This window comes from Acipenser ruthenus, chromosome 13, assembly GCF_902713425.1.
Source record: "Acipenser ruthenus chromosome 13, fAciRut3.2 maternal haplotype, whole genome shotgun sequence".
In the NCBI taxonomy this organism is placed as follows: Eukaryota; Metazoa; Chordata; class Actinopteri; order Acipenseriformes; family Acipenseridae; genus Acipenser; species Acipenser ruthenus.
In genome coordinates, this window is record NC_081201.1 from 13,267,317 (window position 1) to 13,339,405 (window position 72,089).

Genomic DNA, 72,089 nt, shown 5'->3' on the forward strand with positions numbered 1-72,089 from the left:
GAACAGCTGAATGAGAAAAAGGATCGATCTGGGCGAAGCACGGCGACCCAGAGGGCCGCACTCGCTGTTGAGATATTTCTAGAGAATGTTTTGTTTAGTGTTTTACTCTCTGTATTTAATTTATTTTACTTTTAAATAAATACTGCGCCATTGGCGTGCTTCCTAGAAACTCTGGGTCTCTGCATCCTCCATCACTACTCTCTGCTGCCTCTCTGCTATTCTCTACTACTCTGTGCTGCCTGTCTGCTACTCTCTGCTGCCTCTCTGCTACTCTGTGCTGCCTGTCTGCTACTCTCTGTTGCCTCTCTGCTACTCTGTTGCTTCTCTGCTACTCTCTGTTGCCTCTCTGCTATTCTCTGCTACTCTTTGTGCCTCTCTGCTACTCTGTTGCCTCTCTGCTACTCTCTGTTGCCTCTCTGCTACTCTCTGTTGCCTCTCTGCTACTCTGTTGCTTCTCTGCTACTCTCTGTTGCCTCTCTGCTATTCTCTGCTACTCTTTGTGCCTCTCTGCTACTCTGTTGCCTCTCTGCTACTCTCTGTTGCCTCTCTGCTATTCTCTGCTACTCTCTGCTACTCTGTTGCCTCTCTGCTACTCTCTGTTGCCTCTCTGCTATTCTCTGCTACTCTCTGTTGCCTCTCTGCTATTCTCTGCTATTCTCTGCTACCTCTCTGCTACTCTGTGCTGCCTGTCTGCTACTCTCTGCTGCCTCACTGCTACTCTGTGTTTCCTCTCTGCTATTCTCCGCTACTCTCTGTTGCCTCTCTGCTATTCTCTACTACTCTGTGCTGCCTCTCTGCTATTCTCTGCTACCCTCTGTTGCCTCTCTGCTACCTCTCTGCTATTCTCTGCTACTCTCTGTTGCCTCTCTGCTATTCTCTACTACGCTGTGCTGCCTGTCTGCTTCTCTCTGCTGCCTCTCTGCTATTCTCTGCTACCCTCTGTTGACCCCAAGCACACATCAAAATCCACAAAGAAATGGTTTATTGACCACAAAATCAACATTTTGCAATGGCCATCTCAGTCTCCGGACTTGAACCCCATTGAAAACCTGTGTTATCAATTGAAGAGGGCAGGCAGTCCACAAGCACAGACCGAAGGATATCAAGGATCTGGAAAGATTCTGTATGGAGGAATGGTCTAAGATCCCTTCCAATGTGTTCTCCAATCTCATTAAACATTATAGAAAAAGACTCAATGCCGTTATCCTTGCAAGTGGAGGGTGCACAAAGAACCGAAAACAAGGGTGCCAATAATTATGACACTTCATTTTTTTTTTTTGGAAATAAATTTATAATTTGAGAAATGTGTAATTTTGGTTGATTCCATTGAATCATTAATAAAGTCAAATATATTCCACATGTTGGAAAATTACAATATAACTCAGTACTGGTATTATTTATCTTATACAGTCTTTTTTGCTCATCTTTATTAAGGGTGCCAATAATTTTGGAGGTGACTGTATATATATATATATATATATATATATATATATATATATATATATATATATATATATATATATATATTTAAATGGCTAATACCTTTATCAGTCTATCATTAACATGAATGAACATGTGATAATCAATTCAATACCAATACAATACAAGAAACCAGAGATATGAACAAATCCCCTCTGTATTGGGAGACTTGTACTGACTTCCTGATTTTAAGATGCTGCTCCTGACATATAAAGCTCTCCATGACCACGGTCCCCTGTACCTAAAGCCCAGAGCACACAGCCCGACTGAAGCTGTCCTTAACACCACTGATGACTGCGTGTGTCCCTAGTGAGTCGGCCTCTTGGGTCACAGGATGCAGCCTTGCTCAACATTCCAAGAGTTTTGTATATACAGGGTGTTTAGAAAGTCCTTGTGCAGCTTTAAAGTTTAACTTGATAGAAGCAAACTGTGAACAGCATACAAAAGCACATTTCATAAAGTTTTAACACAATACAAAAGTTTCTAGGCTTCAACATAACTGTCATCTTTCATGATGATACATCGTTCAACAACCCAATGATTTTCCAGCTCAATGGTTGAAGACATCCTCCAGTTGCTGTTACACAGAGTGACTTGTACACGGTGTACACAGCCAGCAACTATCCCATCAGTGTGTTCTGTGACATGCACACAGACGAAGGAGGCTGGCTTGTAAATGATCTCAGAAACCCCTCCCTCTTTACTTAGCTGTGAGGTTCCCAAACTGTGGTCTGGGGTCCGGTTTAAAGTAATCCCCTATATTGTTAAATGTGTCCATTTCAATAGGTTCAGAAATGGCTGACAGGTGACTTTTATTCATTTTTATGTAGCAGGTTGCTACTTTGTGTTTACCAGTTTGCAATTACTTTAGCTTTAGAACGCCCGTCTATTTAAAAGGATGGTTTTGCCTGCAGCAAGAAAACGGAATGCAGGAAACAATGCAAGAGAAAGGGAGGCTGTCGGGGCGGTGGCGGCATGGCTTCCTGTGCAATGTTGTTTGTGTGGTGTATAGTGGCAGTAAAGAGTTGTAGGATAGTAAGCCAATTTGATTATTCTCTCCCAGTGAGCTTCTGCCTTTGCTAGTGGTTTTGCAATCCTTAAATGGTGATTAGTTTAACATATACCGTTTCAAAACAGCAAGTTGTTTACTACTACTTTGGCTGGTTACTCATGTGAGACAGAACGGGATTTCAGACTTGCCCCTAAATTTAAATAAATGGATGTATAAATGAACTATCCTTAGTTACAATTAATAATGGTGCTTAATACCTGCATGCGTTTCAAATAATTGTATTATACTAAGAATGAATTGCAGCCAGTCGCTATTTATTTTCTGTTTGTTAATATTCAATCGCCAATATTCTGCAAATACAATCAAAGCATCATCATCTCGTTGCTCTATCGATAGATTAGCTATTCGTTCATTAAGATCTGATCAGAAGCAGCTGATCAGTTGGACTTGTTTGCTGCGCACAAGCAATTCCACCAAAACAGGCTTAATCTCAGAAAAGGTGCTCATTTATGGGAATTACTTTCAGTCTCGGGGGGAATTTTGAAATCCTGGTCTGTCTCAAAGCGGTTAATCTGGAGCCATATGGTAACCCTAGGTAATTGTCCTGACAGTCTGCCGTTCCCCCGATGAGTGTTTTACCTTCCGTTTGTTTACATACCTCTTTTTTACGTACTGTTTTTGTGTTTTATTAGGATTATTTTGTTAAAATTGCCTGCATAGAACCCAACTTCAGCTCACAATACGTGCATAATTACAACTTGAAAATGATCGGCACTGTCTGTATCAGAACTCACACGCTTTGTATAAAATAGAACAGTTGACTTTAATAATTAAATCTGCACTTTGCACATTTGTTTTTTTTATTGATTTGTATCTATTTGCGATGAGCTGTGTGATTTGGTGCATTTGTTTATTATGATGATTTGTATTTAGGCTATTAGCAGCGCTGTTGCCTCACAGCTCCTGGGTCCTGGGTTTCATTCCACCCTCAGGGGTCTGTCTGTCTGTCTGTCTGCCTGCGTGGATTGCAGGTTCTCCCTGTGTCCGCGTGGGTTTTCTCCGGGTACTCTGATTTCCTCCCACAGTCAAAATACATGGTGTTCAGACTGATTGGTCACTCGAAATTGCCCTATGAGTGTCTGTCTGTGTGTATGTGGTGCCCTGCGATGGACTGGCGTCCTGTCCAGGGTGTAGTGCTGTGCCTGCCGGGTTAGGCTCCGTCTTCCCTATAAATGATTGAGCGGTTATGATAATGGATGGATGGATGTATTTATTAGCATGTTTGCACATTGCTGCTCTTATTGTTAGGTGTTGTTTTAAACTATTCAATACATTTTACACTGTTGTATTGTGATTGCTGATCGTAGTAATTGATGGTTTGTTGTGCCTAATTCTGGGTCTGTGAGTGTGTGCCCACTACTCCTAAAAAAAAAAAAAAAAAAATGAAATGATTGTAGTTTAATTAATCAGTTTGTATTAATTTATGCATTCTTTCAGATATTTTACTGCACTTCTTTCTCAAACTTGTTATTGATGCACTGCGGGTATTTCAAAGAGGTACGGATGGCTCAGTGGATTTTTTTCAGGACTGGAATTCATTTTTAGGGGGACCAACCACCATATGTCAACAGAGTTTATTACTTTATTATTATTAATTTCTTAGCAGACGCCCCACCCCCGCTTACCCAGGGCGACTTACAGTCGTATACAAAAAAAAAAAAAACACATTTCAAGAATCACAGTCCAATTAGTAATACAATTTTAGAGCAAGATGAAATACAGTAACTTCAGTTCTAGTAAGTACAGCGGTTTACCGATCACTGTACCAAATCACATGATAAGAAACCACATTACCAACAACGGATACAGTTTAATAGAAGTAGCCTACTATTTAAATGCCATTGTCCTGATTGATAAGTTCTTACCTCCGGTTGCCCATTTATTTTTGCAAAAAAACCAACAATGTCAACGTCCTTTACAGCCCCCTACAACTAAATGACGGAAAAAACCCCGATACAATTAATATTTTATTTCCGCGGAAACCCCCAAGCAAAACGGTAATGTAATAATATTTATTCTAAACACAAAATAGGAGTTATTTAAATGAAGTGACTGTATTATAATAATGAAGAAAATGGTGGCGTTTCTAAGGTAATACTAATGATTAAAATGAATACTGGGAATTTTACATTGATTTTATAGCGTTGCTTTACACTTGCTTACCTCTCAGCATTAACTAAAGTAAGCATCCCCGACTGAGACAGTTGAGGCGATGACGTAGCATTATTCATTATAGCGCGAGATAACAATTGCAGGGTGTTGCATCTCCCGTACACTTAAACTTACCGAGGGCCAGGATTTTGAATGAATTTTTTTGTTAATCATTATTATTATTCATGCTACACGTTACTTTCAATGTGTAACCGAATGCCAGATGCTACCGTCCTACAAAACACTACAAATATGCTGTGATATGCTGTGTCTTCAGTGTCCTGCATTGCCGCCTTCCTGTATTATATTTCATTAATAGGTAAGCGATTGGACTTTTATTTTCTTGTTTAAAAATAGCAGGGTTTGCTGTAATAAAGCTAGATAAAAATAATAATAATAAAGATCGGCTGCCTTGTTGATATTTCTGTTAAATACAGCGCGTAAAAATAAATATCACTCATTTTAGTGGGTTACATGTTTACAGTCGCTATGGTTTTGTCATCTTTCATAATTATTTCATGCGTTTCTTTTTACTAGTTGTCGACCATCGCGGCCTAGCGCATTGCGAAGCCTGGAACTGAATTTCGGCCTTCTACGGGGTCTAGCACGTCCTCGGCGGCATGTACTCACGTTTTAACTAGCTTCAGTCATTCGAGGTAAGTAGCTGGGCAGGGCTACAATTGTGTTTTAATCCCGGCTGAGATAAAATAGCCTAGTATTGTATTATTGTTGGGAATGTTCAAAACCACCATAAAACTTGTCTGATGGACTATATTTTCTCCAAAGCGGTAGCATAAATAATAGAATTGTTCGTTTTTTGTAGTTTTTTTTTTTTCGTTTTTGTTTTTTCTGTGTATTTTTGTATCCATTTTATAAGCGGGATAACACACTCCAACCACACCCTGTCGTGTTATTGCTTACCTATATTTCACCAAAAGAAAACCCTGGAAAGTAACATTGTTCACTGAGGAACCGGGCTTATTAGGCCGATTTAAACATTTGTATAGGTCTTAGAAAAAAAAGGTTAATGGTTCCAATCAAGCCAATTAGGTAATTAAGAGCTGAGCTGGAATGGAAACCAGAAGAATCTCGCCCCTCCAGGACCGCAATTGGGAAACCCTGATTTAAACTATTATCTAGAAGTAACATGTGTAGTGTAGCAGCACCAGCGTTTACCTGTGAATCTACAAAGAGCAATAGATGTAGTAGAATGTAGTTACTTGTTGTCCACAGGAGGGCACTTCCGCTCCACCAAGCAGTGAAAAATATCCTGCTTTCAAAGTGCAGTCAAAAAACCTGCACTCAAGGCACAGTCAAATAGTGACTTCTTAACACAGATGGTCTCTTAAAAGATTTAATATTTGTTTCTGACATGCCTCCCTGTAATTGTTTGTTTAACATACACTGTAAAAGACTCGAAGATGGAATATGAACAAAAGGAAGCATTGTAATTGAATTACATTCATTTAGATACTAATGCATTTACAAATAATTTATTTTGTGAAAGCAATGAACATGCCAGTTCTCCTTTCCATTTCATAATGTTATACGTACAAAAAAAAAAGACAAAAATGGTTTGCTTAATAGAGGTTTGAGTCCACTGCTGGGTAAGAGAATTGTGGTCACTGGTCATGTTAGACAGGTGGTCTCTTAATACAGGTAAATTAAAGGACAGATATCATTGGGAGGAATTTAAAGTGGTGTCGCGGTGGGAATTATCCGACCTGTATTACTCCACGTCGGGGGTGTTCACAATATTCAGGGTTTCCTTGGAATGTGTCTTGCTTGACCTCTGTAGTCAAGAACAGTTACTTACTGTCGTGTTACTTCAGGAAAAACACTCACACAATATCTGTGGTAAAAGTGTCAGTCTGTTTTTCACAGCTGATGCATTTATTCTCTTTGTCACCCTGTCACACAATGGTTAACTCTTTTTATGACACTAATTGTCCTCTAGATTGGCTGGTTTATGTGTTTTTTATCCTTTTAGTCCTTGATAATGCACTCAATGTACTTTAATGTGGTACTCTTTATAGTAACCCAGAAAGTTCTTTGGAAACCTCACGTCCTCAGATTCTGTTGTAACAGTTTAAACTGCAGTCATTGTTCTCAAATGTCATTGTCCTTAAACACTTAAAATAACTAAACAACCACTTAAACATCTCAAATGGATAATCAAACCCCCAAAATAGATAATTAAAACTTAACATAGATTATTAAAAACTTATAATAGGTTATTCAAACTTTACGTCTAAATAGATAAGCAAAAACTAAAGATAGATAAACACTTAAACACCTAAAAATAGACAATCAAAACATTTTAAAATAGGTAATTAAAACAGGTAATTAAAAAACTTAACATTGATAATTCAAAATTTAGAATGAATATTTCAAATCTTAAAATGGATCATTCTTAAATGGTATAGTTCCCTCATAACTTGAGTGTGAAAAGAGATTTAGATTTTGGAATGCTGTTCCATTCAAAGAAAGTTTTCAGAGTTGAAATCAGTTTGGAGAAGCTTTTGGGCAGCCTGTAGTTGGATCACAAAGGCAGTCGAAGAGTTGACATGTTAGAGAAATTGAAATAAAAGTTTAAAGCTGCTACGGTGGGAAGAAACCGGAGCACGAAGAGGTGAAAACCCACACGAACACATGCAAACGCCACGCACACCTATGAGACCGGATATCCCATCCTCTTATTGAAGAGGTCTGCAGTCTTCCTGAAGTGCGTATTCTGAATGAACGAACACAGACCAGCACTTGAAGCGTTTCTTGTGGATTCCCTCATAGTGATACTCGACTGGAAAATTGTGTGCTGCGCAGGTCTTGTTACCCTTGATAATGTGCACCACACAGTGAGGAAGACTTCTACGCACACTCTCAGCTGCTTCCTCAATGCTGGCTTTTTTAATTTGTCTCTTAATCAACTGGTGAATTTGACTTTTAACCAGGGATTGTGGGTTAATATTATAGGACACTACAATTATCGTGTTATGATATTTGTGTCTAAAATGCCCTTCACCTTTGATCACATGAAACTCTCCAGATGAAATAAGGACAAAATTAGTCGAAGGGTTGAAAGCCCTCACTGACCAATTGACCCAGCCATACTTCTCAATTAACATCTTTAGGATGTCCCCAGAAACAGCGCTTCCCTTTTCCAAACAGACATTTTCAACATCAGCTTTTGCCTGATTTGGAAAATCATTCAGGTAGGCATTAATTTCTTCCCTCATTTTGCGCAGAATGTCGGCAGCTTTCTTGGACCACTCATCCATTGTTGCCTTCAGGTCGTCTTCAGTCTGCTTGGTATAAACTTTATGGTTCATCAAAGCATAGATTCCTTTGCACAACAGTCTATAAATGCAAGCACAGCCCTCGTCAATGTCGCGAGGGCTTGTCTTTTTGATATCCAGAATGGATTTTTCCATCACTCCTTTGTAGAGATTCTTAAGGTTATCCTCGATATCTAAAGCATCTGGGTATTCATCCAGGAATTCCTCAATCATTGACTGTTTCACTGGTTTGTAAGACTGGATTTCCTTCACATTCCTTATCGCGTCCCTTAGATTTTCTTCAATGGGAGAATATTTCAAATATACTCCACTGATTTCAATCTGCTTTTTTACTTTTGATGCCATTTTTGAAATTTGCTCTAATTCATCCTGTAATTTTAAGAACTCATCAGCCATGAACTTTTGTTCCTTGCTTTGTTGCTCACCTAACGCAAGCTCCAAAAGTGGTTTGCATATATCAACTAATGGTTTTAAACTTGAATCTGTCATTTCAATAACTTGCTGTAGTACTTCCAAAGCTAATTGAAAATTGTTGTGTTCAGTGACACAATCCATGGTGTTTGATGGCTGTAAGAAGAAAACAAAGAAAACAGTTAGTTTTTATTTTAAGCCAGTTGGCTAACAGGTAAGGGACAACAAGACAACAACAATTCTTGGAAACGTAATGTTTTGATAAAGTTGTGTAAACTCCCTCAATCAACTGTAATGTCCCTGCTTTCAGTTACTATGTGGTTTTCTGCCAATATATCTTTAGAGTTACCATACAGTATACTGTACAAGATGAGAACAGTGGGGCAGCAGTGTGGAGTAGTGGTTAGAGCTCTAGACTCTTGACCGGAGGGTCGTGGGTTCAATCCCAGGTGGGGGACACTACTGCTGTACCCTTGAGCAAGGTACTTTACCTAGATTGCTCCAGTAAAAACCCAACTGTATAAATGGATAATTGTATGTAAAAATAATGTGATATCTTGTAACAATTGTAAGTCGCTCTGGATAAGGGTGTCTGCTAAGAAATAAATAATAATAATCCTCTTGAGAGCTGCCATACAGTATACCTAACAAGACAAGCCCAGTATATCCTCATGAGAGCTACTATACAGTATACTATACAAGTCAAGTACAATATATCATCTTGAGAGCTACCATACAGTATACTGTACAAGACAAGTCCAATATATCCTCATGAGAGCTACCATACAGTATACTGTACAAGACAAGTACAATATATCCTCTTGAGAGCTACTATACAGTATACTGTACAAGGGAATGTATACATTGAAGCAAATCGCTGTGTCTGTGATGCGGAATCACTTTAATTGTAAATGGCAAATGCCAGGAATTTGCAGTGAAGCTTTATTCCACCACTGAACCGTCTCTCGAGGTGGCTCAGTCGCGGCACAGTACCGGTTCTGAAGCAGATGTTTCTCAGTGTAAACTGCAATGCGGCTACAGACACCACATTTTACAATCACCAGGATACACTTGTGGTCAGTCTAATTCAGTTTCAGTGTGCAACACCCAGTCGGGAAAAACACAATTGTGACGTCAAACTAAAACTGAGCACATCTGATCCCATCTGGTAGTGGAATCTGCAAACTCAAATCAGATGAGTTTGGATGGCTTCAGTCGGTCTGTTAGCAGTTTTAGTATTCCAATGAGAATTAAGCCATGAGTCATTGTGTTGTGGAGGAATGTTTTTAATTTTTACAATTCAAAGTAAGTTTAACAAAGAGCAAAACTAAAATATATTCAAAAGTTTGAAGTCCAGGCAGCAAAGATGTCCTCAGAATAATGGCTGTTGCTCATGGACAGATTTTGTGCAGCTGCATAAGTCATGATGATGTGTTGACAAAATCTTCTTCATAAACAATTACAAACTACAAATTACAAATCTCATTGTGACAGAAGGGGGCAAATGTGAAACTTTAGTTTCAAAGGTGTGTGTGTGGGGGGGGGGGGGGTCATTCTGTGAAACTGAAGTATAAAAGAGCAAAAGAAATAAGAGGGTTATTTTCTGTGTTTCTTTTTTTCCGTTTTATCTTCTATTAATGCAAAACCTTCAGTACGTTTACATGACCAAGCGCAATCAGACAATGTCTCTCTTCTGTGTGGAATATAATTGAAAACTGACTTTCGGAATATTCGACATATTTTACAAAAACAGTGTTTACTTGACTTTTGATAGCGAAATTCGTTTTCAGAAAACGTAATATTCTGAAAACTATCTGAAACATTTTGTGCGTTTGTTAGGGTCTGGGCCTTGCCCATTTAGGTAGTTTCTATAAATTCTACATCTATGGATTGGATCATAGACGGATTGGATGAGGACGGAGGGTACTGCGTGCGTGTGTTATTGAGTGCTGGACGGAATAATCTGGTTGGCTGGTCAGGATGGAGGGGGCGGGGGCAGTTTCCAGGGAGATGGAATGCTTGTGGGCTCGAGACATGGTGGTTGGTTGAGAGGAGTGTGAGGAGCAGGAGAGTATTCTGTGGATTGGAGGGATAGATTTTTTTTTTTTTTTTGGAAATACGGATAATAAGAATTTGTTTTAGCGTGGTCATAGCCCACAGTGATTTGTGTTCATTAATGAATTTTCAATTTACTTTGAATTACATCTCCGCATCTGATTATTAAATATCATTGCAATATATAATACGATATAAGACATACAATACTATATAAGACCTGGGAATCTTTGATTCCATTTTTGGTCGATTCTGCATCCCCTCCAATTATAAAACGTATGAGAAACAGAAAAAAAGTTTGTTTCTCTTCACTCACCAGACCATGATCTAATAGTACAGCACCTTTGTTGTTGTTTTTATTTTATGTCAGGTGGTTGATGAGCCTCCAGGCTTTTAATTTCCAACCTCTCTTCAGTCGAAATAGAAGAAAATAACTAGGCCTGCGAGCAAATTGTCGGGTGTGTTTGAAACCTCTTTACTCTCTAGTATGTGTCATCAATTTCCATAAATACAGATAAATTGGGACTGCTGAAGATTAGAAACACGGAACAAAGCCGAGGGGCTGACCAGAGTACTAACATGCTTTGCGAACTGTATGAAATCTCCGCGTAGGGCAATCCATTGGGGCCATAACGTATAGACGCAATGCGTAAGTGATTTAGGCAACGTATTACCAAAGTGACCAATGAAAGTGTAGCATATTTATCACGCGACCCCTCCTCAATGCTTATTTTAAAAATGATACGCGTATTGAATTGTTGTTTATGTGTATCTTCTTTTATGATTTAAGACAACAGGGCCATAATACTTTGATGCAGCGCGTCAGAACTTATTGATTAATCCTGCCTACATTCTGTTGTGGAATTTCAGGCACAGTCAATCATGTTGTAACCTGTCAAACAGGGTACTTTTGTGATTTATGTACCATTCAAGAGCTGCCATTCTCTCCGCGCCCACTTTCCGACCGCAGTGTGCAGTTAAAGAGAGAGAGCCACGTACAAGCAGCTGAACTCGTCAAGCAGCTTAACAGAGGGGGGGAAAAGACAGTAACAGTAGTTCACATACACACAACACAATTTCCTAGCATTGTAATAGATTCAGGAAAAAATAAACCTTATTCATAGTTAAAATAAAATATGTATATATATATTTATAAAAACTAGTAACTCATTTTCTAAGCGCAATTAGCCACTCCAGGGTGTTGGTTGTGCTGTAATAACTGCACTTCCAGGCCTGCGGCCTCGTGCCTTACTACATCCTGGGCGTGTAGTTATTACACCAAAACCAACACCCTGTCATGGCTTATTGCTTACTTAATATTGCCAAAAGGCTCGTGGTAGTTTATGGAGTTTTGCACACGGTAAACTTTTTTGCTCATTCTCAGTGATATTAAGAGGTTTTGATTGTCTATACCTATATATATATATATATATATATATATATATATATATATATATATATATTAATGATGTTGAAGTCCTTTGTTAGTTTTTATTTTAAGATGGGTAGCGCTCCTGTAAGTATTTTTTTTTTTTTTTTTGCACAGATAATTGTATAAGGAACTTGAAATCTCCAACACTTTATGAGGCATACAATTTAAAAGTTTTAATTAAGCAAATTGTTAGTTCAATTAAGTGTTCAATAACAAAAACCAGCAGACACAGGACCAGGGTTGACAACCAGTGCTGAGAGAGAGAGAGAGGAGAGAGAGAGAGAGAGAGAGAGAGGAGAGAGAGGAGAGAGAGGAGAGAGGAGAGAGAGAGAGAGAGAGAAGAGAGAGAGAGAGAGGAGAGAGAGAGAGAGAGAGAGAGAGAGAGAGAGAGAGAGAGAGAGAGAGAGAGAGAGAGAGAGAGAGGAGAGAGAGAGAGAGAGAGAGAGATGTTATCTGGCCCTAAAAACACATGACTGCCTTTTGCTGATACCTGACCAGGGTGGAAGACAACACACACAGATCTTAAAATACAGGCTCAGTAAGCACAGTGGCCTGGCCATTGAGACCGGCCATCAGCACAGGCAGGCGTGGCTACCCGTCAGCTCAGTCAGCTCCAAACAGATACACTTTCACTGCAGTGCTCAAACTATATTAAAACAAGGGGTACATTCTTCTGAAAAAACCATCTCTGCTACTAAAAACTAATAATTATCCACCTTTACAAATCCTACACAGCCAATACGAACGTCCAACGTTCAGATCATGCTGCATCACTGGGAGATATATGTAGAGTTAATTCATTATTAACTGACACTTGCACCAACTATTATAAATCACATATGAGAAAGCAGCCAATCACAGATCAGCATTTCCAAACATACCTATACCTCTTATGTATAACTGTCATCCCGCAATGGAATTCAGGGAATTTGAACAAATAAAAAAACTTTTATTTAAAAATTTCCTCGCTATAGAATAATACCATAAGAGCGGCTACCATAAGAGTCGCTGGTTGAGTGCTGGTGACTTGAGCGCTCCCCACCCCCACTCAGCCAATTGTGTGCCACCCCCTGGGAACTCCCTGTCATAGTCGTCAATGGCATAGCCCAGATTCAAACCAGCGATCTCCGACTCCGGAGCCCCAAGTTTATTTTTAAGAAATCGTTTTGCCACAGTCACTAGCCTAAAAACACAGCACAGATCGGCTCACACTAGGTCAGTTGCAAATGAGAATCTTGTCAAATGATTTATCTGGTTAAATATCGATTAAATAAAAACATAAAAATAAATACAATTTGCTCCCACAACAATCTTAAAGTACCTCAACTCCCCTCCTACCTCTCCCCTCCACCCTGCCCTACCTCCTCCCCTCGGCTCCTCCCATCTTCCCTCCCACCTCCCCGTCAATTCCTGGAAAAGAATAAAGTTTTCTCTGCTTCCTCAATTGACCAATGGTTAAGCTTCCTGCTTTTAGTTACTTTTTTTTTGTTGCCAAATTCAGCAAATCCTTGTTCCCTAAAACTGCTTGCTTTATATTTCATTCCTATACATTTTTAGTTTTAGCTTATGTACAATTTTTCTCCCTGCAATCCAGCAAAACCTGACATATAAAACTGAAAACATTGGCAAACAAATAATGCTAAAAGTGTCAGCCTGGAGGAGTGCGGGCAAATTAAAGAACTTTAATAAACAATAAACAAACAAAAGGGCACGATAGCAAAACAGAACGACACAAACTACAAAACCACTAAATACACAAAAACTCAGACTTTCTCTTTCCAACACACTCTTGCTCTCTCCCAAACACTCAACCAACCTAGCATACCAAATCACTCCCCTTATATACAGGTGCCTGGACTATTGGGCAATTCGAACCTTATTAGCCCAGGCACATTCCCTGCATTGCGCCCACAAACTCGTTCACTCACCAATCCACACAGCAAACTCGCTCACATTCACCCTAAACACAACAAGACCAACACAAAAACACAAAACAGGCTGCACCCCATCACAAGCTATAACTATTCTGTATTAACACATTTTTATGACAGCAATTACATTAGTATAAATTGCTGTATAGTCTGAATGTATAGTCATACTATGAAATTAGTGTTAGTTTTTATTACAGCAAGTATAGTAAACAAAGAAACTACAGTAAAACCATGTTACATTATGTAGGATCAACTGAAGTGCACTTTATTAACTTTATTTGAACACTAGAATCACAGAGCACCAGAACAGTCATCAGAACCAACAGAGATTGCCACAACTATGTCTCGAGTGTCTATGAGTTTAACTAACAGTTAAAAACTATTTATTTGGAAGGCATAATCATATAGAACAGTTACTTTTAGGATTTACCAAATAATACACACTGATTTTGTATTTTCTGTTTGAATAAAACACAAAAACTAATGAAAACTGTGAAATGCTGCTTGAAATAAACTTTTGAAAAGTTATTTCTAAAAAACATCAAATTTTCTAGCAGTCATTATTTAAATGCTTAACAGTTTGGTTATACCCAGGTAGAACACAAATGTATTTTAAAACTTGCCTGAAATATCAGATTAGGTATAATTAGAGATAAATGATTATGTTTAATTCTGAGAGATTCCAGAGACCAACACCAGGTTTAAAATCAATTCAGAACATGTAAAAGCAAAATAGTATATGGGTAACGAAAACCATACTCACAATGCAAACAAATATGTCAGAGCTGGGGATGAACTGGGGATGTCAGTCTCCGATCTGAGCACAGATAAGGAGGAAGTTTGATCGAACTCCGTCCGTCGGTCTAGTTCAATTTGCTGTTATTTAAATCTGGTATTTATAGGTTTTTTTTGTTTCTGACAACTCCAGCCCCTACAGGAGGACCGATGCAAAATTAACCATTTACAAGTAACCAACGCCTTTTGGCAAATTGCCTATTGGCTACATGTTAATGTAAATCATACATATTCAGTACTTCAAAACCAATGAAAATTATACACTTTCCTAAATGGTCAATGTCACAACTACATTTAGGAAAGTGTATAATTGTTATACACTTTCCTAAATCTTTAGTTCAACTTCTCCTTTTGTGGTTACAAAAACTTTATTTTGGGTCCACTTGTGTCCTCAAAATCTGCATCCTGTCACGCAAAAAAAATTCAGTACATTTGTCACTATTCGTCAGCAGTATTTCTCTTAAATATACACGGGCATCTGCTTTTCAATTGTAGCTTTTTTCATCAGAAAAAACAGTTCGACTGTTTTCGTAATTAACAAAAATGCATCTGCCTTCTTTTTCTCTCTTTTTTTTCTTACAAGCTTTGGGGTGTCTTAAAAATAAGTGTTGTTGTATTTGTGGGATAGGCTATCTAACTTGTTGCGGCTCTGGTATAGGTCTCTATATTATTCCAGCAAAGCCCTTATTTTATATCCAACCTGACAAACTATTTAGGGTTAATCTTTAGGTTGTGTTTCGGGGGGCAGCGGAGAGTCACGTTTCTATCTTCTACTCAATCACTACTTTAACCTGATACCTATCTTGTGACCCTAGCATCCTGATTCTACCTGCACCTGATCTGTTCTACTACTGTAATCCGATACCTATCTTGTGACCCTAGCAACCTTACCTACACCAGATCTGTTCTACTTCTATAATATGATACTTATCTTGTGACCATAACAACCTGATACTTCCTGCGTCTGATTTATTTCTGTCATTCTCTCTATATAAGAACTTCAATTCCATGTCCCTCCCTCTCTTGAGAGTTGTTTGTCCTCCATCCTCTTCTGATACTGTCGTTCCTGCACCAGTTTCCCGCTGGTGGGAAGTGATCTCACTTCTCCTAGCCTCTGGGCATATCATCTACTCGCTACAGGCACTCGTACCAGCGGGACCCCCGGCCACACAAACTGTCCTGTTGCAGCTCATGCGCTTTACTGTCAGTTTAATCTCTCCCCTATTGCGTTCCTTCTTTTCTTTTAGCCGGATACTGTGTCCCTACTAACATCAATGGGATAGTGAACACACTTCCCGGCAGTAAGCTATCTTTTCTATTTTCAGCAATGGGATAGGGATTCTCTTTTCCCGAGTTTCTTTCAAGGGCTCCATCCGGAATCCGTTCGGCCCCACTGAGTTGGGGCCTCTGTCGCCTCCCCCATATGGCATAGCATCCGCATCCAAGTCTCTCGCTCGACTCTTGCTCTGAGTATGGGGTACTAACTTTTATGTTTTCCAGGAATCGGGGGTCGCCCAGACCAGCCTTCTGTCATCGGCTTCTTGATCACAAGTCCGAAACCTGCTTTTCTATCCACTATCATCCCTTTATAAAGTAAATGGCACTCTTCCTGGGTGACATAAATCACACTAATCACCGCACGCTACCTTCTATTACTCGGAGTTGTCATGTGAATTAAGGCTTAATGTGAGGGAAAGAGATGGAAAATAAAACCGAAAATGACAAAGGTATTGATAAAGTTTTCTGTTCTCACTCAGTTGACCCAGGGTTGAACTTCCTGCTTTTAGTTTTGATGTGTGTGGTTTTTGTTTAATGAATTCAGTTCATTACCAAACACATGCAAATCCTTGTTCTGGAAAATACATGCTTGTTGTATTGTATTGCTATATATTTTGTCGAATGGTTGTAACCCTTGTAATCTTGCGTACACAGTTGGCTCTGGAATTTTTACTGACATCAGTGAAATGTAGTCCTGTGCGAATCATCCATTTTGTTTTACCCCAGATCATTTTTCCAGCGGTCCTCCACTTATTTTACAAGGCATTGGGACCTCCTGTAAAATTTCAAACTCACTCATGGTGTGTATTTTTAGTCCCGTGTGAATCGACCATGTCAGTGTTATGTTAGAATTAATATCAGTATTTCCGGTTCATTTGCCTCGATGCTGCTTATTTGCCTCGACTGGTGCTGTGAAATGCTTCGATCTTCACTGCACTTGTAAGTTATGCGGTTTCTTTTTGCAGGAAAACCTCCATTTTCCGAACACCTCTGTTAACCGAACACCTTCCTTGCATTTTTTTGTTTTTGTGTGTTGTGTGCATATTAGCCCTTTTAACTCAACCCCATTGTTTTCAATCCACCGGCACATTTAACTGCATGTCAGTATTACTCAGGCATCTAATAGCCACCTGCATGATTCGTGTCGCTATGGAAAGAGGAGATTCAGGGCTTAAAATGAGCCAATCCGGTGGAAAATGCCAGCTGTTGACCTAGTTTTGAGTATGATCAGCTGAGGCTGTCTACATACAAGGTTAATAAAGGGAGTTTGCTGTATACTCACTCGCGGTACGATATGTGTTATGTTAGAATTATTATAAGTGTTTTATTATTTATTTACTGTATTGGCTCGAATATAAGATAGGGTTTTTAACTCATAAAGAGCAGAAATGTCCTCAAAGTTTGGCAGGTCCAGTTGTGGAAAGAGTCCATTAATGTGTAAATCTTGATTTAGGAGTCCTGGAGTTTGAATGCAAATAGTTAGTTTTCCAAGAACTAAGTGTGAAGTTTTCTTTTAAAATCCAACCTCAAAAGTTGATTGGGGTAACTTGGGGATTGATTTTAATCTTCTAACTGCAAAAGCCTACTCTACCCTGTTAAATACCTCGGCTTTGCAAAATGATATCAAAATACAATTTGTTTCACCTTCAAGAGATTTTCTTGTAGTTGCAGTTCAGTTCAGAGTTCAATTTTCAGTGCAGATCAAAGTTCTTAAGTTGAAGAAAGGTTTTCTCAAAGAATGCGTCTCCTACAGCTCCAATGTGTGGAGCTGATTCTTCAATAACTGGTCGACAATTGATGAAAAAATCAAGACCTCAAATTATTCAAATCCCAGCCTTAAAATTGACGTAAGAGGTGTTCTGAAACATCTGCCAATCATTTGAGATTGACCCAGAATGTCACCTGATTGGTAGTTATCCTTAGAAAAAAGAACACAAGAATATAAGAAAGTTTACAAATGAGAGGAGGCCATTCAGCCCATCTTGCTCGTTTGGTTGTTAGTAGCTTATTGATCCCAGAATCTCATCAAGCAGCTTCTTGAAGGATCCCATGGTGTCAGCTTCAATAACATTACTGGGAAGTTGGTTCCATACCCTCACAATTCTCTGTGTAAAAAAGTGCCTCCTATTTTCTGTTCTGAATGCCCCTTTATCTAATCTCCATTTGTGACCCCTGGTCCTTGTTTCTTTTTTCAGGTCAAAGAAGTCCCCTGAGTCGACATTGTCTATACCTTTTAGGATTTTGAATGTTTGAATCAGATCGCCGCGTAGTCGTCTTTGTTCAAGACTGATCAGATTCACTTCTTTTAGCCTGTCTGCATACGACATGCCTTTTAAACCCGGCATAATTCTGGTTGCTCTTCTTTGCACTCTTTCTAGAGCAGCAAATACCTTTTTTTTGTAACGAGGTGACCAGAACTGAACACAATATTCTAGGTGAGGTCTTACTAATGCATTGTAAAGTTTTAACATTACTTCCCTTGATTTAAATTCAACACTTCTCACAATATATCCGAGCATCTTGTTGGCCTTTTTTATAGCTTCACCACATTGTCTAGATGAAGACATTTCTGAGTCAACATAAACTCCTAGGTCTGTTTCATAGTTCCCTTCTTCAATTTCAGTATCTCCCATATGATATTTATAATGCACATTTTTGTTGCCTGCATGCAATACCATGTGTCTGCCCAGTTCTGAATGCTGTGTAGATCATTCTGATGCCACAGTGTTTGCCACTCCTCCTATTTTTGTGTCGTCTGCAAATTTAACGAGTTTGCTTACTATACTAGAATCTAAATCATTAATGTAGATTAGGAATAGCAGAGGACCTAATACTGATCCCTGTGGTACACCACTGGTTACCTCGCTCCATTTTGAAGTTTCTCCTCTAATTAGTACTTTCTGTTTTCTACATGTAAACCACTCCCTAATCCACGTGCATGCATTTCCTTGAATCCCTACTGCATTCAGTTTGAGAATTCATCTTTTATGCAGGACTTTGTCAAAAGCTTTCTGGAAATCTAAATAAACCATGTCGTATGCTTTGCAATTATCCATTTTCAATGTTGCATCCTCAAAAAAGTCAAGCAGGTTACTTAGACACGATCCCCCTTTCCTAAAACCATGCTGAGTGTCTCCCAGGATATTATTATTATTATTATTAATTTCTTAGCAGATGCCCTTATCCAGGGCGACTTACAATTGTTACAAGATATCACATTATACATTATTTCACATTATACAGATATCACATTATTTTTACATACAATTACCCATTTATACAGTTGGGTTTTTACTGGAGCAATCTAGGTAAAGTACCTTGCTCAAGGGTACAACAGCAGTGTCCTCCACTGGGGATTGAACCCACAACCCTCCGGTCAAGAGTCCAGAGCCCTAACCACTACTCCACACTGCTGCCGCTGATATTGTTACTATATAGGTAATTTTCCATTTTGGATCTTATTATAGTTTCCATAAGTTTACATATAATAGAAGTCAGGCTTATTGGTCTGTAGTTACCCGGTTTGGTTTTGTCTCCCTTTTTCTGGATCGGTATTACTTTTGCTATTTTCCAGTCTGTCAGTACAACCCCTCTGTCAAGAGACTGTTGCATGATCTTGGTTAGCGGTTTGTAAATAACTTCTTTCATTTCTTTGAGTACTATTGGGAGGATCTCATCCGGCCCAGGGGATTTGTTTATTTTAAGAGCTCCTAGTCCCTTTAACACGTCTGCCTCTGTTATGCTAAAGTTATTTAAAACTGGATAGGAACAGGTTGACATGTGGGGCATGTTGTCCGTGTCCTCCTTTGTAAAAACCTGTGAAAAGTAATCATTTAATACATTTGCTATTTTTTTTTTTCTTCGTCTGTGATTTTGCCATTTGTGTCTCTTAGACATTTAACCTCCTCTTTGAATGTTCTCTTGCTGTTATAATATTGGAAAAACATTTTGGAATTGGTTTTAGCTCCCTTAGCAATATTGATTTCTATCTCTCTCTTGGCCTTTCTAACTTCCTTTTTGACTTGTGTTTGCAGTTCCAAGTACTCTTTCTGTGTACTTTGTTTTTGGTTCCTTTTAAACGCTCTGTAAAGTGCCTTTTTTTGCTGAATATTTTTTTCAATTGATCTATTAAACCATTTTGGCCATTTTGTTTTAGGTTTAGATTTGTCTACTTTTGGGATGTAATTGTTTTGCGCATCTAGAACTACATTTTTAAAAAACAGCCATCCTTTTTCTGTGGATGTTTTCTCTATTTTACTCCAATCTACTTCTGTTAGTCTCTGTTTCATACCTTCATAGTTTGCTTTTCTAAAATTGTAAACCTTAGCTTTAATCATTACTTTTGGGTTTTTAAAAAATACTTCATATGATACCATGTTGTGCTCTGAGTTTGCCAATGGATCTCTGATGTCTGTTTTAGTTATTCTGCCTTTGTTATTTGACAAGACTAAATCAAGGCATGCCTCCCCTCCAGTCGGTGCCTTGACAAATTGCGTTAGGAAGTAGTCATTTGTCATTTCCACCATTTCAATTTCATCCGTCGTGCCCCCCATCGGGTTTTCCCATTTTATACGGGGGAAGATGAAATCCCCTATTAGTATGGCTTCTCCTTTTCTACACGCATTTCGAATGTCATTGTATAACAGATTATTTTGCTCAGCGTCTGAATTTGGCAGTCTATAGCATGCTCCTATTATTATGCCGTTTGAATTTGTGTCCATTATTCTGACCCATATTGATTCTGCATTGTTTCCTTTGTCCTGATTTAACACCTGGGCTTCAAGACTATTTCTTATGTATAGCGCTACCCCTCCGCCTCTTCTGTCCTGCCTGTCTTTCCTATACAGTGTATACCCACTAATATTATATTCGTCTCCATCACTCTCAGACAACCAAGTTTCTGTAACACCCATCACATCGTAGTTACTTGTTAGTGCAGTAGCTTCAAGCTCTAACATTTTGTTTCTGAGACTTCTAGTATTAAGATAAATACATTTAATAGTTGTCTTACTGTTTTTGTTTTCTCCCCCCTTTCTAGTTTAAATGCTTCTGGAAAGGTGTGTCCTTGAACTCTAAAAAATTTACTTCCACACCCTTGTCCATCAAGTGTGTTTTAAAAAGTAACTTTAGAAAAGTCTCTTTTATTAATAACTCCACTGTGCTCCTTCCTATCTCTGGTAAACCTTCAGATTCATGTTGCCCACATAAGATATGAATCATTTCATACCTTACATATCACTACTTAAAGCATGAGAAATACAAACACATTTTGTTATAATGTATTATCTATTTGTTGATTTTAAAGTATAACGTAATCTTTACAGATTCAACTATGTATCTGCCAAATTTATTTTAAGATTCAGAACAATACAAATATTTTAATACTTAAAGAGGAACTTGGCAGTTACATGAAAAATAAAAGATAAACAATCCCACCTTTTGTATGTTCCAAAACATCTGCATAATGCCACACTGCCAACGTCCAAAAACAAGTACTCCTAATGTAGCAGCGCATTAGCTATAAAATGTCCATATAGCAACACTAACTAGTGAGACAAGCATGGTCCGCTGGTACATTTTGGACGTTGGCAGTGTGGCATTATGCAGATGTTTTGGAGCATACTATTATACAATAACCAAACACATTCAGACAGCAAGGTGGGATTGTTTATCTTTTATTTTAGTTCCTCTTTAACATCATACAGTCACAAGAATACAATTTTACACATGTCAGTAATTATAATGTATACAGTATTTGGTATTGTTGGTTTAAGAAACTTGTGAATAAAATGTTAGTGTTTTCATTATATTTAGAAAGTTTTATGGAAACTAAATATTTGAAATTTTGTATTTGGGAACATTTCATTAAGAGACTCAAATTTCAGTAGACATTTTAACCCTTTGCAGTCCATTTATTGTGCGGCTGTCAGGCTGGTCAGGTCCAATTAATTTTTATGAAAAAAAATAAAATTTCAGACATGTGCAGTTTAAATTGAAATAAAGTGACTTTATTTGCTTAAAGGAACAAAGCAGTGTAAATCCAAAGGGCTCCCTACACAAAGACACCAGTAGCAAAATTGTGAACAAAAAACATGTTTTTATTATTTTTATATATATATATATATATATATATATATATATATATATATATATATATATATATATATATATATATATATAAATTAAAAAATTGATTATAGTACCTTTAGAATAATCAGACAGGTGCAACACTTTTTACAAATCAATTGCACTATTGCCAAACAAAAAAAAACAAAAACAAAATAACTAAAAACAATTTTTCATCAATTTTATAACTATTTATATCAGACGAGGTCTGCAAACAAAAAAAGGCATTTACACTGACAGAAATTATCTGTATGTGTCCATGGTATGGTACCTTTCAAAGCAGTCACCTGGGTGCAACCCTGGCTGCCTTGAGCAGGTTCTGCAGAACCATACAGTCTCTCTTCTCCCCCCTTTTGTCTTTCTGTCACTGCACACTGCACTGTCTTTGGTGCTCTTTCCTTCATTTTTTGCGATGAAATGTGGCTTTTCATTCAGTCTTTCCTCTCTGTCTGTGGATGATGGACGACCACGTTTTCTGGAGCCAGGGTTGCGCACATTTCCCACCAGTTGTACCAGTAAGTCTTTCCTGAAGGTTTTATGGCGAACAGGTAGCTGTCCTGATTCCACCTTCATCAAATTGAACAGGATAGCACTGTTCACAATTGCTACTTCCAGCAGCCAAAAGAATATCTTCCTCCCCCACTTCAGAGATTTCCTTGTAAAAGCATAGCTGGCACAGTAATGATCCGCCCGGTCCACTGCACCCATCTTGCTGGTGTAATCGCAGATCACTGAAGGCTTGTCCAGCTCTTGAATTTCTTCTCGCTTGATGGTGCGTTGTACCTTCTCACAGTCACTGCCTTGGAAGGTGCTCAACATGAGCACTAGCCGTTTGTCCTTCCATCCTACCACCATGACATTGTTGTCCTTGCTGAATGAAACTGCCTCATTTTTTTTCAGTTTGAGGCCTTGCTTCACTGGTGCTGGCAATCCTCTTCTATTGGCCATTACTGTTCCAGTAAGATGGATTTTGATTTTGAGCAGTTCCATGGCCAGGTCGTAACCTGTGTAAAACCTGTCTGTAAACAAATGAAAGCCATGTCCATTTGTTGTCTGCAGCAATGCTTCACACAGGTGAAGAACAATCCTTGATGAAAACGGCATGTCTGGTCTCAGCAGGGAGTCTGTAGTTGGGCTGCCAAAGTAAGAAACAATAGCAGAAACATAACCAGCTTCACAGTCAGCTAAAACAAACACACACACCCCACTTGGTAGGCTTCTGAGGATTGTAGCACTTGAAGATAATCCTTCCTTTGAAGCCAACGGTGCTCTCATCTATGCAAATGTCTCGACCTGGGATGAATAGCTCACTGCATTTTGTGTCTATGTAGCTGACCACATTCCTGACCTTCTGTCCTCTGCTAACAAAAGCACTCTGAGGCACCTGGGTGGGGGAGGGGAAAGGTGCAGCATCCAAAAGATCTGCAAGAAACGTGATCTCTTGAATACATCAAAACCGCATTCTGTCGGTCCATTCCTCAGAGAAATATTCTTTTATGTCTGTTTTTACATTCAGTCCCATATTCAGCACAACACCAAAAAATGCCTTAATCTCAGGTAATGTAACAGGTTTCCAGGAGTTTCAAATAGAATTGTGACGCCGCGGTCCTGTTAGCTTTACGCTCGCATGTCTATTAGTCTCATTCACAATTTCAGTAAACAAAACGTTAGTTGAAAAGTTGAAAAATCTCCAGTGCAGTTCTCAAAGTATTATTACCTTGAAATCCCTTATTTCTCACAGTAAAAGGGATTTTTGTGAAAGCATCCGCACTTACAGATGCGCGTCTCCATTTGCTCTCCGGTTGTGCATCTGGTTCGTGGTCACTTGCCTCCGATTCATCAGAGTCCTCAATAAGAGAAAAATGTACTTCCTCATCACTAGATTCTTCAAAATCATCCTCCAAAATCATCTGTATTTTCTTCTTGCTCCATCATCTGTGCAAGCTCTTCAGGCTGCATTGCCTTTCTCTGTCTCCAACTGTACAAAGTCGCCAACTGTACAAATGATCATAAGCTGCTATAATTAAATTCCATGTAGTTGGCAACCAGTTTGGTACTGTAAATAAATGTGTGTACAGTTTCTGCAAAAGTTTTGTTGTTAGTCACACCGCCGTCTTATAAAAGTACTATAGAAGATGAAGCAACGGGGGCACTCGAGTGGTACATCCAGTAAAGACGCTCCACGTGGAGTGCAGGATGCGCACTATATTCTGGACATCACGAGTTCGAGTCCAGGCTATTCCACAGCTGACCGTGGACGGGAGCTCCCAGGGGGCGGCGCACAATTGGCCGAGCGTCACCCAGGGGGAAGGAGGATTAGGTCGGCCAGGGTGTCCTCGGCTCACCGCGCACCAGCGACCGCTGTAGTCTGTGGGCTTGCTTGTAAGCTGCTCGAGAGCTGCATTGTCCTCTGACGCTGTAGTTCTTGGGTGGCTGCATGGTGAGTCCGCAGTGTGAAAAAAAGCTGACGGCACACTTCGGAGGACTGTGTGTTCGTCTTCGCCCTCCCGAGTCAGCGCAGGGGTGGTAGCGGTGAGCTGAGCTTAAAAAATAATTGGCCATTCTAAATTGGGAGAATAATATAAAAATAAAATTGGGAACGACCTAAAAAAAAAAAAAAAAAAAGAAGCAGCGACAACGTCTTTACAAAGGCTAGTATTCCAATTCCGAATATGTGTTCGGAATATTGCCATTCGGAAAACGGACTGTACCCTTGAGCAAGGTACTTTACCTAGATTGCTCCAGTAAAAATCCCAACTGTATAAATGGGGTAATTGTATGTAAAAATAATATGACAATTGTAAGTTGCCCTGGATAAGGGTGTCTTCTAAGAAATAAAATAACAATAATAATTTCAGAATACCCTGTTTACATGGCATGGTATTGCTATTTAGAACGCATGGTATTCCAAGTACTGCCTGCATGTAAACGTAGGCCTACTGTATGATTTCTCAATAAATTAACAGTCTCTGTATAATTAGCAACATCGAAATTCAGCTGATTGGACAGCTGCATAAAAACAGGCAGAAATTAAACTGAAACAGAACTGTTTGTCCTGGCTCGGCTAAGTTATAATTTGACTGCCGCAGAGAATGCAGCTCTTCAATTGGTTGTTCGTATCACAGGTCCGGCTTTAGGAAAATGTTAGTCTTTTCACAGCAAGCGTGCCCTGATGGCACAACCCAAAACACGAGGGGTTTAAAATTCTGTGGGGCCTGTGACCCCAGTGCACTTTGCACAAGCAACAGTGATCATGTTAAAACCTGGATCAAAAAATAACCAAGTATCAATGGGTTTAACCTGTTTGAAGACCAGACGTTTTTCCGAAAACACAGCCACAGTACCGGATGTTTTTAGAGACAATTTGACTCTCTTCCTAAAAAGTCACTAAATATCCATTTTTTTTAGAAATTGGTGTCCTTGTTTCATGACACTCTGGGGAACATTTTACAGGACTTCACAAACCATTCAAACCTTTTAAATTTTTTACACTATATTTAGTCTTGTTTTTTGGGGAAAAAAATAAAATCGCTAAACATTTTTTTCATAATGACATATTTGTCATGCTATTTTCAAAGAAACAAAGCCGTGTTATGACTTGAGGGCCCTTACAATACTGGTTGAAAAAACATGATGCTTGGGCAAGTTACAAACATTCTTTGACCCGAGTGATATTTAGGTGATTGCCCTTCCTGTCTTTGAAAATCTTCAATAAATGTATCTTTAGCAGCAGAGACCTATAAATGATATTGTTTTGTTCAGAACACTCTAGCGAATATTTTACAATACATACATACTATTAGAACAGAGGTTTACTACCATTTTCTTTGATTGAATTCTGTAGGACATACAAGTTTTATGTAAATAATAATATGATCAAAAATTGTAAATATATATACAGAATATGAAAATATCAGCACGAAATCAACAGCTTAACCAACATAATAGAATAAAGAAAATATCAAAATGGTAATTGTTAAAAACCTAATGAAAACATATTGCCATAATAAACTAGTTTTTATGAATCTTTGCAACAGAGATTCTTACATTTTTTTTGGTGTCAGGACCCAGAACAGTGGTTATGTTTCCATTGCAGTAGATTTATTCGATACAAGTTTACGGATTAAAAAAAAAAATGCAACAAGCTCAATGGAAATGGGTATAATTCGCAAAACGTGTACATTTATTCAAACTTTTAAAAACCCTAGACCTCAGGGTTTTAGGAAAGTTGATATTTTCAGAAAATGCGAATTAAGGTGCCTTAATGCGCAGAACTTTAAATAGAAACAACTTTTCTAGCGTATTTCAGTTTTCGATGCGAATAACTTTAGGTCTGCCCACAAAGTCATCACTTCGGCCAGTTTGTCCGCTTTCAAATGCGCATAACATGTTATTGGCTTTGATATTAATGGAAACATAGCCACTGTCTCACTGCCTTTGTGCTGCGACCCATTTCATTTGAAAATGATAAAATATAAAAAAGTAAAATATCAAACATACAGCAGCAGTGTGGAGTAGTGGTTAGGGCTCTGGACTCTTGACCGGAGGGTTGTGGGTTCAGTCCCAGATTGCTCCAGTAAAAACCCAACTGTATAAATGGGTAATTGTATGTAAAAATAATGCAATTGTATGTAAAAATAATGTGATATCTTGCAACAATTGTAATTCACCCTGGATAATAATACATTTCAAAAGTCTTAATGGGACCAGTGAGATGCTTGGAAATTTGCCTGTTTTACTGGCTTACTTCAGATAATTTATACAAATTACTCAATACATTTTCCTACAATGCGACCCAGTAGAAAGGTGTTCACGACCCACTTTGTTCACATACTATTCATACCTACTATTTCTTAGCAGACTATTATATTTCTTAGCAGATGCCCCTATCCAGGGCAACTTACAATTATTACAAGATATCACATTATTTTTTACATACAATTACCAATTTATACAGCTGTTTTTTTTTTTTTTTTTTTTACTGGAGCAATCTAGGTAAAGTACCTTGCTCAAGGGTACAGCAACAGTGTGCCCCACCTGGGATTGAACCCTCCGGTCAGGAGTCCAGAGCCCTAACCACTACTCCACACTGCTCCACATAGTTTAAGAACCCATGCTTTACAACAAATAATGTACACTAATCTTGATTATTGCCTCTAAATAGTTCTTCGTTCGTTGTTTTCCAGTAGGAATACATTTTTATATCCACTCGTTTTATTAAACAACGTGACAAAAGTATATAATCAAACAATCAACACGTAATGAGTGTTTTGACATCATATTAGATGAAATACATTTGATTTTATAGTTTTTTTTTCCATTAATTGTTCTTGCCACTAACAAAATGCCTGTAGTCACCTCGGAGTCACCCTGGACCCCTGCCTCTCTTATTCCCAGCACATCTCCACTCTGGCACGCACTTGCCGATTCTTCCTGAGCAACATCCGAAGAATCCGACCCTTCCTCACCAACTACGCCACCCAGCTCCTGGTCCAGGTCTTGGTACTCTCCCGCCTAGACTACTGCAACTCCCTCCTGGCTGGCCTCCCTGCGTCCGCCACTCGTCCGCTCCAGCTCATCCAGAACTCCACTGCCCGCCTGGTGTTCTCTCTGCCTCGCTTCTCCCATGCAACTCCACTACTCCGCTCACTCCACTGGCTCCCGATCACTGCTCGCATCCAGTTCAAGACTCTTGTACTAGCCTACAGATGCCTTGACCAGACTGCACCCAGCTACCTCCAGACCCTCATCTCTCCCTACACCCCCACTTGACCTCTCCACTCCGCCTGCACTAGAAGACTGGCTCTACCTCCTCTACGCTCCCCTGCCTCCAGAGCCCACTCCTTCTCCACCCTCGCGCCGCAGTGGTGGAATGACCTTCCTACAGATGTCAGGATTGCCCAGTCCCTGACCACATTCCGACGTCTCCTTAAGACTCACCTCTTCAGACAGCACCTGTAGAACTCCTCTGTTTTTCCCCTGGGACACTTATCACCCTTCCTTAAATGTGCTTTACTTGCTCTTATCTGCCCCCTATTTTACTGCATTTAATCCTGTACTTCAGAGTACTGTAATCTGCCAAGTGTTTAATCTGTAGTATTTTGTATTTAATCATATCCTGATGTAACTATCACTGACATCTGCTGTATTATTGAATTGTATTTTGTCACACTTGTACTTGCTTGAACCAAAGTCATTGTTTTTATCTTGCTCGTAATTGTATTATTACTTGTACTGTGATACTTGAAATGTATTTGCTTACGATTGTAAGTCGCCCTGGATAAGGGCGTCTGCTCAGAAATAAATAATAATAATAATAATAATAATATTGACTGCCCAGTCACTGACCACCTTCCGGCGCCTCCTCAAGACACACCTCTTCAGACAGCACCTCTTTTTCTTTCTGGACACTATTTCACTTTGCCTTAATGCACTTTAACTTACCCTTATCTGCTCCCTATTTTACTGCATTTAATCCTGTACATTACAGAGTACTTTACTGTAATCTGCCACAAGTGTTATTCAATCTGTAGTTTTTTGCATTTCATCACTGACACTGTTATCTCCTCTGATATTGAATTGTATTACGTCTTACATTTGTACTTACTAGAACTGAAGTCATTGTAGTTTGTATCTTGCTCTTAATTGTATTAATAATTGTACTGTGTGATTCTTAAAAATGTATTTTTCGTATACGACTAGAAGTCGCCCTGGATAAGGGGGGCTTTGCTAAGATGTAAATAATAATATTGCTGAATACGCTCCTGCGATTTAAAAAAATTAATACGTCTCCCAGGGCATTGCTAGCCTGTACTGCTAGTTACCGTGTTACAATAACTCCCCAGAGTAATGCGTGTTTCAGATTGGAAATATGCGATCTTGGGCACAGTAGCCCACTTCAGTTGTATTGTGTATATGCGGTCCTGGTCCTTGTTTGATGAATTGCTTTAATGTATCTTGTTATGGTTTTTTTTTTTTTTTTTTTTTTTTTTTTTACATACAGTTTCTTAATTTTTTAGTTTTTTTCCCTCATATTGTTTTATATAAATGTTGTTTGGGGATTTGTACAGCGCGTTGAGATGTCGTACGACAGGAATTGCACTTCACAAATATAAGTGATGATGATGAATCCAAAAGCATACACTAATAATCAACCATTGTTTAATGAATAAGGCTGTAGAAGAGTGTGGAGAACATCATCATCATTAGAATGTGTATCTCGGCTCCCTTTGTTGCATGATCTACATTGCAGCAGAATATGTTTTCTATTAATTAGAGCAATTCAAATAATTTAGCACAAATGCATATGACATTTGTCCACATGCATACATTTCTAACGTTTAACGTATCTAACGTTTATCATTATTATAGGCATTAGCATGGTGAATAAGCCCAATATTTAAAGGGCCATCACTGATTTTATGACAGGAATTGCACTTCACAAATATAAGTGATGATGATTATTATTATTATTATTATTATTATTATTATTATTATTATTATTATTATTATTATTATTTATTTCTTAGCAGACACCCTTATCCAGGGCGACTTCGTAAACAAAAATACATTTCAAGAATCACAGTACAAGTATTAATATGATGAGATTCCAAAAGCATACATTTGTAATCAACCACTGTTTTATTTTTCAGTGACCACTTGGAAACACTGTAATCTGCCCATTGCCCGGAAAAAAACAACAAGAAAACATGGAGAATAACAGTGGGAAAGATGTTGCGATAGCCGGTTTGAAACTGACAAAGGCTGCATTATCAATTATTGGGCAATTTTTCCCTATTGCTGGGTTGTTTGAGATAATCCCCAATGTAATCCTCAATAAAATTGACGACACCGAAATCAAGAAACTGGAGAAACAGTTTGGCGATATCAGCGACAAGTGTCAGCATCTTTGTGACCAGATGAAAGACCTGAATACCCAAGTTCAAGTTCAGACCCTGGAAGCCCAGTATTATACTGTCCTCTATAATATTGAAAATTCATTTGAAGCTTTTAAAGATTGCATGATGGCTATCGCCAATACCAGAGATGAAAAGGTCTTGGAAGAAGCAGAGAAGAAGTTTATAGCAATGGTGGTCAGGTATAAATTACGTAAAAACCTGACCACTCTGTATGAGGGGGTGGTTGGGGAAAAGAAAATATTCAGTGATCCCATTCTGGAGGTTTACTCGAAGCTTAACAATCCGGCATTGATGATGGCAGTGTGTGAGCGCCTGGAACATCACTTACGAAACGGGATCTCTGTGCTTTTGTACGAGACAGCTATAAGACATGATGAAGAGGTTTTAAAGAAAAGGGGTGAGGAGTGGGAAGCAAAGCTGAAAGATGCTTTGGATAAAATGAATAAGGCTGTAGAAAAGTGTGGTGAACATTATCATCATTAGAATGTGTATCTCTGCTCCCTTTGCAGCATGATTTATAATGCAGCAGAATACATTTGCTGCATACTTCTCTTAATTGAGTGGTAGAATGCCTGGCCCAGGCTATATCTATATATCCATTACTTCTTATTCTGCTCTATTCACTGTTTAAAATGAAGTAATTAAACAAATATTCTATGTTAAAATAACATAATTGGTAGTGCTTTAACATTATATATAGTACATATTGACTGGAGAGGAGGGATATAGTATAGTCCCCCCCCCCCTTCTCCACTATATCCTTCCTCTCAAGTCCATATTTAATATTTATGTGCTCTCCTCTGAACAAATAACAGGCCAGAATATATATATATATATATATATATATATATATATATATATATATATATATATATATGTCATTGCCTTGCTGGATTTCAGTTGGTTTCTCTACTCTCACTTCAGAATTAAAAAGGGAACATGGCATAACGTGACAACATACGTGAGAGAATAAATTACATGATGTTTCCATTAAAGGACCACTAATATGTTACTGTGGAGATCTATAACAAACCCACTAGAGAAATGAACTGCTCACGATTGATATAATTAGTATTTATCACTCCTGACCAGTTTAAAAGATTTTAAAAGATGCGGCAATGAAGCAAACTTGCTTGTTATTACTGGCAACTTGTTGCTGATTTAGCGACAAAAACCAAGTCTGTTCCAAACTGGAGCCAGGTTGAAAATAGTGCAGAATTCCAGCAGTAGTAAGCTTTGTTTCTTTATCAAGTTTACCATTCATTTTGTTACTTTCTCTACTAGTCGTGGTTCTTTTTTTTGAGCTTTGGATTTATTGTTAGAATTCTGGAATATAATTTTATATATTTTTTTCTTCAACGATGGTTTGCAGCAGTCCTTCGACAAAGGATCACCATGACAGCGATCCAAAATTGTCGCGGATGGTCCATATTAAAAGAAAGAAAAATGCTTCCACGCTCACAATGCTAAACTCCACTGCCTAATTCCACCCTGGGTACAGTAACCTTGATCCTGCTGTGCTCAGTGGCGGCATTAGGGGTTTGCAAACCATGCAATTGCATGGGACCCCGAGGCGGGGAAGGGCCCCCCAACCTGCCACGGTCACATGAAGTTTTTTTTGTCATTGATGACAAAATGAAAGTTAAGCAGAGTGCGAGTATCACTTTACGCACCCCAATGTGAGCAAATAATCTGCGGGAGGTTTAGGGGAGGGAGTCTTGTAATAACTGATATATGGATAATTCTCACCAACTGGCTGCAAAACCATGTATCTTAAAATAAATAATAAATTACAGCAAAAGATTATAATTACTTCAAAGAAGAAAAGCCATTCTTTGATGTCAATTTTTCATATATATTTTTTTACATTTTTAGTTTTAATCTCACTACTGTAATGCGTCCAAACTTTTTATTTTTAGCTATTTTAGGCAATTCCGAAAAGATTTTTTTCATCACCGTAAAAAAAAATAATAATAATTCGGCCGCAGTACTGTAATGACTTTTCTTCTTTGCAGTGATTATAATCTTTTGTCCTAGTTCTGTATTTTTTTAAAAGATATACATCTCGGACATGGTTTTGCAGCAAGTTGGTGACAATTGCCTATATATACAGTGTGTATATATATATATATATATATATATATATATATATATATATATATATATATATAGTTATAGTTATTGTGGGTTGACTGACAACAATTCTCACCACTCAGTTCCATGGTATTGTAATCTTGGGGTTCAGAGGTGTTGATGAACGTACACTTTTATTAAGAAATAAAATGGATGCAGACAGATTACAATCCCACAGTTTTTATATTTTCTTTCCTAGCTCCCTTCCTAAAACACAACATTCTGCCACGCCCCCTTTTGCCACTTCCCTTCTTGCCAATATAGCTTATTCAATACAAAGCAGTGGGCAGTAGAGTGGAGTAGTGGTTAGGGCTCTGGACTGGAGGGTCGTGGGTTCAAACCCAGGTGGGGGGACACTGCTGCTGTACCCTTGAGCAAGGTACTTTACCTAGAATGCTCCAGTAAAAACCCAACTGTATAAATGGGTAATTGTATATAAAAATAATGTGTAACAAATATGTAATTGTATGTTAAAATAATGTGATATCTTGTAACAATTGTAAGTCGCCCTGGATAAGGGCGTCTGCTAAGAAATAAATAAATAAATAATAATAAAGCTCTCAAAATAACTATCAATTAGAACTCAAACACCAATGTGCTACTGCACAGCAATACTAAAAGGATTCAGTGTTCCCCGTAAGTTTTAGAAATTCACTGATATAAAATAAAATCTACATTAAAGAATTATTATGAGTTGCCTACATTTGCTGAGATACAGAACAAAAATAATTGTACAATACTCATCACTGACATATATTCTATCAAGCTTTGTTGAACTGACACACCCTCATTTCAAACCACTGGATAGAAAGCAGCAAAAGCAGTGCACTGACTTGGAAATGAGATAGACAATTGTTTTCTTTTGCTTTTAATTCATACAGTATTTTTATTGACAGTGTTTGATTACATAAAGCAAAAACATCAGTCCGGTTGCCCAGACTGGCTTACTTTATATTATTATTATATTGCTTAGCAGATGCCCTTATCCAGGGCGACTTACAATTATTAGAAGATATCACATTATTTTTTACATACAATTACCCATTTATACAGCTGGGTTTCTTTACTGGAGCAATCTACGTAAAGTACCTTGCTCAAAGGTACAGCAACAGTGTGCCCCACCTCCGATCAGGATGCAGAGTCCTAACTACAACTCCACACTACATCGCATCACATCAAAGAAGATTAAGATGTGAGTGTATTGTGTATGTTTTGTATAAAACCACCATGTTGTATAATGTATATTATATGTATGTATAATGTTATATAAGTATTTATGTAAGACGTTGTTCCTTTACTAGTACAATAATAAAACTACAGTAACAACTATTGGAGGTAAATCAGCCAAACACCGTTTACATTTTAGGAAGAATATCAAACTGAAAAGTTTTGTAAAGCCATTTATTTTGTTGGCTAGTTGTCCTGGTTTTGTCCTGTTTTCCCCCTTTTGTTATGAATGATTTGTTGGATGATCCTCCTACAGACTCTGTTTACTTTTTTTTTTTGACAAGGCAGAATGGTCATGTTTGTTTTGTTTGTGCTCATGAAAATGTGTTTATCAGTGCTGCAAAATGAATGAAAATATTTTCTTTTAAATTCTGAACTTCATACCTTGTAACGGTATACAGCCATCTTATTATTATGATGACACATGCTAAATAAAATTCAAATTGAACCAATGAGTGTCAGCATCACTATAAGTGATTCTACCATGATTCATCTTCGCGAGGGCTGTATAATTTAATGGTTTTCGCGGGAATAATTACAAGTGATTTTTTTTTTTTTTGAATGGCCATTTCATTTTGTTTTTTGGGAAGCATTTGGATATTTATTTTGAACTTGTTATATTTCTTTTTGCGTCATTCTTTTACAGAATACAATTTTTAAAAATGAAGTTTGAAGACGAGTGTGCCCTAATTAGTTAAAAACACAGATGAACAGAACTGAATTTGTTTATAGAAACCCTACACTATTAATTAAAAACTCGAAGAAATACAAATAAAATACATTATCCATAGCCTCTTTATTCTATAGAGCTGGAGCCTAACCCGGCAGACACACAAATGGCATGTGTGTATGTGTACAGTAAAACAGAAGTGTTCTATTCCTAAACAGGAGTGTTTGTACATATTGAGGTATAACACTAAATAGTTGTTAAATGTGTTTAATCTGTGCCCCTTTTGCTATTGTTTAATGTTTAGATTTTGTAAGCATGCTTCTGTTTGAGCAGTGTGAGCCCAGAAATTCAAGTAGTACTAAACATGATCACAAGAACTACATGTTTGTTTTGAGTTTAGGTCATTGTCCTACTTTGAGTATAACCAAGTGAGCGGCTCAGTAAAAGAATCAACTTAACGGTTTGCTCAGTGCCGCTCCTGCTGAGCCGCTCACAGTGCTCCTGAGCATTTCTCATCAGTGATCAGAGAGAGCCGGCGGAATGGCCACCTGCAGGAGATGACAGGCAGGATTGACAAATTGACATTTGTCACCAAGGATGAACTGGTGTATTAATAAGTAAGATGGTAAAAATGGTTGTTTTTGAATTTGTATAATTTAATTTCTTTTTTTTTTTTAAATGTAGAGCTGTTTTATAGTTATTTGTGTATTATTATTAGGCTTGTGGTATTAATATTATTCATAATTTTCATTATTAATGTCTGTATTGTCAGTATTAAACACAGCCAGATATGAGGTTCAGTCCAAACATAGCGCCAAACTCAGCAAGGTACAGCAGGGGACAATAACTTCACACAGGGCCATTTCATCTACCATCACCTCACAAACACAAACAATCTCATCTACCATCACCTCAGAAACATGGTGGGATTTGAACCGGGGACCTCCTGGTTACAAGCCCTTTAACCACTGGACCACACAGCCTCCTATTATGTAGAGGTATGTTAAACATACAGCGAACAAGGGGTGGGGCAGGGCCGGAATAAGTTTTTCCTGTGGGAAAACCTCCAAGAACCTATGCCTGTGCTCTGATATCTTGGTGTCAAGGTACCATATTGTTTCCTCTGTGTGAAGTGGGGAAACCACCAGTTCAACTAAATCTTTGAGGTCCATTAGAACCTGTCATGACGGTTCACCCACAGGTATGTTTGTTCCTATTATGAATGGAAGCAGATGCAATAAGCAGCAGTTTTCATGAGCGTTTCCTCCAACGGTCCTTCGAGTGGCTAAGTTCAGCGGAACTGACTGGGCAGTTAGTTTTGTCACTCCACTTGTAAGGGAACTGTCAGATTAGTTTGTTGAGTTCAAATAGAGTAAAACATTTCTTCTTGATTAAAACATTCAAGCACAATGCCAATTCCAGAGGTATGATTCCCTCAAAAAAGTCATGGAGCACATCGTGGATATCCAGACAAAACGTGAAAATACTTCAGCTTTTCAGTTAAGGAACGCTGCTTTTTCACACCAAAACAATGTGGTAAAGTAGGATTTTCCAAGGCTGACTGAACAGGTATAGAATGCTCCTGTTTTGTTCTAGGTTGAAATGCTCCAGTTCTTCTTTTTCCTGGAAGTCTGAATGCTTACCCAGACAGAATCTGCAGATATGTGATCCACTAAAACTTTCCACAAAGCCACCAATTGAATGGGCACCCAAGTTATCAGCTGCTACACCAAACACAGTGCCTTTAATACTCTTTCCTAAGACAGGAATAAAAAGTACTTATTCTTCCAATTTCCCAAGGTCTTTTAAGAGTGGCTCTAGCACTGCCCCATATCCATATTTTCACATCAACAGCCTTGCAGAGAATGTCTAAGTAGATAGATGTCAGTGTAGACCGAAGCTGTGATGGCACATCCGCTAGCACCCAATGCACTGCAGTGATTTTGTGCTTTTTGCGGGATGTTCCAAGGGGATTGCACACTTCAATGTCATCAACATAGAGAAGAAAAGAAACTTAGTTCATCTGTGGATAAACACTCATTTTCTTTGAAATGTGTCCCATCACGAAATGACTCATACTGAGACCCGCAAGTAGTTTGGGAGTACTGAGACTTGAGTAGTTTGGGAGGACTTGAGAAGCTTTCCCCCTGAATGTCCCTCTTGCCTAATATTTGTAACAGTGACTGCAGAATAGGAACATACTGGAAAGTTCTTCCGTCCTTTGCATCAAGTATATATTCTACAGGCTCAATCAGAGAAAATGTTTTCTTAAGAAACTCCCTTCTCTTGTAGGGTGTGGCAAGTTGTCCATCCACTTTTAAAGCTGAGCTAATGGGGTTTGACTCACAGACTTCTTTAACCAAATCTGAGATTACTGAATCATCAACAACGCAGTCATGCTTCTTTAAACAAGAATTTACAATGTCTCTTATGACTGGAGCTGACACTGACATCTACCATCACCTCAGAAACACAAACAAGCAAATTATTCATTTTTAAAAGTGGCTCAGCACTCTCGTGGAGCAGAGCGTTAGGTCATTTAAATCTGCTCTGTGTGCTTTCTGAGTGTTCTCTCTGACTCACTTAACGCGCCCAGTTTGTATATTTTGGAATGAATTCAATTGTTCACATGTGTGATCAGTCATCCTACTATTCTGGAGAAAACCCAAAGGGCGTTAACCCTGCTAATTTATTTAACATGTAACCAGACATGTCCTTATAGAGAGGCTGTGTGCTCCAGTGGTTAAAGAAAAGGGCTTGTAACCAGGAGGTCCCCGGTTCAAATCCCACCTCAGCCACTGACTCATTGTGTGACCCTGAGCAAATCACTTAACCTCCTTGTGCTCTATCTTTTGGGTGAGGCGTAATTGTAAGTAACTCTGCAGCTGATGCATAGTTCACACACCCTAGTCTCTGTAAGTTGCCTTGGATATAGGCGTCTGCTAAATAAACAAATAATAATAGAGGGTAGAACTATATTTAGAAGACAAAGAAACTGAAAACTATACAAGCTAGAGTTGCAAGAGAGAAAGTCAGTTTACCACATTGACGAGAGACCTGATATACCTGTTATAAACGTGTACGAACGTTTAAAGTGTCGCAAATCAAACACGGCCAAGAGTTTATAAAATAAACACCACAAGGTGTTTAATTCCTAAACACAATTAGAATCATAAACGCAGTGACATGTTTGAAAAGTGTTTAAAGTTAAACACAGTGTGGAAGGGACGCCAGTTCATCACAAGGCAACTAACAACCATAGAACACAATTTAGAGACCAAACCACTCAACCTAGCCAACATATTTCTGGACTTTGGGTGAAAATCCATATGAACACATGGGGGGAACATGCAAACTCCACACAGACAGACACAGACCCCCAGGACCGGGAATTGAACCCAGAGCCCTGGAGCTGTGAGGCAGGCAGCAGCGGTAACCACTGCACCACCATGCTGCCCCACAAATAAAACAACAATAAAAAAAGATTTCTGAACAGTGTGCAACGGTGATCGGTATTAACGCTGAAACTGGAACATTAGTACAGCAATTAGTTATTTTTTACACTGTAAACCCCGATAAGTTCGGCTGACAAAAAAAATGGAGGCAACTGATTGCCTTTGATTTTTTGAGTAATGAAACTTAAAATAAAAAGGTATACAGTAAATACTATTCTTAGTTAATATAACTTTCAAGTTTAATTAAACTATACTTTAAAATAGTATGATGATGAACTCAATTATTTTGCTAATTAAAACTCAATATATTGAATTAAACACAACTTCCCATTTGAAGTGCACTTAATGTATACATATTATGTTGTCATAACTTAATGTGTTTGTGTTCTGCTTACTAATTTATTTTCTTACCCTTTACTTAAAATTTTTAAGTTGTGGTAACTTCAATGTAAATTAAAAAATATAACTTAGTGGAACTCAAAAGGCAATTGTACAGTTAATCATTTTTTTAGGCAACTGATTACATATGTGTGTTCTATTTTCTGATTATATATATTTGTATGTGTTTTTTTTATCATGTAAATCACTTTGTGGCGACCCCCGGTAAAAGCAATACAAAAACAAAGATTGATTGATTGATTGATCTGGACCTGGCGTCTTACCGGTGTTCATGGTCTTAACCGCCTGGGTGAGCTCATCCAGCGTGAGTTCTGGGTCCTTCTCCTCCTCCTCGTCGTCCCGCACTGAGTCAGGCTCCAACGGGCTCAGGAACCACTCTATCAAGGTGTCATCTGTAGCTTTGATGTTATATGGGTCCCTATAGAAGTTCTCTACCACTTTTTTCACTCCCTCACTATCCTCTACTATCCTCCCACTGCTGTCGAGCATGGAGGACATCAAGTGCCGCTTTTCCCTTTTTGTCCAAAGTGTTAGAAAGAGTAGTGGCTGAACAATTAAATATTGTGCCTTGCATAAGTATTCACCCCCCTTGGACTTTTCCACATTTTGTAGTGTTACAACCTGGAATTAAAATGGATTTAATTAGGATTTTTTTGTCACTGATCTACACAAAATAGTCCATAATGTCGAAGTGGGGAAAAAAATCTACACATTTTTCAAAATTATTTACAAATAAAAAACTGAAAAGTCTTGATTGCATAAGTATTCACTCCCTTTGCTGTGATACCCCTAAATAAGCTCTGGTGCAAGCAACCAATTGCCTTCAGAAGTCATATAATTAGTTGAATGGAGTCCACCTGTGTGCAATTAAAGTGTCACATGATCTCAGATTAAATACACCTGTATTAAACAACTGATTCGGCAAGAATCACACTGCGATCTGCTGAAAAGAAATGGAAGAGAACCAAACTCCCTGCTGCCCTAGACCTTTACCGCACTCTACTCTCTCCTCTGCTAAATGTGCTTATTTCCAATCTGTAATCCAAGCCTCCACTAACAACCCACGTAAACTATTCTCCACCTTCTCCTCCCTCCTAAACCCTCCCCCCTCCTCCTCCCTCCTCTATCTCCCCTGATGACTTTGCCTCCTTCTCTTCTAAAATTTCAGATATCCGCAAACTCTTTAACACCTCTCCCTCCCCCGCACCCCCTCCCGCTCCAACTCCTACACCCACTGCAACCCCTACTAACTCACCCTCCTTCTCCACCTTCTTGCCCCTCTCAGACTCTGACCTCTCCTCCCTGCTCCAGGGTCACAAACCCACCACGTGTGCCTTGGACCCCCTCCCCACTCACCTCTTTCAAGCTGCTGCTCCTGCTCTACTCCCCTTCATCTCCTCCCTCCTCAACACCTCTCTACTTTCTGGTATCTTCCCCTCTGCCTTCAAAAAAGCCTCTATCACTCCCCTCCTCAAAAAACCTACCCTCGACCCCACCTCCCTCCAGAGCTACCGTCCTGTCTCCCTCCTACCCTTCCTCTCCAAAACCCTCGAGCGGACTGTACACCGCCAGCTCTCTGCTTTCCTGTCCAACCACTCTCTGCTTGACCCTCTCCAATCTGGCTTCCGCTCTGCTCACTCCACTGAAACCGCCCTCCTGTCTGTCACCAACTCACTTAAATGTGCCCGAGCTGCCTTTCTCTCCTCTGTCCTAATTCTCCTCGACCTCTCTGCTGCCTTTGACACTGTTGATCACTCTATTCTACTATCATCTCTTGCTGACCTGGGGATCTCTGGCACTGCTCTGGCCTGGTTCTCCTCCTACCTCTCCAACCACACTTACCAGGTAACCTGGCGTGGAGCAACCTCCACACCTCACCCTCTCTTAACTGGAGTCCCCCAAGGGTCAGTCTTGGGTCCTCTCCTGTTCTCTCTCTATACCCGCTCCCTGGGCCCCCTCATCGCATCCTATGGTTTCTCATACCATTTCTATGCTGATGATGCTCAGATTTTCCTCTCCTTCCCCACCTCTGACTCCACCATCTCCTCCCGTATCTCTACCTGTCTGTCTGCTATTTCCTCCTGGATGCACTCGCATCACCTCAAACTCAACCTCTCTAAATCTGACCTCCTTTTCTTTCCCTCCTCCTCCCCCTCCTCTGATCTCTCTATCTCTGTTCCTCTGGAATCTACCACACTCTCTCCCTCTTCCTCCGCTAAGAACCTTGGAGTCACCCTGGACCCCTGCCTCTCTTATTCCCAGCACATCTCCACTCTGGCACGCACTTGCCGATTCTTCCTGAGCAACATCCGAAGAATCCGACCCTTCCTCACCAACTATGCTACCCAGCTCCTGGTCCAGGCCCTGGTACTCTCCCGCCTAGACTACTGCAACTCCCTCCTGGCTGGCCTCCCTGCGTCCGCCACCCGTCCGCTCCAGCTTATCCAGAACTCTGCTGCCTGCCTGGTGTTCTCTCTGCCTCGCTTCTCCCACGCTACTCCACTACTCCGCTCGCTCCACTGGCTCCCGATCACCGCTCGCATCCAGTTCAAGACTCTTGTACTAGCCTACAGATGCCTTGACCAGTCTGCACCCAGCTACCTCCAGACCCTCATCTCTCCCAACACCCCCACTCGACCTCTCCGCTCCGCCTGCACTAGAAGACTGGCTCTACCTCCGCTACGCTCCCCTGCCTCCAGAGCCCGCTCCTTCTCCACCCTTGCTCCGCAGTGGTGGAATGACCTTCCTACAGATGTCAGGACTGCCCAGTCCCTGACCACATTCCGGCGCCTCCTTAAGACTCACCTCTTCAAACAGCACCTGTAGAACTCCTCTGTTTGTATCCTGGGACACTATCACCCTTCATGTAAATGTGCTTTATTTTGCTCTTATCAGCCCCCTATTTTACTGCATTTAATCCTGTACTTCAGAATACTGTAATCTGCCAAGTTTTTAACCTGTAGTACTTTGTATTTAATCACATCCTGATGTAACTATCACTATTTAATCATATCCTGATGTAACTATCACTATTACCTGCTGTATTATTGAATTGTGGTTTGTCAAACTTGTACTTTGCTTGAACAAAAGTTATTGTATTTCTTGCTCTTATTGTATTACTTGTATTGTAACGCTTGAAATGTTTTTGCTTACGATTGTAAGTCGCCCTGGATAAGGGCGTCTGCTAAGAAATAAATAAATAAATAATAATAATAATAATAATAATAATAATAATAATAATAATAATAATAATATTTAAATACACCCCAGAGTTTGTTAGAGAGCATATCTAAACAAACAGCATCATGAAGACCAAGGAGCTATCAAAACAAGTCCGGAATAAAGTTCTGGAGAAGCACCAATCAGGGTTGGGTTAAAAAAATATCCCAAACTTTGAACATCCACCGGAGCACCGTTAAATCCATTATTAAAAAATTGAAAGAATATGGCACAACCGCGACTCTGCCTAGAGAAGGCCGTCCACCAAAACTCAGTGACCAGGTAAGGAGGGAATTAGTCAGAGAAGCAACCAAGAGGCCAATGGTAACTCTGAAGGAGCTGGAGAGATCCACAGCTGAGGTGGGAGAAACCGTCCATGGGACAACTATAAACTGGACGCTCCACAAAGCTGGGCTTTATGGAAGAGTGGCGAGAAGAAAGCCATTGCTGACAAAAAAAACATTTCAAATCCTGTTTGGATTTTGCCAAAAGGCATGTGGGAGACACAGCAAATATGTGGAAAAAGGTTCTCTGGTCTGATGATACCAAAATTTAACTTTTTGGCCTTAGCGCAAAACACTATGTGTGGTGCAAAGCCAACACTGCTCATCACCCTGAGAACACCATCCCCACGGTGAAGCATGGTGGTGGCCGCATCATGTTATGGGGATGCTTTTCATCGGCAGGGACTGGGAAACTGGTCAGGATTGAGGGCAAGATGGATTGAGCCAAGTACAGGGAAATTCTAGAGGAAAGCCTGTTTCAATCTGCAAGAGACCTGGGACTGGGGCAGAGGTTCACCTTCCAGCAGGACAATGACCCTAAACACACAGCCAAAGCTACACTGGAGTGGTTTAAAAACAAGAACCTGAATGTCTTAGAATGGCCCAGTCAAAGCCCAGACCTCAATCCGATTGAGAATCTGTGGCAAGACTTGAAAATTGCTGTTCACCAACGGTCCCCATCCAACTTGACAGAGCTTGAGCAATTGGCAAAAATTGCAGGATCCAGATGTGCAAAGCTGGTAGAGACTTACCCAAAAAGACTCACAGCTGTAATTGCTGACAAAGGTGCTTCTACCAAGTATTGACTCAGGGGGGTAAATACTTATGCAACCAACAAATACCTTTTTTTTTGGTTTAATTAACTTTTGTGTCACAATAAAAAATATTGTGCACCTTCAAAGTGTTAAGTATGTTGTGTAAATCAAATGGCAAAAATCCCAATTAAATCCATTTTAATTCCAGGTTGTAACACTACAAAATGTGGAAAAGTCCAAGGGGGGTGAATACTTATGCAATGCACTGTAGATTTCTTGCTGCACAGAATATTTCTGAGAAATTTCAGTCAGGTTTCAGGCCTTGTCATAGCACCGAGACGGCACTGATTCAAGTGGTAAATGATATGTTGTTGACTTCTCCCTCGTTTTCTGGAAGAAGAAGCGGGTAAACTTTTCATCTTCCTCCATTTTTTGCACTTTTGCATTGTGCATGACCTTTCGTTGTTCCTCCCTACAAAGCAATGAAAGATCTAGCTTGGTCTGGGCTATCTCGTCGCTTACAGGGAACCCCCGAAGCTGTAACAGGCTCAGACGCTGGAGGGCAGCATGCCAGACAGCCTTCTTTGGCTGTTAGCCGACTCCTGGCTTACTCCAGGGGTATTCTCATGTCCTCCAGTGCTGTATCTAGGAGGAACTCTAGGGGGCCTCTGGTTTCGCCCATACAAGGGAGGGGGTCAAGGATGCTTTGAAGGGAGGCCCTTCGCTTGAAGAGGGTCATTGCTACCGAGGTACTGCTGGTCAGGGAAGGTGTTGACCCTGACCTCTCCCTCGGTGCATTAGTGAACACCTCTTCTGCGAGGTGTGCTAGGGTCTGTGTTAATGACTGGGAAGGCTGGCTGGGGATGCCCTGGCTGGCTGCTACCTGCCCACTAAGGGGCAGTGTAGCCGTCCAACTCGCCTCCGTCTCTGTCTGCGAGGGCAAGACTGGGGACTTTGTGTGAACATTAGCTGGTTTTGGGTCTATGGGGGTGTGGCAATGTGCCCCGCCCCTGTGTGCATTTGTGTGTTATGTGTTGTATGTATGGTGCGTATGTTAATGTTGGTGTATAGATTGGTACACGGGATATAAACGGGTCTGTGTTTCACGTGTATTTAAAAAGTGTAGATTTGTATTTAGGCACGAGGAGAGCACAAATCACTTCACGTGCTGGTTAAATGTAATATGTGAGCACAGGGTTGCACAGAATTAATTCACGTGCTGGGATCCAAGTGAATAATTAATTAGTAATTGAATCCCAGCACAATAGTATATATAGACGCACATTTCTTGCAGTCGGGGTTGGGTGTTCGAGAGTGGAGAACGGGTGAGAGAGAAGGAGAACGTAAAGTAAAGGAAAATAATATTCTATAAGTGTTTGTACTCACCGTGTTTGTTTGTCCCGTGTTTTTGTGTTTAAAACCTTTTATTTTCTGTTTATTAAATGCTGAGCGCGATCACGCGCCCAGCTTATACCAAACCACATCTCTCTGTTTATTTATTTCCTGCATCTGGTCTGACGCCACCCACTCTGGCCGTCTTTGTGACACGTGGTGTCCTGCGTGGGATCGACAGCGCCTCCAGGACTCAGACCAGAGCAGGAACCGCAGTTTGGATTTAAAAAAGAAAATGCTGGGCTGGAGGCCCAGTCTATACCAGTAGTCGTCCGGTTCCTGCAGTTTATGGATAGGGAACGATGGGAGGCTTATGCAAGGGAACAGACCGTAAGCACCTGGGAGGAAGGTGTGAGGTTGGTCCTCAGCTACCTGGAGGCAATGATAAACGGAACAGCAGCCCAGGTAGCAGGACCACCAGCAGAGGAGTACCTGCTGTCCCCATCTCCACCAGCAGAGGGTGAATGCCTGCTGGTTTTGCCTCCACAGCCCGAGCGGGAGGAGCCTGAGCGTCCACAGCCCGAGCGGGAGGAGCCTGAGCATCCACAGCCCAAGCGGAAGGAGCCCGAATGTCCTACGCCTGAGTGGGAGGAGCCCGAATGTCCTACGCCTGAGTGGGAGGAGCCCGAATGTCCTACGCCTGAGTGGGAGGAGCCCGAACGTCCTACGCCTGAGTGGGAGGAGCCCGAACGTCCTACGCCTGAGTGGGAGGAGCCCGAATGTCCTACGCCTGAGTGGGGGGAGCCCGAACGTCCACAGCCCAACAGGGAGGAGTCGGGGCGTCCACAGCCCAACAGGGAGGAGTCGGGGCGTCCACAGCCCAACAGGGAGGAGTCGGTGCATCCACAGCCCAAAAGGGAGGAGTCGGTGCGTCCACAGCCCAAAGGGAGGCAAGTCGGGGCTTCCACAGCCCTGGGACCCAAGCCACCAGCAGAGGGAAAATGCCTGCTGGTTCAGCCCCAAGAGCCGGAAGGGGAGGAGTTACAGGCTCAACCCCCTGAAAATTTTTGGGGGGGAGAGGGGCAGGAGGCTGGTGTTCCCCAGCAGCCTCTATTCATGCTGATGAAGGCAGCACGGCGCGCACCAGCCCAGCCGCCACAGCGGAGGGAGCCAGCGCCGCCAGGAGCAGAGGAGCTGCCTCTGCCTCCGCCACCTCCACCGCTTCCTCCACTAGGAGCAGAGGAGCTGGAGCTGCCTCTGCCTCCACCACCGCCAGGAGCAGAGGAGCTGGAGCTGCCTCTGCCACTTCCAGGAGCAGAGGAGCAGGAGCTGCCTCCGCCACTGCCAGAAGCAGAACAGCAGGAGCTGTCTCTGCTTCCCGTACCTCCACCACGGGGAGTACGGTGGCCGGAGCCCCAGAAAGGGGAGCTGTCGGCCACGAAGAAGGGGGAGGAGGTCTGGAGACCACCAACCCCAGCAGCAGTTTCGCTGCCGGAGATAGTGGGGGAGGTCCGGAGACCTGCTCCCACTGCAGCAGTTTCGCTGCCGGAGATCATGGGGGAGGTCCGGAGACCTGCTCCCACTGCAGCACTTGTGCTGCAGAAGAGACTGTGGCCGGAGCCCCGGAAGAGGGAGCTACCGGCTACGAAGGAAGGGGGAGAGGTCAGGAGACCAGCATCCCCCGCAGCAATTTTGCTGCAAGCATGGACCAGCAGGCTGTCAGCCGTGCCACTACCGGCAGGGGTGCTGACAGCATTGCCAGCCATGGGCCCACTGAAGCCTCCCTTCCCAGCCCGAGACTTTGTCCTGGACTGCTGGATTTTTAAGGGGGGAGGTGGCCGTTGAGGCCATGTGTGCTGCGCACAAGGGGGGGTATATGTGGCAATGTGCCCCGCCCCTGTGTGCATTTGTGTGTTATGTGTTGTATGTATGGTGCGTATGTTAATGTTGGTGTATAGATTGGTACACGGGATATAAACGGGTCTGTGTTTCACGTGTATTTAAAAAGTGTAGATTTGTATTTAGGCACGAGGAGAGCACAAATCACTTCACGTGCTGGTTAAATGTAATATGTGAGCACGGGGTTGCACAGAATTAATTCACGTGCTGGGATTCAAGTGAATAATTAATTAGTAATTGAATCCCAGCACAATAGTATATATAGACGCACATTTCTTGCAGTCGGGGTTGGGTGTTCGAGAGTGGAGAACGGGTGAGAGAGAAGGAGAACGTAAAGTAAAGGAAAATAATATTCTATAAGTGTTTGTACTCACCGTGTTTGTTTGTCTCTCCGTGCACCGTTTGTTAAGTGTTTAGTACGTTTTGTTTGTCTATTTATTTTGGCGCAAATGCCGTGTCCTGTGTTTTGTTACAACCGTTTATTTTCTGTCTGTTTATTCATTAAATGCTGAGCGAAAGCATTCGCTCAGCTCCACCAAACTCCACATCTCTCTGTCGTTTGTGTTCCTGTTTCTGGTCTGACGCCACCCACTCCGGCCGTCTTTGTGACAGGGGGCCACCTGCAACTTGCTGTCTTTGGTCTTCATCTTCTTTCTTTTCCCACCCTTGTCTCTACCCTTTCTTTTCCCCACCCTCGGCTGGTTCTTCACTCCCTTCCCCTCCTTTTCACTCTCACTTTCACTGTCCCTTTCGCTTTCCTCCCCCACGGACTCAATCCTTATGGAGTCATAACGAGAGCCGAGGGGGAGTGCTGGCGCTGAGAGGGCCCTACTCAGGGGGGGCCGCTGCTGGGTCCGGGCTCACTCCCTGTCTTGTGTTCTGTTTCAGAGGAGCTACTGGAGGAGCTAGTGGAGTGGCTGTCGTACTCTCTTTCTGGGCTGGGGGAAGGGGTCCTCATGAAACGGGACATGTCTCGGGGGCGGAGGGGGGTGCTGGTGATGATGGTGGTGCTGGAGTCTGGGTTTTTGATGCTGTGGGTGGTGATGTGGACTGATCTTTGTTATTTGCTCCCTCTTCCTGCTCAGGCCTAGGCTTGTTGGTATTTGCCTTACCTGCTCTGGCCATGTTGGCATAGGAAGAGGGGCAGTCCTTAAACAGGTGCCCCTTCTTTCCACACAAATTGCACTGCCTCTCTTCTCTGGAGTGGCTGGTCTCGGGGGGTGCCGCAGTTCCTGCACTTGACTACAGTACATGCGGCCGCCAGGTGTCCTAATTCCCCACATTTCCTGCAGAGTTTTGGCATCCCATTATAAAATACCAGCCCTTTGTTGGACCCTAACACTATGGAGTTTGGGATGTGGCGGACACCTCCAATGCCCGATGGATCAACATTGAGGCGTACCAGCCACTTTCTGGCTCCTGTCCAAACCCCATCCTCATCCGTAATCTTCCTCCCTTCTGATGACACCCTCCCATAGCGGTTAAGCCATGTTGTAATATCATAGTCGCTAACAGCCTGATTGAGAAATTGGACAGTAACAACTTTCATTTCTCTGTCTGTCAGTGCATCCACACAAAATTCTTTGTATGGAGCGAGATATTTATTCTCCCCCCAAAAGGACCACATTTCTTGTAATTTTTGGGGGTTCCTAAAACTGACCTCAAACACTTCCTTAAGCCCTGGCAATTTCACCAAACAATTCAAGTCAGAAGGGGAAAAACCCATACCCCTCTGAAGAATGGTCCGGCTGAACTCCAGTCTCGTCAGTCCTGGTTCTGTTTCATCTTGCTTGTTTCTTGTGAAGCGCACCGCATTGTGCCTCCTGGTCTCCTGGGTTGGTCGGAACGCCATCCTTCAGCTGCCTCCTTCAATTGGGGTGGGAGAAACCTCTGGACGTCCGGGTTGTCTCTCTCTGCGAAAAAGAGACAACGTAAGCAGCAAATCTGTGCAGTTAAAGGAACTATTACTTTAGTCCCTGAGGAGATGGTCGCCTTGCAAGAGGGACCCCCTCCCCAGGTAAACTGTGTCCTTCACTGGCAGAGTAGGGGGCACTGCTTGGCACTGAGACCTCCTCGGGGTCCGGAGCCGCCCTCTACTCCTCCCAGATGGCACCCTCTGCTGGGCGCCGGCTGCTCTCTCGGTCTTGATCATGATCAAGGGCTGGGGATGAGGTCGTCTAGGTCATCAAAGGTCAACAAAAGTCATCTGGATGGTAGGTCCTCCTTGTCTCGGACTCTAGGGATGTCTGGAAAAACTGGAACCACCTGAAAAAGAAAAACTGCTCTCAACACAGTCAACAAAATCTTGGAAGACCCTCGGCCTGGATTAGGCAAGCCAAAACCAGACTGAGCATTAGTCTTCCAAAAAGTTGCCGATCTGAAGAGAAGTCAAAAATAAAAAAGCCTGCTCCTCTTTTCTCGAACAAACCCCTCACAGACCCTCAGAGGGAGTGGGCGATGCCACTACCCTCTGAGCCTTAGTCTTAGAATGATTTATTTGAGCTGAAGAGAAGCCAGAGTGTGGATTTATTGGCGGCCCAGCCCTTCTGGCCGGCCCAAAGGCCTTCTCCTCTACCCGGCGGCAAGGCCAAACAAAACAAAACAAAACAGGGAACTCTTCCCAAAACGTGCCGTTCGGTCCCGGCAAAGGGGCGCTTTGCTGCTGCCGCCTTGAAAGCGAGGGCTCCTTGCCCCACTAAACAACTCCGTTTCTGCTTTACCGCTGCACTCATCCTCCTGCTCGCACGAGCGCAAGGCCTTCTGGGTACACTGGCCTGCTGCGTGAGCAGAGCAGGCTGTCCATCAGTTAGGCAGGCCTGCCTGCCTGCCTGCCTGCCTGCCTGCCTTATTTGAAAAAAAAAGAGCAGGAAAAAATCTCTCTCTCTCTCTTTCTCTCTCTCTCTCGTCTGTCTCTCTCTTTTGACCTTTCTTGTGCACCATTCCCGGAGGTACTGCAATACCGGGTCGATGCGTGGAGTGGACGGAGCAAGCCCCGGTTCCATATCCTGCTTCCAAAAATCAATTTAATATAGACGGGTCCCCCTATGGGGGACGTATCTGATATTAAATTGATAAGAACAGATTTTTCTTTTTAAAAGTTTTTATTATCATTTACAATAAATAATCATCACTTAAAAATCACACAATAACAATAAAAACAAAACTATATTAGCAATCTCTTTGTAACAAGTCTATAAAACCATTTACAACAATAAACCCAAGGACATATATTTTCAATTCGTTCATAACTAAGAAAACAAATACATATATTAAAAATCCATTTACAACAAAAAAACATTAAACCAGTAAAAACAATTTGTACATGTTTTAAACAACATGCTTCACCCCCTAATTTAAGCTCATGCATCGGCACAATTCCAGGTGGCAGGCAGCTTCCAGCAAAGGCTCAGTTTCTTCCGTGCAGACTCCACTCCTTCACGCAGCGCATCTCTGATCTGATAGTCCCTGAGACTTTGACAGGCCAACCTCTTCACCTTTCTCGAGGCCAACAGAGTGTCTTTATAAACATACAAGTTTCTCGCCCTCCACAGGGCAGACTTAAACAGTTAATTAAAATCCACAACAGTCTCCATTTATTCCTTTCAATAGCATCATGACTCGTCCCATACAGGACCATTTCCTTCTGGACAGTTCCATTGTTTAGAAAAACACCCAGAATGTCTTCAGCTTCATGCCACAGATCCCTGGCCTGCCTGCAGTCCCAGAGCAGCAGCGCTGCCGTCTCTTTTGCCTCACAGTCCTTAAAAGGACATCTTGAGGTCTTCAACAGTCGTCGTCGGTACATTGTCGCCCTTACTGGGAGGATCTCATGCACCACCTGCCACGCCAGATCTTTGTGCTGATTCATAAGGCTTGGATGAGCCACTTCTTGCCAAATTTCTTCCACAATCTGTGAGTTAAAAAAGGAGACATTACACACCGAACCTCTGTCAGGTAAAACAGGTAAAACCACTGCTTTTAAAACCAAACACTTTCTGTCGAACGTCAGTTTGCGCAACCCCCACAAACCCAACTTTTGTGCAGTTTTGTTCTTTAAAATAATCCAATTCTGAATTCCTGAGCCCGTCCTATAAAAGTGAACCCCCAAAATCTTTATGAAATCTTCTTTAAAACACAGACCTATACTGGGTACTCTGCCCCACTTCCCAAACATCATGCACTCACTCTTCTTCCTGTTGATTCTGGATCCCGACGCCTCACCAAACTCTTCTGTTGCTTCTAGGGTCTTCACAATAGAAAACTCTTCTCTGCAGATGATTGACACGTCATCCATTTACAACACACATTTCACTTGCTTCCCATCACTACCAGGAATAAACATCCCACAGGTTTGCTTATTAGCCCTTATGCTTATAGCTAGCGGCTCTATACAGCAAATAAACAAGAAAGGAGACAGTGGACAGCCTTGGCGCAGTCCGCTCCGAATCTTAACTGCTTTTGACGTGCTCCCATTTATCAAAACAGTACTTTCGATATCTCTATACAAGATCTTGATCCAATTAACGAAACTGATTGGAAACCCCATTCTAGACAGTACACCAAACATGTACTTGTGCGCTATCCTATCGTATGCCTTTTCTAAATCCAAATTCAGGATACTAAACGGGAGTTCCCTCTCCATGGCATAACAGATAGTATCTCTCATGAGAATCAGGCTGTCCATTGTTCTCCTACCTGGGACTGCGCATACCTGGTATTCATGGATGACAGTGCCAATCACCTGCTTCATTCTTTCCGTCCATATTTTGCTCAAGAGCTTGTAGTCGCTGTTCAACAGGCTTATCGGTCTCCAGTTCCTTATGTCTTCCCTTTCTCCTTTCTAATATAAGAGCGAAATGACACCTCTTCTTGGGGAAGGGGGCATTTCCCCAATCTCATACATCTCTTTAAACAAAAGTAACACATTTTTCTTTAAAAGACCCCAAAATTCCCTATAAAATTCTATGGGCAACCCATCACTTGCCGGCGTTTTCCCTTGTTTAAAAGATTTCATTGGACTCTCCATTTCTTCCAGGCTCATTTCTTTAATAAAAAATTCCTTTTGATCGTCCTCCACACCTCAGAAATACCATTGACCATTTTCTCAAAACTTTCCTTCTTAATATTCTTTTCATCATATAAAACGCCATAAAATTCTTCAACAATTGCACTCATTTCCCTTTTTTCTTTCCTTATAACCCCATCCTCTCCTTTGAGACCCTCTATTACCTTCCTCTTCTCAAATACATTTTTAAAAAAAACCTCAAACAGGTTATTTTCTAAATATTCCATTTTACTTTGCATAATCATCCTTTTACATTTCTTTTCCATTAATTCCTTTATCCTTTCCTTTACCTCCTGTATTTCCTTTGCCACACTCCAATTAGTTCTTTTAATTTTCTAGCCTTTTTAAAACCCTCTTTTATAAAGAACCCTTTTGTTTTCTCCTTCACCATCTCCCACCATCCAGCCTCATCATTAAACATGTCTCTCAAAGACCTCCACCCCTCATAACACTCCTTATATAACACTCCGCAAACACTTTAACACCTCTTCCTCCCCCGCACTCCCTCCTGCTCCAACCCCTACACCCACTGCATCCCCTACTAACTCACCCTCCTTCTCCACCTTCTCTCCCCTCTCAGACTCTGACCTCTCCTCCCTGCTCCAGGGTCACAAACCCACCACGTGTGCCCTGGACCCCCTCCCCACCACCTCTTTCAAGCTGCTGCTCCTGCTCTACTTCCCTTCATCTCCTCCCTTCTCAACACCTCTCTCCTTTCTGGTCTCTTTCCTTCTGCCTTCAAACAAGCCTCTATCACTCCCCTCCTCAAAAAACCTACCCTCGACCCCACCTCCCTCCAGAGCTACCATCCTGTCTCCCTCCTACCCTTCCTCTCCAAAACCCTCGAGTGGGCTGTACACCGCCAGCTCTCTGCTTTCCTGTCCAACCACTCTCTGCTCGACCCTCTCCAATCTGGCTTGCACTCTGCTCACTCCACTGAAACCGCCCTCCTGTCTCTCACCAACTCACTAAACTCTGCCCGAGCTGCCTCTCTCCTCTGTCCTAATTCTCCTCGACCTCTCTGCTGCCCTTGACACTGTCGATCACTCTATTCTACTATTCTCTCTCGCTGACATGGGAATCTCTGGCACTGCTCTGGCCTGGTTCTCCTCCTACCTCTCCAACCGCACTTACCAGGTAACCTGGCGAGGAGCAACCGCCACACCTCGCACTTTCTCAACAGGAGTCCCCCAAGGGTCAGTCTTGGGTCCTCTCCTGTTCTCTCTCTACACCAGCTCCCTGGGCCCCCTCATCGCATCCTATGGCTTCTCATACCATTTCTATGCTGATGATGCTCAGATTTTCCTCTCCTTCCCCACCATCCCCTCCCGTATCTCTACCTGTCTGTCTGCTATCTCCTTCTGGATGCACTCGCATCACATCAAACTCAACCTCTCTAAATCTGACCTCCTTTTCTTTCCCTCCTCCTCCCCCTCCTCTGATCTCTCTCTCTCTGTTCCTCTGGAATCTACCACACTCTCTCCCTCCTCCTCAGCTAAGAACCTTGGAGTCACCCTGGACCCCTGCCTCTCTTATTCCCAGCACATCTCCACTCTGGCACGCACTTGCCGATTCTTCCTGAGCAACATCCGAAGAATCTGACCCTTCCTCACCAACTACGCCACCCAGCTCCTGGTCCAGGCCCTGATACTCTCCCGCCTAGACTACTACAACTCCCTCCTGGCTGGCCTCCCTGCGTCAGCCACCCATCTGCTCCAGCACATCCAGAACTCCGCTGCTCGCCTGGTGTTCTCTCTGCCTCGCTTCTCCCACGCAACTCCACTACTCCGCTCACTCCACTGGCTCCCGATCACCACTCGCATCCAGTTCAAGACTCTTGTATTAGCCTACAGATGCCTTGACCAGACTGCACCCAGCTACCTCCAGACCCTCATCTCTCCCTACAACCCCACTCGACCTCTCCGCTCCTCCTGCACTAGAAGACTGGCTCTACCTCCTTTACGCTCCCCTGCCTCCAGAGCCCGCTCCTTCTCCACCCTTGCCCCGCAGTGGTGGAATGACCTTCCTACAGCTGTCAGGATTGCCCAGTCCCTGACCACCTTCTGGCGCCTCCTCAAGACTCACCTCTTCAGAAAGCACCTGTAGAACTCCTCTTTTTTTCCCTCTGGACACTTATCACTCTTCCTTAAATGCGCTTTACTTGCTCTTATCTGCCCCCTATTTTACTGCATTTAATCCTGTACTTTAGAGTACTGTAATCTGTCAAGTGTTATTTAATCTGTAATATTTTGTATTTAATTATATCCTGATGTAACTATCACTGACACTGTTATCTGCTCCGTTATTGAATCATATTTTGTCATACTTGTACTTGCTAGAACCAAAGTCATTGTATTTATCTTGCTCTTAATTGTATTATTACTTGTACTGTGATTTTTGAAATGTATTTTTGTTTACGACTGTAAGTCGCCCTGGATAAAGGCGTCTGCTAAGAACTAAATAATAACAACAATAATAATAATAATAATTATATCTTTTACATCTTTCTTTATCTTTTAGTAATTCCACGTTTAATTTCCACACTCTCTTCCCAAAAAACATTATTTCTCCCATCTCCAGCACAACACTCAACAGTGCATGATCCGAAAAAAAAACACCGGTTCAATAAAACAGTCCTTACACTTCAAACCTTCAGATATTAAAAACATGTCAATTCTGGATTTCCTACTACCAGAAGCATTACTCCAAGTAAAGCACTCCCCCTGGTGGTGGATTCTGTAACAATCCAAAAGTTTAAAATCTTTATTTATCCTATTTAAAAGTCCACACGTTGTATCTAATTTAATCTCCTTACTTTCTGACTTCCTATCTGTTACACTCCTTATGCAATTCCAGTCCCCCCCAAGGACAACCGGAACCGCAGAATTTAAAACCAGACTGAAACTCTCAAACAATTCATACCTCTCATTCTTCTCAGTCGGCGCATACACATTCACCAATTTCAATTCTTTCCCATTGCACACCACGTTCACCATTAAAGCTCTTCCATCCTGTATCACAGTTGTTTCCTTAATTATACATTTTCTGTTTTTAAAAAGAATAGCCACTCCTGCATTCCTGTTCTCATTCATTCCAGACCACACAGACTCTCCATGCACCCATAATTCCTCCATTCCCCCATAATCCTTTCCATACCCAATCCCATACTCCTGAAGAAAAAACACATCTGCACTCACATCCTTTAAATACTCAAACACACTCTTACACCTCAACTCACTCACAATACTCCATACATTCACACTAACAATATTCAGAACCATTCCACTAACAATTAAGATTAGAATTAAACATCATTATTAGTCTTTTGCATTTCCCCTATCAGGATCTAAGAACTGCTCTTCCCTAGCTCCCTCCAAATCTCCACCCAACAATAAAGTTTGCAAAGAGTCTCTACCTTTATCACTGCATTATCTTTGCCTGTAAACACCACAAATTCACACATAGATTTATGATTTCCAATAGATTTTGCAAATGGTTAATGTTTTTTGTACCTACATGAACGATGCAATCAGTGTTTCACTGAGAAGTCAGTCTGGCAATATTCACAGTAGGCATGCGAGTCAGAGATTTTATTTGTTTTAATAAAAGGCCATTCTGTAGTGTATTTCTGTCTATTTCTGGCAGGATAGTCGACTTCTTTTAGACGGAGGAGAGTAGGACATTTTTTATATCTGGCTGGTGATGAAACCTGAACGATTGTATACGGCAACATTTGCGTGGCAGTTTCTCTAGGACCCCCTACACTGGTTGCTAAGCAACCCGGCTCACCACTTTTAGTACGTTAGGTAAAATGCCAGTGAAATATATTATGAAGAATAATATGTATATATATATATATATATATATATATATATATATATATATATATATATATATATATATATAGACAAGAAAACACACACATGGTAGCCTGCTGAAACAATGGTTTGTATGTATATTTATAGGCTATACGTATATATATATATATATATATATATATATATATATATATATATATATATATATATAATATATATATATATATATATATATATATATATATATATACACACACACACACACATACATATATCTATATATTTTTTTTTTCGTAGTATCAAGCCCTTCGTCGTAGCACCGTATTTTACCCTCCAAAATAGTAGCTGCTACGGCAGAATTGTAGCACTTGGCATCTCTGCTAGACGTGTCCGTTAGTATAGTGACTGTAAATTTTTTTAAGTACTGGGTGACAAAAGCCCTCCGGCACCTTTCCAGACTCTCTGCAGACTCAAAACTCACATCCCAAGTGTTCCCCTTCCCCACAGTAATTATGCAATTCAAATCTATCGATGAAAACCGTAATTCCTTTTGCAAAATCTGATGAGAAAACTCGAGATGGTTAAACTCGATCTTCTCGTCACCAGTCAGACACATTTCCTTCACACCAATCCTTATACAATTATGTCGGTGAACTCCAAACCTTTGAGTTGCCATTTTGTTTTACACCTTCAAAAACACCAAACAAGGAAACAAAAAAAAAACAAACACAAAAAAAAACAAACACAAAAACAGATAAGGTGCCCTCAAAAAGGTCCCCCTTACCTGTCAGATAGCCGAGTTCTACCTTGAGGCCCAAAAAAACGCCCTCCTTCCTTGAACACCAGCTACCAGATACCAGACAACCAACGTTGCCACCAATTACTCAACCATTTACCTTACCGATCGCTTCACGATCTGCGCAGCGGACAAGCCACCTACACTTGATCTGAGCCAAGAGGCCGAGAAGCGATACCCACAATGGTTTTGCCCAGACGCCCCGGGCGTGGCCGCCTGCCGGAGCTGCCGGGGTACTTGCTTCTTGGACTGAGGGGAAAAATGGGAAAAAAAGGTGCCAGGTTCCAATTATGAACATGGCCGCTGCTGTTGTGCTCGTTCTGCTTTTAAACCCATGTCGAGCCCCACCCCGAGGGGCAGGGCTAGCCAAAAATTGCATTGAACTCATAAATGCTCCTCTCCACGGGAATCTTTAGTAAAATACTCTTTTATTGAGATTTTACATTTTTTACATTTACACCCATTCTTTTTTCATTCATTTTACATTTCTTTTAAAGATGACATTCATGCATACAGACATACATTTTGTTTTAAAAGCATTTGAAATACGTTTAAAAACACCAAGACAATTGTGCTTTGTACATGGTTAAAACAGACACAGATTAAAATCAACATGATAAAACCTGTGCTGCTTTAAAGTGACTGGAAAAAAAGAACCATCTATAAAAAACAGTGCTTGTGAGGGCCGGGGAGTGCTCTCTTAAAGTTCAAAAGTGAACATAAAACAGAAAACTGTGTGTTAATTCTAAAATTTGAAAACACTTAACAAACATATTTAAGCCTGAACCGAGTCAAAACTTTGACACACCCGTTAACCACAAATTACAATCCAGTCCTTGATAGCTTTTTTTTTATGAGTAGAACGAAGGAAGAACCATCTGACAAAAAAAGAAACTGCCATTGGGTACAGGTTTGTATTTATTTTATATGAAGGTAGGCCTTCATATTAGTGAAAATTTTACCAACATCAGAACAAATAAAAAAAACAGACTTACCTTTATCTCCACAGTTTATTTCAAGGTTGTTTGGTTTATTTATTTTTTCCGGATGTCTTCTAAAGCAACTTTTTCTTCCTTTTTGGTCTTTTCTGTTGAATCATTTTTTAGTTCGACATTTTTACGATTTGTGCCTGACCAATTTAACCAAATGGTGCGTTCACGGAGATCGTTCTTAGAAGATCATTGGCTAAACACAATCTGCGCAGAATGATTATTATTATTATTATTATTTATTTCTTAGCAGACGCCCTTATCCAGGGCGACTTACAATCGTAAGCAAATACATTAAGTGTTACAATACAAGTAATACAATAAGAGCAAGAAATACAATAACTTTTGTTCAAGCAAAGTACAAGTGTGACAAACCACAATTCAATAATACAGCAGATAATAGTGATAGTTACATCAGGATAGGATTAAATACAAAATACTACAGTTTAAACACTTGGCAGATTACAGTATTCTGAAGTACAGGATTAAATGCAGTAAAATAGGGGGCAGATAAGAGCAAAATAAAGCACATTTAAATGAAGGGTGATAGTGTCCCAGGATACAAACAGAGGAGTTCTACAGGTGCTGTTTGAAGAGGTGAGTCTTAAGGAGGCACCGGAATGTGGTCAGGGACTGGGCAGTCCTGACATCTGTAGGAAGGTCATTCCACCACTGCGGAGCAAGGGTGGAGAAGGAGCAGGCTCTGGAGGCAGGGGAGCGTAGCGGAGGTAGAGCCAGTCTTCTAGTGCAGGCGGAGCGGAGAGATCGAGTGGGGGTGTAGGGAGAGATGAGGGTCTGGAGGTAGCTGGGTGCAGTCTGGTCAAGGCATCTATAGGTTAGTACAAGAGTCTTGAACTGGATGCGAGCGGTGATCGGGAGCCAGTGGAGTGAGCGGAGCAGTGGAGTAGCGTGGGCGAAGCGAGGCAGAGAACACCAGGCGGGCAGCAGAGTTCTGGATGAGCTGGAGCGGACGGGTGGCGGACGCAGGGAGGCCAGCCAGGAGGGAGTTGCAGTAGTCTAGTGAATGCTACAATCTGCAGTCCAGTGTGCGTTGGGTAATGTAGTTGTGTAACTTTCTCAACATGATCAATGGGAGGCTTGACTTTGTAGTAAATACAACACTTTCAAGCGCACATAGCCTGCCCATTTTTGTGATAACAATGGGCTCCGGGGTCAAATGCAGTGTACCAAAGTTAGTCTACTTAATGTGTCTAACTACATAAGAACATAAGAAGAACATAAGAAAGTTTACAAATGAGAGGAGGCCATTCAGCCCATCTTGCTTGTTTGGTTGTCAGTAGCTTATTGATCCCAGAATCTCATCAAGCAGCTTCTTGAAGAATCCCTGGGTGTCAGCTTCAACAACATTACTGGGGAGTTGGTTCCAGACCCTCACAATTCTCTGTGTAAAAAAGTGCCTCCTATTTTCTGTTCTGAATGCCTCTTTATCTAATCTCCATTTGTGACCCCTGGTCCTTGTTTCTTTTTTCAGGTCAAAGAAATCCCCTGGGTTGACATTGTCAATACCTTTTAGGATTTTGAATGTTTGAATCAGATCGCCGCGTAGTCTTATTTGTTCAAGACTGAATAGATTCACTTCTTTTAGCCTGTCTGCATACGACATGCCTTTTAAACCCGGGATAATTCTGGTTGCTCTTCTTTGCACTCTTTCTAGAGCAGCAAATACCTTTTTTTGTAACGAGGTGATCAGAACTGAACACAATATTCTAGGTGAGGTCTTACTAATGCATTGTAAAGTTTTAACATTACTTCCCTCGATTTAAATTTAACACTTCTCACAATATATCAGAGCATCTTGTTGGCCTTTTTTATAGCTTCCCCACGTTGTCTAGATGAAGACATTTCTGAGTCAACATAAACTCCTAGGTCTTTTTCATAGTTCCCTTCTTAAATTTAATTATCTCCCATATGATATTTATAATGCACATTTTTATTGCCTGCATGCAATACTTTACACTTACCTCTATTAAATGTAATTTGCCATGTGCTTGCCCAGTTCTGAATGTTGTCTAGATCATTTTGAATGACCTTTGCTGCTGCAACAGTGTTTGCCACTCCTCCTATTTTTGTGTAGCAGTCTACACTGAACCAGCTCTATATAAAACAAAACGGTAGAGCACATGTTAACAAAAAGAAATTAACAAAGCTAAATTCTCTAATTTACATGTTCATTGTTTTTCTTATACACAGCAAATACTTTATTAAGTGGTTACAAAATAAAACATATACGATCACATTGAGTGATCAGATGACAAAAACGTTCTTTTAGAGAGAAAGATAACACGTACCTCTCAGCAGGAAGCCATATTGAGAGAGGCAGAAAAACAATCTCACTCACAATACACCACCCACTATTTTTCCCAGAATGCAATTTGTATACAACTTTATTGATCTAATGAACAAAAACAAAGTTCAGTGCATTAAATAAACAGTACTTTGGCGTTTCAGTGAGATTTATTAATATATAAACATTATATCTTCTCCACTACATTCACCCCCCATAAATCTCACTTACTTCTACAATTGTATGCACGGTAACCTGGAGTAAAGTAAGAGTTATTTTTGCCAGTCTTCCTGACCATTAGAATTCTAAATGGATGAATTACCATCCCTACAAGTTGAGTCATCTTTAAGACCTTCAATTAAGAATTGGAAAGTATAGGAGTAGCGCTCAATACCCAAACAGTCCAGACCAAGGCAATGCCGACAACACAGCCCTCTTTCAACTTGACACGGTACAGATCACACACAAATCTCAAATCCAACTCCTACTTTACTCCAGCTTTATGTTCTGTATAACTTGACAAAAAAAACAAACAGAAATACAACAACTCAAATTAACTTTTGAATATTCCTGAAATAGTATCAACAAACTTGTGAACTGACCCTGCTACCCTAACATGTTCTTGGTTAGTGATCTTTGTTAACTGGTTTGATTAGTCTACCAAAGCGTGTTCTAACTACCCCCTCTCTGATAGGAATCTTGACTGTGCTACCATCACAAGAGCCAATAGATGGAGCTGAATGAACAGTACTATTAGCATCCTCATGGTATGCCTCATTAGCTAAGTTAACATACCCTGTTACAATTGAGGTGGAGAGACAACTATTGCTTCGATTTGTTTGTTCGATACTCCTCTCTATTGTTACATGGGATTGATCAGAGCAAGCCGAAAAACAATCTGATTGTCCACCCAGCTCATCTGTCCTTTGACTTGAAGATTCGTCAACCTTCGAAGCTTCATGATTGAAATCTTCATTACCCCCCTCATGCCCCCGGTTTGTTGGCAACTGTTCAATCCATTCACTTGTCCTTCTGCTCTGATCTTCCTCTGGAATATTGATTTCCCTTTCTTGTTGACCATCATTTGGTACGTCCTGTTCATCTTCAGACAAAGTAGACAATTCAGTGGTTTCACTATCCTTTTCCAAATCCAGTGGTAAGAAGTTAGCAGGCATAATGAGGTTCCAATGCACAACCTTCTCCTGCCCTGTTGACACATTTTTAATCTTGTAAGTGTGAATCTGAGAGTTCTTCTCAACAACTGTGTACAATACAGGTTCCCATTTATCCGCCAGCTTCCTTTTTCCTTTCTCTCCTTTGTTAGCCAGCAAGACCCTGTCTCCCAATTCCACAGGTGCACCTCTAACCTTTTTGTTGTAACCGTCAGCTTGGCGTTTCTGCCCTTTCTCAGCATGTTTTTGGGCCACGTACAGCCTCCTGTAAATCTTCTCTCAAACGTGTCACATAGCCCTCATAGTCAACAATCCCATCATCTTGCGAGACACTTTTCAATATAACATCAACTGGTAACTGCGGGGTTCTGCCGAACATTAAATAAAACGGTGGAAACCCAGTCCTTTCATGAGCTGTACAATTATATGCGAATGTCAGTGTTTGGATCATTTGGGGCCAGCGGTGTTTGGCCCGAGGAGGAAGGGATCTGATCATGTTGCCAAGGGTTCGATTAAACCTTTCAGTACCCCCATTGCCCATAGGGTGATAAGGAGTGGTATGAGATTTCTGGACCCCAGCTACCTCCATCAGTTCTTTAATGAGATTACTCTCGAAATTGGTGCCTTGGTCCGTATGTATGCGAGCAGGAAATCCGTACACACAAAAGAACCCATCCCACAGTTTCTTGGCAACTTGTCTAGCAGTTTGGTTCACGCAAGGGAAGGCATGCGCTAGTTTAGTAAAGTGGTCTGTGATAACAAGTACTTCAACAGAATCACCACTCAAATCCTCAGCCAACCAAAAGTCCAAACAAACGAGTTCTAATGGGGCAGACATATTGATGGATTTTAAAGGAGCTCGGGCTTCAGGTTCTGGAGTTTTACTAAGGACACACCTCTTACAGTGGCACACATACTCTCTTACATCCCTATCAATGTTGTTCCAGAAGAATCTGTGCCTGGCCAAATAGACAGTTCTCGATTTTCCTTGGTGGCCTGCCTTGTCATGAACTCCCTCCAAAGCAACTTTCTGCAACTCTGAGGGGACAACATACTGGAACCATTTTTTTTTTAGAAACAGGGTCCTTTGAAACTCGGTACAATGTTCCCTCAATTATTGCCAACTTATCCCAATGCCTTAACATTCTTACAGTTCATTGCACCTTTCATGCCTAGATGGTCTCTTTTGCCTTCCTAAATAATATAGGATTCTTGAAAGGACCTCATCTTCCCATTGTTTGCGCTGAAGCTCTTCTCTAGAATAAGCTGGTAACATATCCAAACCAGGCAGGATGACTTGAAGAGCCCCTTGATCCAGCTTGGAAGCTCGGACTCGAGAACAGGTTTCCCACTCCAATTGGCTCTCTAACACTGCTGAGATGTTATTTTTACTTAAAGAACAACTCCCCTTCTTCACTGGAGCACTACTAAGCAACTGAAGGTTTGTTTGCTCATTTGAGTATTTAAACATGTTATGTACTCCACCTTTACTCACTTGGGATGCCTCTTTCAAAAGGCCCTTGTATGACTCCTTGGTTAAGCGATAGTTTATGCCCATTTTCACAAACGGTTCTCGGCTTAATGCGTCAGCTACTACATTTTTGGTTCCTGGCACATGCTTCAAATCAAACTCATAAGAGGCTAATTTCGCCACCCACCTTTGTTCACAAGCATCTAACTTCGGTTTTGTGAGAATATAGGTAAGTGGATTATTGTCTAAATTGACCAGTTAGCCAGTGGCTAAATTTCTCGCATACGGCCCACTTCAGAGCTAAAAACTCCAACCGGTGGACTGGATATTTAGACTGCGCTTGATTTAGTGACCGACTGGCAAAAGCTTGGGCGTGCTCTGTCCTCCCCCTCAGGAACCTGCGATAGCACAGCACCAATTCCATCAAAAGAAGCATCTACTGCTAGTATAATGGGCGATTAAAGTCTGGGTGTGCCAGTACAACTTGCTCTAGCAAAGCAAATTTAAGTAGTTCTAAAGCTTGATCACATGCAGGTGTCCAATCAGCTGGAGTTAACCTCCTGATACCACTATTTAGAGCTCTCCTATTCCTGTCTGTCACCTTCCTCTTCTTTGGGCCCCCAGTCAACTGGAAAAGTGGTTTAGCAATTGCTGAGCATCCCTGTGTGAAATGTTGGTAGTATATTGCCATTCCCAAGAAAGACCTGATCTTCTTTTGGCAAGGTGTTTGTCCATCTGCTTCCATTAAATCTTCCTTCTTAACAGCAGCTACTGCTCTGACTTTTTCGGGGTCAGTGGACACACCCTCCTGACTGATAACATGCCCAAGAAACTTCACAGACCTACACAGCAAATAGCACTTTTTAGGAGCAAGCTTAAGGTTATTCTCACGCAGCCTACTAAATACCATCTCCAATCTACTTAAAGCCACTTCTTCATTTGAAGCAAATACCAAAAGATCGTCCAAGTAGCACAGAAGACTACTGAAGTTCTGGTCTCCAAATATAGTGAGCATCATACGCATAAAAGCCGCTGGACTGTTGCATAAGCCTTGTGGTAACCTATTATACTCGTACAGTCCCAATGTTGTTGTAAATGCAGTATATTTTTGATCATCTTTATGAAGAGGAATGTTGTAAAAGCCAGAAGTTAAATCCATTGTACAGAATAAAGCGTTACCCCCAAGGGCAGCTAAAATGTCAGATTGGTGAGGAAGGGGGTGTGCATCTTTTACTATATGGGCATTCAACCATTGGAAATCAGTACACACCCTCATTTCTCCAGACTTTTTCCACACTAAAACTAGCGGAGAGGCAAACTCGCTGCACGACTTTCGTATTATGTCTTGCTCCTCCATGTCATCCAAAACCTGTTTCAATTTATGATAATGTCCAGGTGACATTCTTCTGTATGGGAGTCTGAAAGGGCGATTGTCAATCAAGTGAATACGATGCACAAAATTAGTAGCTTTCCCACAGTCTAGTCTATGCTTGGAGAAGACATCCTCATATCGTTCAATCAGGTCAACCAACCTGCTTTTCCAATATGGAGACACTTCTGTGGATGATTGTGGCAATGTGCCCCGTCCCTGTGTGCATTTGTGTATGTTGCGTGTGTAAATGTTGGTGTATAGTCATTGGTACACGGGATATAAACGGGTCTGTGTTTCACGTGTATTTAAAAAGTGTAGATTTGTATTTAGGCACGGGATTGCAGATCACGCACGTGCATTTAAAATATAATATGCGAGCACGGGGTTGCACAGAATTAATTCACGTGCTGGGATTCAAGTGAATAATTAATTAGTAATTGAATCCCAGCACAACAGTATATATAGAGACACATTTTCACTCACTGGTGGTTAGGTGTTCGGTGAGTGGAGAACGGGATTGGAGACGGAGGTAATAATAAGAAGAAGAATAATAGTTAAAGTGTTTTCACTCACCGTTTTTGTTCGTCTGTGTGTTGTGCACTGTCTAGTCCGTTTTGTTTGTCCTTTTATTTTGGCATATAGTGCCGTGTCCTGTTTTGTGTACTGTTTAAAACCTTTTATTTGTTATTAAACGCTGAGTGCAGCCATTGCACTCAGCTCATCACAACCACCGTCTCTGTCTGTGTTTGGATTCCTTTCTGGTCTGACGCAACCCACTCTGGCCGTCTTTGTGACACGTGGTGTCATCGTGGGATAGCCGCGCCTCCAAGCGTCAGACCAGGAGGGGTCTGGATTAAAAAAAAAAAAAGGGATTACAAATATTGTTTTGGGGGAAAAAAAAAAAAAAAAGAGTCAATGACAGAAGACGCCATCAAACTGCGGGGCTGGTTCCTGGAGAATGCTGGGCTGGAGGCCCAGTCTCTGCCCATGGTCGTCCGGGCCCTGTGGATGATGGACAGTGAGAGATGGGAGGCTTATCAGGAGGAACACACACCTTGGAGGAGGGTGTGGAGTTTGTCCTCAACTACCTGGAGGCAACCATAAATGGAACAGCAGCCCAGGTAGCAGGACCACCAGCAGAGGAGTACCTGCTGTCCCCATCTCCACCAGCAGAGGGTGAGTACCTGCTGTCCCCATCTCCACCAGCAGAGGGTGAGTACCTGCTGTCCCCATCTCCACCAGCAGAGGGTGAGTACCTGCTGTCCCCATCTCCACCAGCAGAGGGTGAATGCCTGCTGGTTTTGCCTCCACAGCCCAAATGGGAGGAGCCTGAGCCTCCACAGCCCAAATGGGAGGAGCCCAAGCGGAAGGAGCCCGAATGTCCTACGCCTGAGTGGGAGGAGCCCGAATGTCCTACGCCTGAGTGGGAGGAGCCCGAACGTCCTACGCCTGAGTGGGAGGAGCCCGAACGTCCTACGCCTGAGTGGGAGGAGCCCGAACGTCCTACGCCTGAGTGGGAGGAGCCCGAACGTCCTACGCCTGAGTGGGGGGAGCCCGAACGTCCACAGCCCAACAGGGAGGAGTCGGGGCGTCCACAGCCCAACAGGGAGGAGTCGGGGCGTCCACAGCCCAACAGGGAGGAGTCGGGGCGTCCACAGCCCAACAGGGAGGAGTCGGGGTGTCCACAGCCCAACAGGGAGGAGTCGGGGCGTCCACAGCCCAACAGGGAGGAGTCGGGGCGTCCACAGCCCAAAAGGGAGGAGTTGGTGCGTCCACAGCCCAAAGGGAGGCAAGTCGGGGCTTCCACAGCCCTGGGACCCAAGCCACCAGCAGAGGGAAAATGCCTGCTGGTTCAGCCCCAAGAGCCAGATGGGGAGGAGTTACAGGCTCAACCCCCTGAAAATTTTTGGGGGGGAGAAGGGCAGGATGCTGGTGTCCCCCAGCAGCCTCTCGCTATGCTGCTGAAGGCAGCACGGCGTGCACATGCCCAGCCGCCACAGCAGAGGGAGCCAGCACCGCCAGGAGCAGAGGAGCTGGAGCTGCCTCTACCTCCACCACCTCCAGGAGCAGAGGAGCAGGAGCTGCCTCTGCCTCCACCACCTCCAGGAGCAGAGGAGCAGGAGCTGCCTCTGCCTCCACCACCTCCAGGAGCAGAGGAGCAGGAGCTGCCTCTGCCTCCACCACCGCCAGGAGCAGAGGAGCTGGAGCTGCCTCTGCCTCCACCACCGCCCGGAGCAGAGGAGCAGGAGCTGCCTCTGCTGCCCGTACCTCCGCAGGGAGTACGGTGGCCGGAGCCCCAGAAAGGGGACCTGCCGGCCACGAAGAAGGGGGAGGAGGTCTGGAGACCACTTTCCCCAGCAGCAGTTTCGCTGCAGGAGTTCTTGTGGCCGGAGCCCCACAGGAGGGAGCTGCCGGCTACGAAGAAGGGGGAGGTCGGGGGACCACCTGCCCCCGCAGCTTTTTCGCTGCAGGACGGGACCAACAGGCTGTCAGCCGTGCCACTACCGGCAGGGGTGCTGACAGCATGGCCAGCCATGGGCCCACTGAAGCCTCCCTTCCCAGCCCGAGACTTTGTCCTGGACTGCTGGATTTTTAAGGGGGGAGGTGGCCGTTGAGGCCATGTGTGCTGCGCACAAGGGGGGGTATATGTGGCAATGTGCCCCGTCCCTGTGTGCATTTGTGTATGTTGCGTGTGTAAATGTTGGTGTATAGTCATTGGTACACGGGATATAAACGGGTCTGTGTTTCACGTGTATTTAAAAAGTGTAGATTTGTATTTAGGCACGGGATTGCAGATCACGCACGTGCATTTAAAATATAATATGCGAGCACGGGGTTGCACAGAATTAATTCACGTGCTGGGATTCAAGTGAATAATTAATTAGTAATTGAATCCCAGCACAACAGTATATATAGAGACACATTTTCACTCACTGGTGGTTAGGTGTTCGGTGAGTGGAGAACGGGATTGGAGACGGAGGTAATAATAAGAAGAAGAATAATAGTTAAAGTGTTTTCACTCACCGTGTTTGTTCGTCTGTGTGTTGTGCACTGTCTAGTCCGTTTTGTTTGTCCTTTTATTTTGGCATATAGTGCCTTGTCCTGTTTTGTGTACTGTTTAAAACCTTTTATTTGTTATTAAACGCTGAGTGCAGCCATTGCACTCAGCTCATCACAACCACCGTCTCTGTCTGTGTTTGGATTCCTTTCTGGTCTGACGCAACCCACTCTGGCCGTCTTTGTGACAATGATATATCGAGTTCTTATAGCCCCAACTCCTGTAACCTGTGGGTCAACAGCGTTTCCTGTAACATCTTGTGGGGTTAACAAGGACGACGCTATTTGAGGGCAGTGTTCTTTACGATGACCACTCCCATAACGTCTAAAACACAGCCTATGCCGTATGCAGTGCTGGTGAGTAGTATGATTCTGATCACTACAGATCAAACATCCCCTATTAGGACGCCGTTGGTTCTGCCACAGCTGGGGGGGTCTACTGCAAGTTTACTTTTCATTATTATTATTATTATTATTTATTTCTTAGCAGTATCCGCCACCAGGGAGTGAACCCACGACTCTCCGGTCAAGAGTCCAGAGCCCTAACCACTACTCTACACTGCTGCCCTAGGATTTTAGACATTTTATTCCTAAATATGAAAAATATTTTATTCCTGATAATGAAAAAGTAGATTTTTGGGGGTATTTAGACCACTTTGTGTTTTCTATGGACAATTAAAATAAAAAAAAACATGTCCTTCTTATATTAAATATAAATAAATAAAGTGCATCTATGTATAACTACCTTTTGAATGTGAGTAGCAAAAGTTATTGCAATCAAAACACTTAGCTGTTTTGTTCACTTACGTCGCACTGGCAAGGACATTTTTCTTTCAAAGCTAAATAATTTGTCAGTTTCCCGTTTTGAATTGTTATTTTTATGTGGCATCAACAAGAGTTTCCCTTACTAAATGTTATTAAATACTGTACAACAGAGTATTTAGAAAATACTGTGATTAACGCTTGATATCCTCTGTTTAATACTTTTATAAGAACGTAAAAGTAGCTTTAAAAGTAGCAAGCAAGTAGCTTTAAATGTAGTTAAATATTTTCCAGCTTAGCAAGTCATTATTGGGGGGAGTAACTATTTACTTTTTCAAATTAGCTTCCCCAACACTGCCCTGAGGTGAATTTTTCACTTTATATAATTTTTTTATTTATTCTATTTTTTGCATTTCCATAGGTTCTGTTAGGAGGAACAGCCTGACGTCCAAAGTAACGGATGAGGAAATTGAGGCGATCGTAAAAAGAGCAAGAGAAAATAAAAAAACTGTAGACTCTTAACAGCCAGGCCCGGACTGGCCATCTGGACGATCTGGCAAATGCCACGAGATGTGCACGAAATACACGTCAGTCATATACATCCCCCCACTTGAAGAGATCCCGCAAACCCCTAACGCCGCCCCCCCTCCCCCCGTCAATGAGTATGTGTGGGCTGGCGCCAACGATAAATGCCAGGGCTGAATTTTGTTCCCAGGCCGTCATTGCTAACAGCCCACTGTAAATAACCACCTTTTTCTATTATTTTTTATGCATTTGTTCTGCATTTGTCATTAATTTAATTGAATGTTTAAAATCTTTGTTTGTAATGTTTTTTCACTTCATGTAATTGTAAATTGTAAATACATTGTGTTGTTTATTCACTACGTGTGTCTTATACTTTCATTTCTTGAATACATGAAAAAACCCTAAAGGCACTGTACTACTGGCCCAGTAGTCTTACAATTTTCATGTTTTAATGTATTAATGTAACAAATAATGAATGTACACTTGAATTGCTTTTGGTAAAACCAATTACATAGTTTTTTTTTCTGTGGGGACAGGGAAGTTTTATGGATCCTTTATCTTAACCTAGTTTTGAGTTTAATGCTCATGAGTAGCCGTTTTAATACTGAGAGACATATTTTTAGGATTAAAATTTATAATTCAAAGCTGGTTACATTATTTGAAATGGAATCGGGCTGAGCCTGGCTGCCGGGACCATGCCAGAATCACAGCCATAGTCGGGCCAGTACTGGGCCAGAATATGTGTGCTATCTGAGCTTATTATGTTATGTTTACTTCTAAAACTTTCAAGGTAACTTTATTAAGTTATGCCTTAAATTCAAAATTAATGACAGCACGTCGGGTTCACATGTATTATGGCAAATGAAATTAAATAACAGCGGTAAAACACGTTTTACAATAAGGCATCGCCATATAAGCTAAGTCACGTAGCCTATTGAAAACAATAGACTATAAGGAATCAGCTGGCAAGTAAACAACCCCATAGACTGTCAGTTTCATATTACCAGTGGTGAATTGTACATTATAAGCATGGGGAACTGGAAAACATGTTTTACATTTACAAATTAAAATGATTCTCCCTTTCTTTGCAAAAACCTCTATAACAGAAGAAGGGAAGTCAGTCGTCCTTTGCAATGTCACCAGTCTCTCCTTCTCGATACAAAGCAACGCCAATGAATAAAGCCTGGCTTGTCCTGTCCTGTTGCGAGTGTACATTTTTATCCGTTTCAGTGCAGAACACGATCTCTCAACTGACACCGTTGTGGCTGGTAATCAATTGGAGTAGCTTTGTTGCTGGTAATGTTATTATCAATTGGAGTAGCTTTGACGTACTGTACATCCCAACTAGATCCGACTTCAACCTAACGAAATCAAAATGCTTTGCATACTGGCTCAGGGAGTGAAAGCTCTTCTAATCAAAATATTCAGGGTCAATCTTCCATTTTAAACAATTCTTTTTTTCGTCAATGTGCTCTCGCAAACACCTTCAACTTGTCTATCTCCATTTTACTGAAGTTCACTGCGCTTGCGCGATATTAATGATGTATTTTCTTTTTAGCTGTAACAGGATTGGTTGGTTGGAACTGGATAAAAGCATTACATCATTGAGAAGCAGTGCTTCCAGTACGGCTTGAAAAGTGTGCTAAAGCCTTCGACACTGTTGAGCATCATTTTATTTTTAAAGCTCTTGATCTATTTGGTTTTGGTGAAGGCTTCATTAAAGCCATTCAAACCCTTTATAGAAATGGTAATTGCTCCATCAAATTACAACGTGGAACCTCTCAACGATTCAATGTAAACGGGTATTCGGCAGGGCTGCCCTATTTCTCCATACTTATTCTTATTAGCCATGCAACTATTAGCAATTCACATTAAGAAAAGCCACATAGAAGGAATTTCAGTTGCCAATAAAATTATTTTAGTCAATTAGCTGATGACACAACACTTTTTTTAAGAGACAAAACACAAGTATCAAAAGCTATTGATGCAATGCTCCTCTTTTCAAAAGCTTCTGGTTTGTTCCTCAATATAAATAAATGTGAGCTTCTCCCTGTTAATAAATGTACAGATGCAGAGATTTATGGCATCCCTGTAAAAGAAAATGTAAAGTACCTGAGAATCAACATTAATAAAGTCCAACTCTCAAGAATCTCCCTAAATTTTAACCCACTCATTATCAGTGTACAACAAAAACTCAATGTATGGCTCCAAAGAGATTTATCATTGAGAGGAAGTTTAGTGGCTAAGGTGGATGCTTTATCCAGATTGATCTACACGGCACTACCGCTTGATGTTTCTGATGAAATATGCAAACAAATGATAGAATATTGTTTAATTTCTTTTGGAAAAACAAGACCCACTATATAAAAACATTTTTAATGAATGATTATAAATCTGGGGGTCTAAACTTTTTAGACTTTTCCTCCCTAAACAAAACTTTTAAAATTAAATGGATTAAACCTATTTTTTAAGAATCCTACCTCAATTTGGAACTTTATTCCTGCCCACGTCTTTATTTAGGTGGCTTAAATTTCATACTCTTATGTAATTATGATATTAATAAAATTCCTATAAACTTTCAAATTTCCATAAACAGATTATTTTATGCTGGTCTCTAATTTATAAACAACTTCTCACCTCATAAATATTTCATTTGGAACAACAGAGATATTAGATACAAGTATTTTTTCCCAATTGGTTTGATAAGAATATACTCTTAGTCAACTTCTTAACCCTACAGGCCAACTTTTCAGTTATGCAGAGTTTTTATCCAAATTTCCTTTTCCTGTCACAGTTAAGGAATATGCTATTGTTTTGATGCCATTCCCAGTGCTGTGAGAATGCTTTTGCAGAGTGCAACCAAAGGTGCTTCTTGCCCTTTGCCTGACATTGACCATAACTGCTCCTTCTGCAATATTCATTGTGAATCTACGGCTCATTTATTTTGGAACTGTAGTTACTCAAATATTTTTTGGACTGACCTAACCAACTATATACATAAAAAGTTAAATAATAAAATTAAATTAAATTTGGGATACATCTTATTCGGAATAACAAAATATGTGAAAACAGACCAAAATGAAATCTTTCTGGTAAATCTCTAGATCTTGTTGGCCAAATTCTATATAAATGTAAATTTACTCTCCAAAAACCTTTTTAAAAGAAATGGAACAATGTTAGTATAATAAAAAATATCTAATAACAAAAAAGCCATTATATATGCAAAAGCTATAAGGTATAATTATATATTGAGATTCGTCCCCCCGTCCATGGTAATTTTATGTTACAACTGATGTCTATTGTATGAAACTACTTTGGCTTGAGCAGTGTGCAGTTTCCTGCACATGTGTTAACAGTAGTACAGTGGCTGTTAATGAAGTTGAGGACAGCAGTTAGAATTTCTGCTAGAGTACCGGCGAGTTAAAATGCTCGTGTGGAATGTGCACAAAAACAAGTACAATTAGGCCTATCGATATAGATTATAAATATGTATTTTAAATGTTTGTCCGAATCACGCATAATGTAGCCTAATATAAAGTTTTATCATTAATAGGCCTATATGTATATTTCTGACTTTTTTGCCGGTGTTTCAATATCCTCAATGTTTTTAATCAAGTGTTTGTAATGACGATGTACAAGATCTCTGAGATTGTCTTTACACCTTTTAAATTGTGAATTTCTATCTGCACTTTAGAGGCTTATTATGGGTTAGTCCGCCACTTCTTCAGACTAGCTAAACCACTTGCTGTTTGGTACGCTGCAATCAGGACTAACTAGTAGGGCCTACAGATCTGACAGACCGCTTTTTAGTCCACTTGATGCGGACGACTGGTACGCTGCAATTGACCCAAAATGTTTTCCACAAATTTGGTGTTAGCATTATTTTTTTCTGAAGGCTATAAATTTAATAATCACTTAATCATACACAGCATCTATAAAATAAACCATATGCGCTGTGACTTACTGCATTATCTTTGTCATTTGTTTTGCAGCCTATTCTTTTTGAAAAGTGTTGGTAATACTGAATTTTTTGCGTTTTACCAGTTGAGCAGGCTATGCCCATAGTTTGCACCTCCTGCTCGACTCCGTTGTGATTTTTTTTCTTTGCAAGGTATATTTGTAATTGTTTCAAGAATTTAAAGCACACTTTCTGACTTTTTTCATGTTGTATTCCTACACGTTTCTGTGAGGTTAAAATAATCCTATAGATGACCGCGGTAAAGTTAGCTTGACGTTTGATATTCGACTCATGCTAACCCGACATTAATGAAAATGGCTGGATCTCCCCAACCACAGCAGCTACAATGCTCAAACCAACTTTAATTTAAAGGATACCATTTGTGAATTGTTTCACATCCTCTGTTTTACATGTGAATCCTAAAAATAATTTGTGAAAAGCAATAACATATCGCATATATGCACACAGCATCTGACACGCCTAAAAGGGCTTTATCTCCCCAACCACAGCAGCTAGAGCCTTCACACCAACTTTAATTTAAAGGAGGCCAAATGTGAATGGTTTCACAGTCTGTTTTATTATTTCTTTTCAGAACATTAGAAAGTTTACAAACAGGAGGAGGCTATTCAGCGTGGGAGAAGTTTGGACCCACTTATTACTATGGAATACATACTAATTCTACGTTGCAGTGAATAACTGTAAAATAATAATCCGAACTGTACATTGAATTATGGTGTCATTTGTAAAATAAATAGTTATTTTTATTGAAACACTACAGTTTACAACCGTAAATGTACTGTAAAAAAACATAAAATATAATTCTATGTGATTCTACTGCAAAACTTTGTAGAATTCGCTTTAAAAAAACATTAATAACGTTATCTAACCCTAGTTTTACAGACATGCTCAAATTTGTTGGTACCCTTACAGCTCATTGAAATAATGCTTCATTCCTCCTGAAAAGTGATGAAATTAAAAGCTATTTTATCATGTATACTTGCATGCCTTTGGTATGTCATAGAATAAAGCAAAGAAGCTGTGAAAAGAGATTAATTATTGCTTATTCTACAAAGATATTCTAAAATGGCCTGGACACATTTGTTGGTACCCCTTAGAAAAGATAATAAATAATTGGATTATAGTGATATTTCAAAGTAATTAGTTTCTTTAATTAGTATCACACATGTCTCCAATCTTGTAATCAGTCATTCAGCCTATTTAAATGGAGAAAAGTAGTCACTGTGCTGTTTGGTATCATTGCATGCACCACACTGAACATGGACCAGAGAAAGCAAAGGAGAGAGTTGTCTGAGGAGATCAGAAAGAAAATAATAGACAAGCATGGTAAAGGTAAAGGCTACAAGACCATCTCCAAGCAGCTTGATGTTCCTGTGACAACAGTTGCAAATATTATTAAGAAGTTTAAGGTCCATGGAACTGTAGCCAACCTCCCTGGGCGCGTCCGCAAGAGGAAAATCGAC

General features: G+C 41.2%; 1 protein-coding gene, 1 long non-coding RNA gene and 1 pseudogene across 3 annotated transcripts; 1 reads left to right on the plus strand and 2 right to left on the minus strand.

Moving 5' to 3' along the window:
- The first annotated feature begins 4,378 nt into the window (after window positions 1-4,378).
- Window positions 4,379-29,709, plus strand: LOC117418439 (uncharacterized). 2 transcript variants are annotated; one of them, XR_004546814.3, is made up of 3 exons: window positions 4,379-5,021; window positions 5,240-5,358; window positions 29,679-29,709. It is a non-coding gene; the product is annotated as an uncharacterized LOC117418439 (long non-coding RNA). The 2 variants fall into 2 exon arrangements; XR_009330824.1 differs by lacking the exon at window positions 29,679-29,709 and adding an exon at window positions 27,424-28,987 and having other exon boundaries at window positions 4,380-5,021.
- LOC117418438 (uncharacterized) lies at window positions 6,556-14,730 on the minus strand. Its single transcript, XM_034031497.3, has 2 exons — window positions 14,591-14,730; window positions 6,556-8,565 (listed from the first exon to the last, which is right to left on the minus strand). Exon 2 carries the CDS (start codon window positions 8,551-8,553, stop codon window positions 7,399-7,401), a length of 1,155 nt encoding a protein of 384 aa, XP_033887388.1. The 5' UTR covers window positions 8,554-8,565; window positions 14,591-14,730; the 3' UTR covers window positions 6,556-7,398.
- An 18,535-nt stretch (window positions 29,710-48,244) lies between the features above and the next one.
- Window positions 48,245-48,420, minus strand: LOC117418680 (U2 spliceosomal RNA; annotated as a pseudogene).
- Window positions 48,421-72,089: the final 23,669 nt, after the last annotated feature.

Excerpts from the sequence above, each read along its gene's own strand:
- LOC117418438 (XM_034031497.3), bottom strand. The coding sequence starts at position 8,553 with ATGGATTGTGTCACTGAACACAACAATTTTCAATTAGCTTTGGAAGTA.